We start from the raw sequence: 58,784 nt of genomic DNA, 5'->3' as shown, positions 1-58,784 counted from the left end.
ACCAGTTTTCCCAGCACCACTTGTTAAAGAGAGTGTCTTTAATCCATTGTATATTCTTGCCTCCTTTGTCAAAGATAAGGTGTCCATAGGTGTGTGGATTTATCTCTGGGCTTTCTATTTTGTTCCATTGAGCTATATTTCTGTCTTTGTGCCAGTACCATACTGTCTTGATGACTGTGGCTTTGTAGTAGAGCCTGAAGCCAGGCAGGTTGATTGCTCCAGTTCCATTCTTCTTTCTCAAGATTGCTTTGGCTATTCAAGGTGTTTTGTATTTCCATACAAATTGTGAAATTATTTGTTCTAGCTCTGTGAAAAATACGGCTGGTAGCTTGATAGGGATTGCATTGAATCTGTAGATTGCTTTGGGTAGTATAGTCATTTTCTCTATATTGATTCTTCCAATCCATGAACATGGTATATTTCTCCATCTATTAGTGTCTTCTTTGATTTCTTTCATCAGTGTTTTATAGTTTTCTATATATAGGTCTTTAGTTTCTTTAGGTAGATATATTCCTAAGTATTTTATTCTTTTCATTGCAATGGTGAATGGAATTATTTCCTTAATTTATTTTTCTACTTTCTCATTATTAGTGTACAGGAATGCAAGGGATTTCTGTGTGTTGATTTTATATCCTGCAACTTTACTATATTCATTGATTAGCTCTAGTAATTTTCTGGTGGAGTCTTTTGGGTTTTCTATGTAGAGGATCATGTCATCTGCAAACAGTGAGAGTTTTAATTCTTCTTTTGCAATTTGGATTCATTTTATTTCTTTTTCTGCTCTGACTGCTGTGGCCAAAACTTCCAGAACTATGTTAAATAGTAGTGGTGAAAGTGGGCACCCTTGTCTTGTTCCTGACTTTAGGGGAAATGCTTTCAATTTTTCACCATTGAGGATAATGTTTGCTGTGGGTTTGTCATATATAGATTTTATTATGTTGAGGTATGTTCCTTCCATTCCTGCTTTTTGGAGCATTTTTATCATAAATGGATGTTGAATTTGGTCAAAGGATTCCTCTGCATCTATTGAGATAATCATATAGCTTTTATTTTTCAAATTGTTAATGTGGCAAATTACATTGATTGATTTGCAGATATTGAAGAATCCTTGCATCCCTGGGATAAAGCCCACTTGGTCATGGTGTATGATCTTTTTAATGTGTTGTTGGATTCTGATTGCTAGAATTTTGTTAAGGATTTTTGCGTCTGTGTTCATCAGTGATATGGGCCTATAGTTTTCTTTTTTTGTGGCATCTTTGTCAGGTTTTGGTATTAGAGTGATGGTGGCCTCACAGAATGAGTTTGGAAGTTTACCTTCCTCTGCAATTTTCTGGAAGAGTTTGAGTAGGATAGGTGTTAGCTCTTCTCGAAATTTTTGGTAGAATTCAGCTGTGAAGCCGTCTGGACCTGGGCTTTTGTTTGCTGGAAGATTTCTGATTACAGTTTCAATTTCCGTGCTTGTGATGGGTCTGTTAAGATTTTCTATTTCTTCCTGGTTCAGTTTTGGAAAGTTGTACTTTTCTAAGAATTTGTCCATTTCTTCCACGTTGTCCATTTTATTGGCATATAACTGCTGATAGTAGTCTCTTATGATCCTTTGTATTTCTGTGTTGTCTGTTGTGATCTCTCCATTTTCATTTCTAATTTTATTGATTTGATTTTTCTCCCTTTGTTTCTTGATGAATCTGGCTAATGGTTTGTCAATTTTATTTATCCTTTCAAAGAACCAGCTTTTGGCTTTGTTGATTTTTGCTATGGTCTCTTTTGTTTCTTTTGCATTTATTTCTGCCCTAATTTTTAAGATTTCTTTCCTTCTTCTATTTTTCTTGAATGTCATTAAACTCCACATTTATAATTTGTATTCAGTGAATCCCAAGGAACCTATTGTTGCTGCTTAGTTACTAAGTCATGTCTGAGTGACCCTGGACTGTAGCCTGTCAGGATCCTCCGTCCATGGGATTCTCCAGGCAAGAAGACTGGAGTGGATTGTCTTTTCCTTCTCCAGGGGATCTTCCTGACCTTTGAAAGATGTCAATCAGCTGGGGCAACCCTACTGACTGCAAGTTTCCTGGCACAGCCAGATCACAGCCTGATCCACAGAAAACAGTAGGAACCCAGTTCTCTGCAGTTCCCAATTTTTTAAAAAAGATAATCAGTTCTTTCATTTTGCCTGGCAGTATTTCTAGCATCTCTTTTTCAGAGATAAGCATCTCTAAGAATAGTCTTTCTTTTTCTTTCTCTTCAGGAGTCCTTTTTTTCTCTTTCTGCCTTATGTTGACTAGCACTAGAACACAATGCTGTCTCTCTAGTTTGACTGTAAGTTTCTCAAGGGCAGGACTTGCATATTCCTTAGAGTGAATACAAGATACTGAATAAATGTTTACAAAGGGCAATATAATTCCTTCTCCCAGCTGCCTTGCCTCATGGTTTTCCATGACCATAAGCACATACATAGTCAGTTGGGGGTTTTCTGACGGACTCTCACTCCCATTTGTCTCTCCTCCTTGAGAGGAAGGCATGTGCATAGTCAGAATAGCAGGGTGCTTTGTAGGCACTTGGTAATTGACTCCTAATCCCAAAGGGCTGCTCCTTCAGCAGTGTGTTCTGGGCTAGATCTTCCTCACCAAATTGACTTGCCTGGTGATTCTTCCCTTGCAGAAGCCACTGTACCCACTGAAGTTTTCAGAGGCAGAATATCTGGATGAAACAGGAGTCTCAACACTCATTGATTCACTCTGCAAGGACAAAAATGCCCTCATTTTATCAGATCACCAGATGGTCTAGGCTGCTAAAACACAAGAGATGTATTCAGCCATTTTTGAACCACAAAAGAGGTAAGCACTGGTTCCCACATAGAGCATTGGTGCAAGTAGTCAGTGGGACAAGGGGACTCTATAAGCTAACAAACCAAGCATCTCCCAGAAGAGGAGGGTACCAGACAACTTTGTTCATAGGGTAATTGTGACCTGCTAAGATCTTGCTTGAGAAAAGGACCATGATCACTGAGGGTATATATACAGTTTTACAAAACATTAATAACAAGTTTAGTATAAGGTTCAACTTTCTCTATGTCCCTTTATCTTTAGTTCTATTCTCTTCTGGGTGAAGTGAAAGTCATTCAGTCATGTCCAAGTCTTTGCGACCCTATGGACTATACAGTCCATGGAATTCTCCAGGCCAGAATACTGGAGCGGGAAACGTTTCCCTTCTCCAGGGGATCTTCGCAACCTAGGGATTGAATCCAGGTCTCCTGAATTGCAGGCAGATTCTTTACCAGCTGAGCCACAAGGGAAGCCCAAGAATACTGGACTGGGTAGCCTATCGCTTCTCAAGTGAATCTTCCCGAACCAGGAATTGAACTGGGGTCTCCTGCATGCAGGTGGATTCTTTACCAACTGAGCTATCAGGGAAGCCCGCTCTCCCGGGTGGAGAACCACAATATCGCTCAGACCTTAGGATCCATTTCCTCACAGTTTAGTTTTTGACATCATAAAGAGGATATGGTGTGGTACCTCCTCAGACCCCCTATAAGACCCTGACCACACATTTTATATGCCAGTGACCTCATTATTTTTCAATTATTTGTTGGTAAATTGTCTTTCTCACACAAATGTGAGTTCATTCAAAGTAGATCAAATTAATTTAACAAGTTTATTGAGTTCCTTTTATGTCCCAGTTCCCTTGACAGATATTGGAGATATAGTAATTGACAAAAACATCTCTGACCTTGAGAAGCTTATACCTACTAGGAAAGACAGGTATAAAAAGATACTTTCTGACACTATGGTAAGTGCAAGTATAGAGATATGCACATATTGCCACGTGCTCAGAGAACAGTTCTTGGTTCAGTCTGAGGGGACAAAGACTTGAACTGGCCACTGTCCTGAATCTTGACGCTTGAGTAGGAATTAGCTAGCAAGGCAGTTTCAGTGGAGGAGAGGTCTGAATTCTGGGAGCACTGGGTCCGTGAGTACTGAGTGTAGGAGACAGTGAGTGCAGCTTTTTCATCCCAGGAGATCTGGTGACAGTCAAAATGATGTGGTGGAACAGTGTGCCGAACCTCATTCCTTACCGTGTGCTTGTTAGGGAGAAATCCCAGGAGGGCCTGATGTCTGTTGTCCTAAATATTCAGTTCCAGTTACTAAAATGGGACTAAGCAGGCTCAGTAAAAACTGACTTTCACTTTTAAGTTCATCTTATGAAAGTCATCCTTCAAGTATATGTTAAAGTTACTTTAAAGAAATAAACGGGGCTTCCCTGGTGGCTCAGAGGTCAAGAATACACCTGGCAATGCAGGAGTCATGGGTTCTATCCCTGAACCGGGGAGACCCCACATGCTGCAGAGCAATGAAGCCCATGCACCACAACTGTTGAGCCTGTGCTCTGGAGCCTGGGAGCTACAACTGCTGAGCCAATGGGCCACAGCTTCCGAAGCCCACTGCCAAGGAGCCCACGCTCTGCGACGAGAGAGGCCACTGCAATGAGAAGCCTGCACATTGAAACTGGAGAGCAGCCCCTGCTCACCACAACGAGACAAAAAGCCATGCAGCACAGCCACATATAAATTAATAAATAAAAAATCATTTAAAAAATGAGTGACTTAATAGATAGTAGTGGCCCAAGTGTTTCAAAAAAAACAAAAAAAACAAAGATGAAATGCCTGCAATACCCATTCCCTCCAAACTTCCAATAATTTAGTACTTGGAGTAATGGCACAAAGTAAGTTCAAGTCTAAAAATTGTCCAACATGTGATTTATAAGAGATTAATATTTTTAAGATTCTACTTTCCTGCATCTCTTGAATGATTCTCATGGAGCAAGTAAAGTCTCTTTCCTTCATAGCCCTTCCCCTTTGAAAAAATAATTTCACTGTTACACATATGTCAGTTGACTGTCAAACAAGAAACTGTAATGTTGCATTTGAAAGGAAGACCTTATCTATAACTAATGGCACGCATAATTGATAACTGATGGAAAAATACATACCATGGGAAGTAACTGACAAGGTTCTACACAATGGAGGGAAGATCCCCTGGTGGCTCAGATGGTAAAGACTCTGCCTTCAGTGCAGGAGACCTGGGTTCAATCTCTCCTTTGGGAGGATCCCCTGGAGAAGGGAATGGCAACCCACTCCAGTATTCTTGCTGGAAAACCCCATGAATAGAGAAGCCTGGCAGGCCATATAGTTAATGGGGTCACAAAGAGTCAGACACAACTGAGTAATTAAGCAAGCCACACAGTGGAAGTTATGGAGCCTGAGGTTCCATTAGAATTGTATTCTTTCATTTAAGGAGTGTGTAGAATTATGAGACTACACTTGATCTTAGCCAAAAGCCAAGAAATGATGTAGAATTATGAGAAATGGAACCTTATTTCCTTCCCCAAACAAAGTTCTTAGACCTCCTACCAGGAGTTTTGGTGTCATTATCTTTCCTCTAATGAGATTAACCATTAAAGTATCTTGTTTGACTTGTCTTTCTGACTACTGATTGCAGCTATTCATGGATTTGCATAATCTTTATCACAGTCAATGACCTCAGGCTAATTAGACAATCTCACTGGGAGAACAAAAGGATTTTCTTAAATGCCTAACTGAAAGTTTAGTAAATACCCTACATAAAAATCAGAAAAAGATTAACTTTAAAAATAGTTTGGATCAAGTTCTGTTGCAATAAATACAAGAAATCAGATCATATTCCTGATGAAAAATTAATCAATACAGTAAGTCCCCTACATACAAATGAGGCCCGTTTTGAGAGTGCATTCGTAAGTGCAATTTGTATCAAAGTCCAAGTTAGCCTCGGTTAACTAAGTAGTTAAGTAACACATGTGGCAATATAGTACTGTACCATAATGGGTTTATAATACTTTTCACAAATAATACATAAAAAACAAACACAAAAATAAAGAAAGCATTTTAAATCTTACAGTACAGTACCTTAAAAGTACAGTAGTACAGTACGACAGCTGCACACAGGCGCTGGCATCGAGTGAACAGGCAAGAAGAGTTACTGACTGGAGGAGGGAGAAGGGTGGGAGATGAAAGAGCTGAAGGGTCGTCAGCAATAGGAGATGGAGGGTGAGCTGCAGTTTCACTCCCACCTGACAGTGATGGCACAGGTTCTGGTTCCTTACTGGGATCAGCTCTGCCCATCCTTTAGAAAAAGTGATCCAGTGACGTCTGGGTAGTAGATCTTTTTTCTCAACATAGATGACGTTGGATTGCATACTGCAATCTTTGTGTACCATTCCACGTTTGGGTCCCGTGCCTCAAAAACTAACAGTGTCTCCTCTGGGACCTCCCTGGTGTCCAATGGCTGAGACTTTGCACCCGATGCAAGGGGCCCGGGTTTGGTCCCTTGTCCAAGAACTAGATCCTGCATGCTACAACTAAGATTTCACATGCTGCAACTAAAGACACACACAAAGATGGAAGATTCTGCTTGCTGCAAATAAGACCCGGCACAGCCAATAAAATATTTAAAAAATAAAATTATCAGTGCCTTCACAAATAGAGAAAATCCCCTTGCCATTTCTTGTGTCCTAAATTTCTTTAGTTACTTCTTCTTCCTCTTGTCTCCCTTTGTTCTTTCTTTGGACCTCCAATTCCATCAGGTCTTCCTTAGTAAACTCCTCGTGTCGCACAGTAAGAAGTTCAATGAAGATATACTCTTGCAAATCTAGCTTGAAATAAAGATACTGTGCTACTGTGCTCTATACAGTACTGTGCATTAAAGAACACGAAAGCACAGCTACTTGTAGAGGATGCATGCACGTGACAGTGTATGCCAGACATGTGACGTGATTGGACATGTGAAAGCATGTTTGCATATTTAAAACTTCAAAACTTGAAAGTTTGTAGGTAGGGGACTTAACTGTAGTCAATCTAAGAAAAAAAAATGAAAATTTTATTTGAGCTAGCCTGAGGATTATAACCCAGCAGACAGTCTTTGAGAAAGCTCTGAGGATTGCTCTGTCTGGTAGAATGGTAAACTCCAACCCACTCCAGTATTCTCACCTGGAAAATCCCATGGACAGAGGAGCCTGGTGGGCTCCAGTCCACAGGGTCACAAAAGAGTTGGACAGGACTTAGCGACTAAACAGCAACAGCCAACAACTGATCATACAGGCTCTTTTAAGTTGGCTATCCTGGAAATTTTTAGAAGGAATCTCAAATTAAACTTTCAAAGACATCAAGGCTGGGAAAGCATGTCAAGGGCTTGCTGTGAGATTCTGCGATAGCTATAGACTTGAATGTATTCCTCTCTTCTCAAAGTGAAAGTGAAAGTGAAGTCACCCAGTTATGTCCAACTCTTTGTGACCCCATGGACTGTAGCCTACCAGGCTCCTCAGTCCGTGGAATTTTCCAGGCAAGAGTACTGGAGTGGGTTGCCATTTCCTTCTCCAGGGGATCTTCCCAACCCAGGGATTGAACCTGAGTCTCCCGCATTGCAGGCAGATGCTTTACCATCTGAGCCACCAGGGAAGCCCAAAAAGGGACTCTGTGGCTGCATGGGCCGGGAAGTCCTCAACAAATCTTGAGATTCCTGCATCTGCCAGCCTTTCTTATTCATCTGATAAGGTTGCTGGGAACCTAAGAGTTTCCAACTTCTGGAGAGAACAGGGAGAAAGGAAAGATAAATGTTACAGTTTCACTTACAAAGGTATAATTTATCAAATTGCTGTAAGCTATAATTAGCTTAGCTTCCCTTGTGGGTCAGACGGTAAAGTGTCTGCCTACAATGCGGGAGACCTGGGTTTAATCCCTGGGTTGGGAAGATCCTCTGGAGAAGGAAATGGGAACCCACTCTAGTACTCTTCCAGCCTGGAAAATCCCATGGATGGAGGAGCCCGGTAGGGGTCCTGGGGTTGCAAAGAGTCGGACATGACTGAGTGACTTCACTTTACTTCATAATTAGCTTAAGGGGAAGGGTTTCCTTATAGCTGGTCACAATAAATACATTTGGTTCATAAGCAAAGCACAGTGATATATGTTTTTGAGACAAAGGGTTACATTTCAAATGATGTATTGACAGTTTATACAATCCATATCTGCATGTACAAAATGATTAGTGGATCATCCTGACCCTTTACAAGAATAAGAGGAAAGGTTTACTTCTGAGGAGGTATGGCTAATGCAGATTCACAATACACACTAAAGGGGAAGGAAGAGGCTCAAATAAGCAGAGGAAAATTTTTATGTTCAAATTTTTGTCTTGTTATGAAATATGACTTTATTTCATCAATTCCCCCTCTTATATCATTAGTCTTTTAATGGAAAGCATTAGGTGAGTAAACATTTGGTCCCTCAATGCCAGGATTGTTGCTTACCTTCCAGGCAACAATCTTGCCTGGAAAATTCCACAGACTGAGGAGCCTGGTAGGCTACAGTCCATGGGGTCACAAAGAGTCGGACATGACTGGGTGACTTCACTTTCACTTTCACTTTGAGAAGAGAGGAATACATTCAAGTCTATAGGCTCTATCAGGCTCTATCATGTCCCTTCATGTTGCATCTTTATAGCTTGGTTCTTTCTTTCCTTTTAGGGTGTTATACTAGTGAGATGTCTGGGATGGACTAGTGGTAAATTCCAAGTTGTCCAATAGGACTTATGTCAGTGTTACCTCACATGTGCATTTTTCATGTTCATTAATTTTTTGAGAACTATGGATGTGATCAGCAGTTTCAAGCTTTTAGGTATCATTATTTTAATAGGAGTAGGTGATATACAGTGCAAAAGGCAAGAAACTATCACTTTATAAGTCACACCAACTATAATCAAAATTGTCAATTGGAGTAACAATGTCATTAAACAAAGGTTTAAGCCAAGATCCTCGTGTGTGTGTGTGTGTGTGTGTGTGTGTGTGTGTTAGTTGCTCAGTTGTGTCCAACTCTTTGCAACCCCATGGACTGTAGCCCAACAGGCTCCTCTGTCCATGGAATTCTCTAAGCAAAAATACTGGAGTAGGTAGCCATTCCAAACCATTTCCTCATATTTCCACTAAACTGGGAAAAGGATCATTCAGAACAGAAATTTGATTCTTCATATGTGTCATGAGTTACACCAGAAGACACAGCAAGTATAAAAATCCAACATGCATTATGCATTACATCATCAGTTCCCCCATTTTGTAAGACCATTTTTCTCATCATAAAGACTTCAGAAGTGGGCAAACTGTTGGCTTGATGACTATCATTCAAAGTTTGCTCAGTAAATGTTAAAGCCACTATGTGATTAATGATATCTTCCATTCCAAGTGAAGGAATGAATACACTGGCCAAGTGATCATACCATTGGAAAACTGATAGAAAATCAGCATGCAAATATCAAAGGCAGATTGACAAGCACTGTTTCCAAGGCTACACATAGGGGACCTTGACCCCAAAAGAAACCAACTCTGCATCTTCCTAACCAACCTGGGGAGAGCCAAGGCCATAAACTTGTTCCACAAATCTACTGGTCCTTTTAGGAACTACCCAATATTTAACATCTGGTGAAAAGGAATATTTATGGCCAGGTTCAAAGCAGGTTAAATTGGCCAAGTAAGAAGATCTCACTTAGTAATACTGGCAGTAATGGTAGCTTGCATGGTACTAGAGCTTCTTTCTTCTAAGCTAAAATGTCTAACGGCCATTCAACTAGAACCTTGGAGAGGAGAAATCCACCAAGGTAACCTAGGAATACTGAATGCAGGTAATTGGCCACACGTCCACCAACTGGATTGATTTTTGCAATTTGCAAATGAGTGAGCCCAAGGAATAAATACATTTTGTTCATAAGTAAGATATGAACAATTATCAAAATAATTAGTACATAGTCCTGGTCCAGTAACTTGGGTCAGCTCTCTAGTTCAGATGACGTCGTCATTTTGTCCTGGTCTGGTAGTGTTGGTCTAAGTTGAAGTTGGGTGTCAGAAACAGGAGTTGCAATTACACAGGCTCTTTAAGTTGGCTAAGCTGGAAATTTTTATAAGGAATCTCAAAGTAAACTTTTAAGAGGCATCAAGGCTGGGAAAATCATGTCAAGGGCTTGCCATCACATTCTGCCTGCAATAGCTACAGACTGTCTTCTTAAGGTCCTCAAGATATCTTGCAATTCCTGCACCTCCCAGGAAGTGGCCTTTCTTATTCACCTGATAAAGCTGCTGGGAATCTAAGAGTTTTCAATTTCTGGAGAGAACAGCTAGAGAGAAAAGATAAATGTTACAATTCTACTTATAAAGGCATAACTTACCAAATTGTTGTAAGTCATAAATAACTCAAGGGAATGATTAAAAATCAGTAATATTTCAGATAAAAAACACAAAAATATTATAACCATATTCATCATTTCCCTCAGTCCTATGTGACTAATTCTTGATCTTAATATTCTGTTAACAGTTTTATGAAGCCATCAGGTTTTTCCATTAGAATTCTTTCATTTCTTACCCAGTTCAGCACTATGACCTAAAAGTTATCAGAAGCTTGTGTTTGTCATAAAGTTCTTTCTATGAATCTTCTCGAAGATCAAGTATTCGTGTGTGTGTGTTTTTTTTTGCAAAAACATCAGTAAAATAATAACTATAAATGACAAAAGAGTTGGCAAGGTTAGAAAGCTGACTACAATGTAATCGACAAAGCTGGTTATTGCTGTGGCAAAAGACATATTAGGATAATAGTAGAATTATTACTGCTAACATTTTACTAGGACACAATCAACTTTTATGAATTTCACACAATCTCTAGAACATTCATATCATGATGTTTACCTGATACAGCATACGAAGGTTATTAGCACTCATTGGACTACATTTCCCATGTAATTTAACACACCAAATAAGACCAAATCTTATCGAGAAAACAAATCTTTTGAGGTATTCCAGGGGCCCTTTAGAAAGTCACAAAGGTCAATGAAACTTCAATTAGAATCTGATCTTTGAGAAGTTTGTCAAAAATATCAAAAGATTTCAAAACACTTGATCAATAAGATCATAGGTCATTGTGGGACAATGCTTATTTTCTTAACCAAAGTAACAATAAGTAACAAAAATCTACAAGCAATAAATGCTGGAGAGGGTGTGGAGAAAAGGGAACCCTCTTACACTGTTGGTGGGAATGCAAACTAGTACAGCCACTATGGAGGACAGTGTGGAGATTCCTTAAAAAACTGGAAATAGGACTGCCTTATGACCCAGCAATCCCACTGCTGGGCATACACACCGAGGAAACCAGAAGTGAAAGAGACACGTGTATCCCAGTGTTCATCGCAGCATTGTTTATAATAGCCAGGACATGGAAGCAATCTAGATGTCCATCAGCAGATGAATGGATAAGAAAGCTGTGGTACATATACACAATGGAGTATTACTCAGCCATTAAAAAGAATACATTTGAATCAGTTCTAATGAGGTAGATGAAACTGGAGCCGATTATACAGAGTGAAGTAAGCCAGAAAGAAAAACACCGATACAGTATACTAACGCATATATATGGAATTTAGAAAGATGGTAACGATAACCCTGTATGTGAGACAGCAAAAGAGACACAGATGTATAGAACAGTCTTTGGACTCTGTGGGAGAGGGGGAGGGTGGGATGATTTGGGAGAATGGCATTGAAACATGTATAGTATCATATATGAAATGAATCGCCAGTCGAGGTTTGATGCATAATACAGGATGCTTGGGGCTGGTGCACTGGGATGACCCAGGGGGATGGTATGGGGAGGGAGGAGGGAAAGAGGCTCAGGATAGGGAACACGTGTACACCCGTGGCGGATTCATGTTGATGTATGGCAAAACCAATACAATATTGTAAAGTAATTAGCTTCCAATTAAAATAAATAAATTTATATTAAAAAAATTCAAAAGCTAATATAGAAAGTTATAACACATTACTTAAAAGGTAAGTAAATGTTACAATCTGTTATCAATCTGTTATCTCATTTACATTTAATTTATTTAATACTTTCATCACATCAAGTTATTTTTCTTGCTGGAAAATTTTATCACAGGAATAATAAAATCTTATTTAACTTCTAGTAGAACTTCCAGATGTACAGGCTGGATTTAGAAAAGGCCAAGGAACCAGAGCTCAAATTGCCAATATCTGTTGGATCATAGAAAAAGCAAGAAAATTTCAGAAAAACATCTACTTCTGCTTCACTATGGTAAAGCCTTTGTGTGGATCACAACAAACTGGAAAATTCTTAAAGAGATGGGAATACCAGACCGCTTTATCTGCCTCCTGAGAAATCTATAGGCAGGTCAAGAAGCAAGAGTTAGAACCTGCCATGAAACAATGGACTGGATCAAAATTGGGAAAGGAATACATAGCTGTATATTGTCACCCGGCTTATTTAATTTATATGCAGAGTAAAATCATGTGAAATGCCAGGCTAGATGAATCACAAGCTAGAATCAAGATTGCTGGGGGAAATATCAACACCCTCAGATATGCAGATGGCACCAACCTAATGGTAGAAAGTGAAGAGAAACTAAAGAGCCTCTTGATAAAGGTGAAAGAAGAGAGTGGAAAAGCTGACTTAAAACTCAACATTCAAAAAACTAAGATCATGGAATCCGGTCCCATCACTTCATGGCAAATAGATGGGGAAACAGTGGAAATAGTAACAGATTATTTTCTTGGGCTCCAAAACAAAATCACTGTGGATGGTGACTGCAACCATGAAATGAAAAGAGGCTTGCGCTTTGGAGGAAAAGACATGATAAACCTCGACAGCATATTAAAAAGCAGACAGCACCTTGCTGACAAATGTCCATCTAGTCAAAGCTATGGTTTTTCCAGTAATCATGTATGGATGTGAGAGCTGGACTAGAAAGAAGGCTGAGAGCTGAAGCACCAATGCTTTCAAACTGTGGTGCTGGAGAAGACTCTTGAGTCCCTTGGACATCAAAGAGATTAAGCCAGTCAATCCTAAAGGAAATCAATCCTGAATATTCATTGCAAGGACTGATGCTGAAGCTCCAACACTTTGGCCACCTGATGTGAAGAGCCGACTCTTTAGAAAAGACTCTGATACTGGGAAAGATTGAAGGCAGGAGGAGAAGGGGACAACAGAGAATGAGATGGTTGGATGGCATCACTGACTCAATGGACATGAGCTTGAGCAAACTCTGGGAGACAGTGAAGGACAGGGAGGTGCGGCATGCTGCGGTCCAAGGGGTTGCAAAAAAATCAGACATGACTTAGTAACTGAACAACAACAGAAATAATAAAAGTATTATACTTTATGTTAATAACTCTAAAGACATGTCTATATTAATTAAGCCAACAACTTAATTTCATTCATTAACCATTAATCTTAGATCTCATGACCCTGAAGTTCATTTGGGTTAGTTTTTTAAATATTTCTGAGTATTTATATAAGTGCTTAATTTCCTTTAAGCCAATTAAATAGAGCTCTTTTACAGATTAACATTGGCAATCTTACACATCTACAACACACACACAGATAATGATGTTGTGCTGAATAAAAAGCTAGGTGGGTAAAGCTACTATGATGGCAGAGCATAGTAGAGGAAAAGGAACTGGAACGATATCAAGGAGTCTGGAAAAGTCATTTCAACCATTTGGACCTCATCTGAAAAGGTAAGTTTTAGATTAAAAATGTAAGAAAGCTTTCAGTTATACAAGTGTTGGCAAACCTCTCAGATTCAAGCTTGGGTGTCCAACGTGCAGCCCAAACCAAGTACTGAGACACCAGCGTGCATGGAGAAAGGTTTATTAGATTTGGCCAAAGTGAGAACAATAGAAGCAAGATTGCTTAGCTTCCCCATAACAAAGAAGCTAAGTTGGGGAATTTTACATGATTAGGAAGCAAGAGAGAGGGAGTTTTAGGGAACTGAGGGGGGAAATCTATGTTTCTTCAGTCTCAGAAAACCACTGGTACAACCAGACTTCTGGGTGCCAGCAGCTGATCATATATTATCCTTAAAGTCATCCATTTCTTCTGCAATACAAACTCATAAATTCTCCTTGTGACCCTGGTGTTATCTCCTCCTGCCTGACCAAGAAATAGCATTTCAGCAGCTAAAAGTTAGATCATGAAAACAAGGAGTACTGGGTAGGGAGCAAGGAGCCAACATGTGTGAGCAAACAAGGCCTGCTGCTGCTAAGTTGCTTCAGTCGTGTCCGACTCTGTACGACTCCATACATGGCAGCCCACCAGGCTCCTCCGTCCCTGGGATTCTTCAGGCAAGAGTACTGGAGTGGGTTGCCATTTCCTTCTCCAGTGCATGAAAGTGAAAAGTGAAATGAAGTCGCTCAGTTGTGTCCGACTCTTTGCGACCCCATGGATTGTAGCTCACCAGGCTCCTCCGTCCATGGGATTCTTCAGGCAAGAGTACTGGAGTGGGTTGCCATTGCCTTTCTGCAAACAAGGCCTAATCAGAATTTATTTTAGTCCAGTTGCTAAATGTTAGGGGGTGCTAAAATCACAAGGGGCCTGGCTAATCACAAGGGACCCAGCTAAAAACAAGGGACCCAGGCACACAGGTCTATATTTCAGTCAAAATGGACTTTTTAATTAGAAAAGAAGAAACAAGAAGTTAATCTTTTCTACAAACAAAAAACTAAAAAAAATAAAAACAGTATATCAGAAAAAATATATCATGATCACTCAGATCACTAGAATAACAACAACAGCAAAAAAAAAAAAACCCTGAAAGCAAATTACTTGACCAGTCTCAGAAAACGCTGGAATACCAACCCGGTTAAAGTAGTGGTCCCCAATCTTTTTGGCAACAGAGACGGGTTTCGTGGAAGGTAATTTTTCCAGGGACAGAGGCAGGGGTAATGTGGGCAATGGGGAGTAGCAGATGAAGCTTCACTTGCCTGTCGCTCACCTCTTGCTGTGTGGCCTGGGTTCCTAACAGGCCGTGGACTGGTATCAGTCTGCGGACCAGGGTTTGGGGATCTCTGACTTAAGGAACTATCACATTTTTAGTGGGTATAATGATGCAACCAGAAATGGGGAGGAAAAAAACTTGCCTTATGTTTTGTATTTTTGCATTATGTCCAACGTTGTTTATATATATTTACAAGCCAACAGACCCTGGAGAAAGGAAATGGCAACCCACTCCAGGATTCTTGTCTGGAAAATCCCATGGACAGAGAAGCCTGGTGGGTTACACCCCATGGGGTCGCATACAACTGGACACGACTTAGCAACTAACACACACAAGCCAACAGAACTTAGCAAAACATTTCTCCACTAGCTTTGATAGCTGAATCTTTCCCACTTGTGCCTGAGGTTGAAAGGACATTTACATAGATCAAAACAACATACAGATCAATTTATGTTACCAGTGCTATGCTAATTATTTGAGAGATAAATGTTGCTATATGAGCAAATGAGTTATCTTCCAGATAAATATTAGATTGGATCATCCCTTGAAATTTGTAGTCATTTTTTGAAAATGCATATAATTGTAAATTATGAGGCCCAAGCAATCTTTTAGTTCCCTTTCCCTTAGTTCACCTTCCAGAAGGCCTAACTATAGACAAAGCCTTAAAGAAAGTAAAGTTTGGGGACCATTTTTTTTTTTTAAAGTGATGTGACTTACTCTCTGTTCTGGATTTCAAAGATGCCAATTTAACATGGGCTATATATAATTTAAAAATTCTTTTCTACAAATAAATACTTCCTTCAGAAAATTTGGAAAATACAAGATTGCAAAGAAGTAGAGGAAAAACATTCTCCATCCAGTCAGTGGAAGTTATTACCATTTACTTTTTATACTATATAGTTATACTACTTTAGTATTACGATTAAGTCACTTTTTGTTACGTGTTTCCATGGGCCATTAAATCCTTGGTAGTTCTTCAGTGTCTGCACAAAATTTCATTTTATAAATAATGCCATTCTTCGTTGAAGTTTCTTTAATTATCAAAAGTAAAATAAGAGCTATAGATTATTAGGATTGTTAAGTCTTTAATAAAAGACTTATTGAAGATGTGAAGAGATGTTTTTCCAAAGAAGACAAACAGATGGCCAACTGGCACATGAAAAGATGTTCAACATCACAAATCATCAGAGAAATGCATATCAAAACCACAATGAGATATCACCTCAAAACCAAATGAGATATCATATCACTGTCATACCTGACAGAATGTGATGTGCTGTGCTTAGTCACTCAGTTGTGTCTGATTCTTTGCGACCTGATGGATTGTAGCCCACCATGCTCCTTTGTCCAAGGGGATTTTCCAGGCAAGAATACTGGAGTGGGTTTCCAAGCCCTCCTCCAGGGGATCTTCCCAACTCAGGGATCGAACCCAGGTCCCCAACATTGCAGGTGGATTCTTTACCATCTGAGCCAACAAGGAAGCCCAAGAATACTGGAATGGGTAGCCTATCCCTTCTCCAATGGAACTTCCCAACCCAGGAATGAACTGGGGGTCTCCTGCATTACAGGTGGATTTTTTTTACCAGCTGAGCTACCTGAGAAGTCACCTGTCAGAATGGTTTTCATCAATACCACAAAGAATAAATGTTGGTAAGGATGTGGAGAGAAGGGAACTCACGTGCACTTAGTAGGAATGTAAATTGGTGCATTCACTGTTGGAAAAAGTATGGACGGTTCTCAAAAAATTAAAAGTATAACTACCATATGACCCAGTAATTCCACTCCTGAGTATTTATCTTTCCCAAATGAAAACAGTAATTTGAAAAGCTATATGCACCCCAATTGCATATCAGCATTCCAGGTGGCGCTAGTGGTAAGAAGGAATCCTCTTGGCCGGTGCAGCAGATGTTAAGAGACACCGTTTTGATCCCTGGGTCAGGAAGAGCCTCTGGAGAAGGGTAGGGCAATCCACTCCAGTATTCTTGCCTGGAGAATCCCATTGACAGAGGAGCCTGGTGGCTACAGTCCATAAGATTGCAAAGAATGGGACACAAGAGATTACCAGGCATGGAAGCAAACTAAATGTCCATCAACAGACAAATGAAAAGAGTTAATACTCACACACACACACCACGCAACGGAATACTACACAGCTACAGAAATGAATGAAAATTTGTCATCTGCAACAACTTGGACAGACTTGGAAGTTACTATGCTAAGCTAAATAAGTGAGACTAAGAAAGTTTAAATACTGTATAATATCACTTGTATAATCTAAAAAAGTAAAACTAGTGAATATAACAAGAAAAGAGAGAACAAACTAGTTACCAGTGGGGAGAGGGAAAAGAGGAGGGGCGAGGAGGGGCAAGGTGGGGGCAGGGGATTAAAATGTACCAATTATTAGGTGTACTTTACAGCATTGGGAATATCGCCAATGTTTTTTAATAACTATGAATGGGGCGTAACTTTAAAAAGTTGTGATTCATATTGTACAACTGTATCTCATTTTTTTAAAGACTTAAATCAATATGCAAAGTAGCCTGGAGATCATTAATGGTGGAAAAACAAGTCAGAGCAATTATAGGCATGATAACAGGGTAAACCCAGTCACATGATTTATTCCTGAGAACAAAAAGGTCACCAACCATATACATCCCACTTAATATTTATCCTCGCACTTTAAGGGGAGGTTTATTTCTTTAAGTAGACAAAGTCGTGGTTTTGTAACTCAAGCAAATACTGCCAATGCCACGAGGCTCAGGCTCTCTTTGTGTGGCCTTTCCAATGCTGCGCTCCCCTTTACAGAGCACCTCGAAGTAGAGGAAACACCTAGCTGGCTTGAAGCCATCCGCCCCTCGGCTGACGGAAGCAGTGCAGGCCGGGCGGATCCGTCAACCACCTGAAACACCCGTCGCCATGATACCAAGAAGAGCGGGCAGCGCAGTGCGAACAGAAGCTTCCGCGAGCCGAGTGGAAGACGCGCTTATGGCGCAAGCGCCGAGGCCTCTTCGCCCCACCCTCCCCAGGGCCGCGCATGCGCCAACGTAGCTTCACACTCGGGCTAGCAGCACTCGCTTTGTCGTCACAGGGCAGATGATCGGGGTGCGCCCGCCTTTTCCCTCCCCCTTCCATCCTCCTCCCTTTCCCCCTCCCCTAGTCCCTCAGTCTTCTCCCTCCTTTCTCTCTCCCTCCCTCTGGCGTCCCCCGCCAACTCTCGCTTCCGGTCGGCGGCTGTCTGCGGAAGGGTGTCCCGCCCCTTCCGCCTGTACGGCGGCGGCGGCGGCGGCGCCTGCGCGTCTTCTGTCAGGGTCAGCAGGCGGGCGCCCTGGGCCGTCCACCTGCGCGTTGCGGAGCCGCACCCGGGGGGTCGATGGCGATGAACTATAACGCGAAGGATGAAGTGGACGGCGGGCCCCCGTGTCCTCCCGGGGGCACCGCTAAGACCCGGAGACCAGATAACACGGCCTTCAAACAGCAACGGCTGCCGGCTTGGCAGCCCATCCTGACGGCTGGCACGGTGCTGCCCACCTTCTTCATCATCGGCCTCATCTTCATCCCCATTGGCATCGGCATCTTCGTCACCTCCAACAACATCCGCGAGATCGAGGTGAGCGGCGCGGAGGCGGCGGCCGTGCGCGTTGGCGCCGCCGGGGAGCGGTGTCCCTCCTTCCTGGGGTCCAGGGGGTCGGGCGGGCCCTGCGCTTCCCCACCTTCTGTCGTCCTCAGTTTCCTCTTTCTTTTCCTACGGGTTTTCCTGAATTTGCAGCTTTGCCGGCGCTTTCTCTCGCTGTTTATCCAGTTGGGGAATGACTCTGTAATGCAGAGTGTGGGTCAGGGGAAGAACCCCCCTTTGATGGGCGGTTTGTGTGGTTTTGAACCTCTAACGGAGGTTAAAAAAGGAAAAAAAAAGAAAAGGAGAAGTGGAAAGAAGTTACATGGAGATCAAACTCCAGGAGAGTTGACACGGTCAGAGTGTCACTTATCTGTGTGGGGATTATCCCGAGTCACGGAGATCAACACCTTGGCCGTTGTCGGGGAAAGGACCCAGTGTCTTAGAGGCAATGATGATTTTTATGTAAAGAAGTTGCCATGTGGCAGATCACGTATTAGGACCTGTGACCGAAGTGTGTACAGTACTTTTCACGTTGAACTCACAGATGCTTTTACTTACAGGGGCGTGTTACCGGTGAAAGGTAACTTGACGCTTCAATTCCGGTTTTACTTTTAGGTTACATTGATTAATAATCATGCCCTACATTCGCCCTCGTCCCCCCTCAACCCTCCCACCCCGCCAGATTTTAAACTGAAAAAAAAAAAAAAAAGTCTGTGACCTCACAGGGAGAGTAATTTGTGAATTATTTCCTGAACGTCTTACTGTTATAAGACATGATAGAGAAACTTGCGGAAACATCTTGACTTCCGTCAGAGAAACCATCATCATAATATAGTATCTTCATACATCTGCAGTGGTGAAGATAGGTTGGTACAGAATGTAGATACTTTGTGTACATATCCAGTATTAAACATCTGCTCATCCTCTTTTCTTGACTATCTGAGGGTATGTTTTATCTGTTTGAAAGGGGAGGAACGGGTACAAAATTCTCTTGATTTTTTTCTGTTCTATCAGTTATGTCATTTTTTCCCCTTTTTAATTATACTAAATACTTTAAAAGGTATGCATGCAATTTAATAGGGCTTTCAAAACAACTTTATTTCAACGGCAGGAATAGGCATACTTTCCAATTTAATTAACAGTGTTACCTGTAAAAGCAGAATCATTATATTTTTAATTGTATAACGTGTACATTTCTGTGTTAGTAATACGAGTGTATAGCATAGTTTTAAAATCTTGTACTGAAAGTTCATGTTCAGTTAATAATGAAGTATCACAGTATGTTTTTTCAGTCTAACGTTCTCCTTTATCATTTTTATCTCCCAGTAGTCCTTCAAATGTAGTCCTTAGTGTCCTCCCAACTGTATTGTGCTGTGCTGTGCTTAGTCGCTCAGTCATGTCCGACTCTTTGAGACCCTCATGGACTGTAGCCCGCCAGGCTCCTCTGTTCCTGGAGATTCTCCAAGGCAAGACCACTGGAGTGGGTTGCCATGCCCTCCTCCGGGGGATCTTCCCAACCCAGGGATCGAGCCCAGGTGTCCCTCATCGCAGGCGGATTCTTTCACCGTCTGAGTCGCCAGGGACGCCCCAAACCTTTTTAGGACCACACATACCAGGATGTGAGCATAGTGGTATAATACAAGGGCCGTGGGCTCTAGGCAGGAGTCAGGCAGAGCTGGGTTTAAATTCCAGCTCAGCTATTAACTGGCTCAGTTTGTTGCAAAACATAATCGCCCTAAATTTCTTCACTTGTAAAATAGGTAAATAATTCCTATTTTTTGTGAACTGTGAGATTTAGAAACAAGATAGATAATATTCCTGGCACTACATTTATACACTAGTTACTGTATTGTGATGTCCGCTAATCAGGAGATGAGAAATGGAGTCAGAGGGGTTGGTATTTGCTAGTAAGCTAGAAAAGCATTGTAAAATTGAGACAGAAACCAAACCTGGATGTCTTGATTTTCAGTCTTAAGCTTTTACATTATACTGGGATCCTTATGTCTATGTTTTTAGCAGATATTAAGATGAAAGCAGCAGTAGTTTGGAATTTATATGATGAGTCTTTACTAAATTATCAGAACTCAATTTCTGTCAGTATTTACTATACTATGAAGGTAAATGTTAACTTTCTTTAAAACTTTCGGATTCTGAAATAAAGTTCTTCATGCTAGTTGATGAAATGGAAAGTTCGTAAATAATTTTCATGTATGTAATTCTGATTTCAAACTGTCTGAAGAGTCTACTGTAGCTGGATCTCATTAGAAGGACACTGAAGTTGAGTCAAGGCATTAGAGTCCAGCTTTTACTCCCTAGTTTGTGATCTTAGGCATGTTTTTGAGTCTCAGTTTTCATTTCGCTTGAAGAGCTGAATGATTCAGACTAGATGATCCCTTAGAGGCCTTGTTCAACTTTAATATTCTGTGACTTCCAACTTTAATGTGATTTTAAGGAAAATGCTGCATATTCAAGTTGGATCACCTTTGGAACTAGAGGAGATGAGAATTAAGAATGATTAGGAATTTTGTACCAATGCTCAGATACAGTTGTGCAAATAAATTTTTTTAAAATTTGATGATTGTGTAGAGAACTGGTTCTGAATTGAGCCTGGAGTTACTAGAAGAACCTAGGGAACTTCCCCTAAGCACACATACTTGTTTCTGACTGCTCCCCACCCTTTGTCAGTCACTAGTTTAAAGTTGAGGGTTATTAAAAATAAATATGTAAGAAGAAGTTCTTGGCAAGATTCACTTCCATACTACACGTTGCTCACATCTCTTTGGCTTATGTCCTCATTTTTGAAACTTTTAAGACTTTCATTATTGCACTCATCTCATCCACTAGTAAAGTAATGCTCAAAATTCTCCAAGCCAGGCTTCAGCAATACGTGAACCATGAACTTCCAGATGTTCAAGCTGGTTTTAGAAAAGGCAGAGGAACCAGAGATCAAATTGCCAATATCCTCTGGATCATGGAAGAAGCAAGAGAGTTCCAGAAAAACATCTATTTCTGCTTTATTGACTATGCCAAAGCCTTTGACTGTGTGGATCACAAGATACTGTGGAAAATTCTGAAAGAGATGGGAATACCAGACCACCTAACCTGCCTCTTGAGAAACCTATATGCAGGTCAGGAAGCAACAGTTAGAAGTGGACATGGAACAACAGACTGGTTCCAAGTAGGAAAGGAGTAAGTCAAGGCTGTATATTGTCACCCTGCTTATTTAACTTATATGCAGAGTACATCATGGGAAATGCTGGGCTGGAGGAAGCATAGCTGGAGTCAAGGTTGCCAGGAGAAATATCAATAACCTCAGATATGCAGATGACACCACCCTTATGGCAGAAAGTGAAGAAGAACTAAAAAGCCTCGTGATGAAAGTGAAAGAGGAGAGTGAAAAAGTTGGCTTAAAGCTCAACATTCAGAAAGCTAAGATCATGGCATCCAGTCCCATCACTTCATGGCAAATAGATGGGGGAAACAGTGGAAACAGTGGCTGAGTTTATTTTTCTGGGCTCTAAAATCACTGCAGATGGTGACTACAGCCGTGAAATTAAAAGACGCTTACTCGTTGGAAGGAAAGTTATGACCAACCTAGACAGCATATTGAAAAGCAGAGACATTACTTTGTCAACAAAGGTCCGTCTAGTCAAGGCTATGGTTTTTCCAGTAGTCATGTATGGATGTAAGATTTGGACTATAAAGAAAACTGAGCGCCGAAGAATTGATGCTTTTGAACTGCAGTGTTGGAGAAGACTCTTGAGAGTCCCTTGGACTGCAAGGAGATCCAACCAGTCCATCCTAAAGGAGATCAGTCCTGGGTGTTTGTTGGTAGGACTGATTTTGAAGCTGCAGCTCCAATACTTTGGCCACCTGATGCTGGGAGGGATTGAGGTCAGGAGGAGAAGGGGATGGCAGGGGATGAGATGGCTGGATGGCATCACCGACTCAATGGACATGGGTTTGGGTGGACTCTGGGAGTTGGTGATGGACAGGGAGGCCTGGCGTGCTGCGGTTCATGGGGTCGCAAAGAGTCAGACACAGCTGAGCAGCTGAACTGAACTGAAGGACTTTCATTGACATAATATATCAAATTACTAGGCCAAAGAAGACTTGTCCAGTCAGAATGCTTTCGTAATATAGGTTAAAGTGCTAAGATCAGAAATCCAGGTAAAAATCAGTGGGTCTTCATCTTTTTCCTGGAAAGTTTATACAAAATATTACTACTCTTGTAAAGCATGTTGGACTCCCCTAAAAAAGGTGTTTAGAAATAGATTATCTCGTCTCATTAGGTTTCTATATCTTGTTTAGCTGGGTTTTAGATTTTCTATTATCTAATAAGATAGAAATTTTTAGAAACTAAAATTGTTCATTTTTTCAGTCATAAAATATTTAATAGCTAATTAAAACTAAGATTTAATATCTTCATTTATTATTAGCAGCAAGAAATAAGTCTTTAATGTGGCAGTTGTAAGAGTCGGGAACATCTTTCTATTAATACCATAAAGGTAATGTTTTTCTAGTTGATGGTCCTTGTTTTTGAGGCAGAGATGTTAATTGAATAGTGCGAACCTGAAGAAGAAAGTGAAAGTCGCTCAGTCCTGTCTGACTCTTTGTGACCCCCATGGAATTCTCTAGGCCAGAATACTGGAGTGGGTAGCCTTTCCCTTCTCCAGGGGATCTTCCCAACCCAGGGATCAAACCTAGGTCTCCCTCATTGCGGGCGGATTCTTTAGCAGCTGAGCCACAAGGAAAGCCCAAGAATACTGGAGTGGGTAGCCTAACCCTTCTCCAGGGGATCTTTCTGATCTAGGAATGGAACTGGGGTCTCCTGCATAGCAGACAGATTCTTTATCAACTGAGCTTTCAGAGAAGCCCCTTCTATCCCTGATAGAAAGTATTCTTAACTTTTGCATTTTCACACGTTTATCAGTTTTAAGTTATATAGTTGTAAATTAATGATTAGAATCAAATGAGGACATTATTTGGAGTGATAGCATAAATTTAGAACTAAATATTTACTTCAAAATTAATATTGCTAAAGTGTTGTGTTCAACCTACATTTGCATTTCAAATTTTAGTGGAATAGCACTCCCACCCCCATGCAAACATGCTTGATTTGAGAAACCCTAATTCTCTTCCTCTTCACCTTATTATTGTTTCATTTATCACCCTCAACTCTGTTATTCTGTTTTTTTTCTGTTTCCTTAGTTTCTGACAAAAATAGATTTTTATCTTTTGATTTTATGCTTGTGCAGTTTGAATTCTTGGGGCTTCCCAGGTGACTTGATGGTAAAGAATCCACCTGCCAATGCAGGAGACTGGGATTCGATCCCTGGGTCAGGAAGATCCCTTGGAGAAGGAAATGGAAACCCATTCCAGTATTCTTCCCCGGGAAATCCCATGGACAGAGGAGTCTGGCAGGCTACCGTCCACAGGGTCACAAAAGAGCTGGACATGACTTAGCGACTAAACAACAACTTAGGTTCCTAGATTTAAGGATTTCAAAAGGATCTTCTGTATTTGGTATTCTTTGTTTATACTTAGCCCATAGCTAAGAGTCAAAGAAGAATAAGTTGCTCTGTAGACATGATTGTTAAAATTTAGATAGTTCATGTTGAGAAGTGTAAAGATTTTAGTAGTTAAATGAATTGCAGTTGGTTAGAAGTTGACTCTTGGAAACGAAGAGATTTTTAGCATTCATGTCATTTGTTTCTCTTGTAACTTTAGTACTTAGGGCCATGGTACGGGGAGGGAGGTGGAGGGGGCTCAGGATGGGGAACACTGTTACACCTGTGGTGGATTCATGCTGATGTATGGCAAAACCAATACAATATTGTAAAGTAATTAGCCTCTAATTAAAATAAATAAATCTATATATAAAAAAAGTAAATATGGCTAGCGAAACCACTTTTGTGAAGCCCAGGAACTGAGAGTGGTTGTACAGATGGACATTTGCAATTGAGTTTGATGCTAGAGGATAGTAACCTTGAACTCCAATAATATGAAATGTTATCTCCCCAAAATAATTTTATTCTTACTTGTAGACCTGTGTCACCAAAAAATTGTACACATTTGTTATTATATTTTTAATTCCATCAATTAAAATCTGTTATATAAGAACCTATATAATATCCTCAAACCTGCCTCTTAGTTTGCAAAGCATAAAATATTTACTTTCTGACCCTTTACAGAAAAGAATTTCCTGTCCTTGACTTGGAGTTTTAAAGAAACATACTGCCAAATTTAGCATTTGTTATAAAAATAGCAGTGTTTATTTTATACATTCTAATCCTCAATAATCTTTCAAGGTAGGTGTAGTGATCACTGATAATTGCTTGTATTCTACATTCTTTGTACAAATAAATGTAGAATACCTTAGTTGAATTTACCATTGATCTTGGTACAGGTAATATTATTATCCATGTCTTTTCACAGATGAAGTTTAAGCAACTAAACAAAATTGCTTTTGAAGTTTTTACTTCAGTTACCTTTTGTCTTCATTAGAGCCTCTAGAAAGGACAAGTAATTCTCTTTTATTTATCTCTTATTTTTTAATTTTTATCTTTTAAAGATGAATTCTTTAGTATGAAATCATTAGTTCAAGGGGTACTTAAAATGTTGTTTTTAAATTTAATCTAATTAATACTTAATATGGTTTACCTTATTACTCAGCATTTTGTTGAGTGATCTGTTTAAGTCTTATATTGATTTCCTTTTAAGTCAGATTTACATTCGAAAATGGAAGTTCTCCAGCCCTTATACAGGGTACAAATGGCATGTCCTTCAAAGTCCTCCTTTCCCACTGCATGAAGTCCAGTCAGCTTTCTTAAGAATGGAATGCAGTTTAAGAATTACTGAGAATTGTCAGTTTGATTTAGGAGAACAATTATAGTGGTAGCAGAAACAGAGCTGAGAAACATGATAACGCTTAAACTAGTCATCTCCATCTGTTGCTTTGCCTCTGGCTCTTTGTGTTTTGAATTTAAGCTGCCAGGCAGGTCTCCTGCTTGTTGTTCTGCACTGTGCCTTCTATGCTTTTGACATTTAATAGGCATTAATTTTTAAAATAAGGGAACTATAGTTCCTCTCCTATCTGGTAGCATCTTTCTTTCTAGGGTAAGTTATGAATTATTATCTTAAGTATAAGCTGTTTCTTCCCTAATTTTATTGAGGTTGCAATTGACAAAAATTGTATAGATTATATAAATTTTATATTTATATAGTTATATATATTGATACATATACATTGATATGCATTGTGAAATGATCACCATAATAAAGCTAATTAATGTGTCCATCACTTCCTGTAGTAACTCACATATTAAAAAGACAAGAGATAACAAGTGTTTGTGAGGATATAGAGGACAAGGAGCTCTTATGGAATGTAAATTGGTATAGCTGTTAGGGATAAGATTATGTTAGGTGCTCAAAAATGAAAATACAGAACTACCATAAGATCTAGCACTCCCGCTGCTGCTGCTGCTGCTGCTGCTGCTAAGTCGCTTCAGTCGTGTCCGACTCTGTGCGACCCCAGAGACGGCAGCCCACCAGGCTCCCCTGTCCCTGGGATTCTCCAGGCAAGAACACTGGAGTGGGTTCCTTCTCCAGTGCATGAAAGTGAGAGTGAAGCACTCCTACTAGGTAAGTTTTAAAGGAACTGAAATCAGTATCTTGAAGAGATACATGCACTCCCATATTCACAAACCTTGTTTTTGTACCCAGTGGATTTTATTACAGTTTGGATGTTAGGCCAGGCTGCCCTTGAATTTTAGTTTATGAAGGATATAGTGGGGTTTTGATGGTAAAAACTCATAGACTGAGTTAAATTTATCAAGAGTTTTAATCAGCATTGAGCATTTTCTATAAGTAAAGTGCTGCTCTGGGTATAGTATACCCAGAAAAAAGCTTGTGGACAGGGCCTCCTTTTTTTTTTCCTTCCAAGTAGTGAGCCCTCCTTAGAAACCTCACGAAGTCTTTCGGAGGAGATGAATCATACACATAAAAGGAACTGCAAGCATTGCTGGATGAGTGGCACAGATAGAATATGCCCTAGAGGTCCAAAGAAAGACAAGATTACACGTCTCCAATAACCGTGGAAAACTTTCAGGTGGGCTTTGAGCTGGAACTTGAAGAATAAATAGCACTTCTAAAGAGGAGGTTGGATGCATTCCAAGAAAGCAGATTTAGATGAGCAAAATTGTAGTAGCAGGAAGTCAAAAGGTGTAAAACGTTGGAGTGAGGGAAAATAAGCTGATGCTAGGTGGTGGATAGACTAGGTATTTGATGATAAAAGATGATGGTGTCCACTGTAGAATGATTGCAGTGAAGGGCAGTTAGATTTAGGGTGTATTATGAAAGTAGAGCTAAAAGAATTTTCTCATGTAGTGGGTGTGTAGCTGCTGCCGCTGCTAAGTCGCTTCAGTCGTGTCCAACTCTGTGCGACCCCATAGACGGCAGCCCACCAGGCTCCCCTGTCCCTGGGATTCTCCAGGCAAGAACACTGGAGTGGGTTGCCATTTCCTTCTCCAATGCATGAAAGTGAAAAGTGAAAGTGAAGTTGCTCAGTCATGTCTGACTCTTAGTGACCCCATGGACTGCAGCCTACCTGGCTCCTCCATCCATGGGATTTTCGAGGCAAGAGTACTGGGGTGGGGTGCCATCGGCTTCTCTGGTGGGTGTGTAGGGTGTGAGATAAATTGTAGAATCAGATCTAACTTGAAGATATTTTGGTCTGCATTGGAATGATGGGATTGTGATTTTGTAACCAAGCATGGGTTTGTATGCCAGGTTGCAGAAACTGACAGCAAGTATTTGCAGCAAAATGTAGGGTTTTACTTGTAGAGAGCCACGGAGGGGAGTGGGGGACAAGCCACTGCAACCTGGTCTGTGAGTTGGGGCGTTTCTTAAGGAAAAGAACAGAGGCCGAGATTAACGGTCATCTTGTGATGTTTCTTTATTTGCAGTTTTGAGGGTCAGGATGTCTCTGGTTTACGTGGTCAGTGGCTCAGGCATCTGTGAGCTCATCTTGTCCCCGAGAAACAGCCTGAGTTTGTGTGTTAATGACGGTGTCTATAAGAGCAGTTTTAGTACAGCAGTGATGTTATCAACAACCACTGTGATTTTAGTCATCTGACTCTGGTTGATTAGCATTCAGCTAGCACAGGCTTGAGGTCAGAGGGGACAAGAAAGGGATAAGTGTTGGATAGAGAGATTGATTAGTCATAAACTCAGGGAACACGGTTTTAGGGGGACGTGGCTTCAACTTATCAAGATGGGGAAGACCGTAGAAACAGTTGCGGTGTGATAGCAGAGGTTGGGAGGTTAGACGCTGAATAAAGAGTTCTGGTTCTCACTCGTTACAGTGAGATGCCTTTTAAACATCCAAATGGGAAATAATGGGTAGACAACTGGACAGGGAGAAGGTTGAGACTGGGGTCAAGTATTTTGAGGTTTCATCAGTGTAGATGATACACAGAGACATGAGAGAGAATGAAAGAAGAGGTAAAAAAGGAAGAGCATCCGAAGAGAGCCATGAGTCCCTCCAGTGATTGCAGAGGTCGGGGAGTGAGGAGAAGCTAGCCAAGGAGGTAGAAAAGGAACAGCTAGTGAGACCGGAGAAAAGCGAGGGAAATGTGGTGGTCTGGAAACCAGTTTCAAGGTAGAGCACGTGATAACTACGCCCAGGGCTGCTGCTACTAGTTCACGTGAGCGGAGAACTGGAAGCTGACCTCTGAGTTAACAACATGAAAAGCAGCTCTCGTGCAATGAATGGAGTCACCATCCACATGGGTTTCAAGGCAGAAACCCCAAAAGTCTTACTTGTCATCATCTTATCTCTAGCCACTAACTTCTGTAGATTTTACTTTCTCTGTATTTTTTGAAACAATTTTTCCCTTTATTTCTACCGCCTTTTTCTTTATGATTTTCATGTATTGCTGGGTTATTGTAATAGCATTTTATTTTATTTTTCTAGTTGGCATTTTCTTCAATCTTTCTGCACGTTACTGCCAGAAGCGTGCAGGCTAGTCTGAATATTTAAAAGACTGGTCTGAATATTTCATCTCTCACTTAACATTTCTTCTATGTCTGCCTCTAGCATTCAGGATAATGTTCAAAACCCTTAATGTGGAATGTAATTTTCTTCATGATAAGCTACTTTCTGTTTCTCTGGCCTCATCTCCTACCAGTCCCCTGCGCTTTGCTCTAGTCATAACTGTTGCAGTTTATGAAATGTGGCATGTTGCTAGATCAACCTGAAATATGCTTCCTTTCTTGTTCTACCCCAGTTTTCAAATTTCATTCCTGTCCCACCTGATATACTGAATAAATGGATGCTTCTCTCCGGTTTCAGAAGGACTAGCTTATAACCTGGCATAACATTATTGAATTATATTTTTATATTACTAATTAACATAACTTTCTATCCCACTATTATATAAGTTCTCTTGTGGCATGAACGATGTATTTTTCCATTATATATTATCATCCTGGCATCTAATAGAGATAGTTCCTGGAATCTAATAGAGATCTAAAATGTTTAAATGAATGAATGAATAAATTCCAAATATGATGCCTAAATTTTGAGTTTGGATGCTTGGGACAATGGTGGTACCATTTATAGGCATCAGAAGACCACTGTTGGGTGTGAGGTTATGGGAGTCAATGAACCGTGACTATTTTTTTAACTGAAATTTTTAGTGAAGTGTAACCCCCCAAATTAACAAGTCACAAATATCTGGCTTAATTTTTAAGAGCTCACCATGGATTTGAAATACCATGGAGATGGTAAGAGTTTCAAGTGAGAAAGAAGAAATTCAACCAAAGGAATACATCTAGGAATATGAAAATGGGACTTGAGGGTGGAAATAAGTGTATAATGTGTACCTTATAATGTATGAAATATGATATGAGGCCGCACAAGGTTATTGTCAGAAAGTAGCACTGGAGACAAAGATAAAAGCCACTAATATTTGAATATCAGTTATATGACTGTATAAAACAAAGCTTTATGTAGAAAAGACCTGTATTTCCTTTAAATAGAAATCCTAGTTTACTCATACTGATTGCTTATCTGTTCCTTTTCTCTACCCTCTTGTATAGATTGAAGCATGATTAGCAAAGCCATTTTCACCAGTTTTGTCCTAGGCAGTTTTTATAACTTGATAGTTTAGTAAGAGTTTTAAGGGGTAAACTAAACCTCATGTTGGAATATGCTTTTTTGTTTGTAAAAATGCATTAAATGCCAGATGTAAAAACTTTGTGTGTGACAACTTAGTATAACAGAATTCTATTTCAAACTCTGAAAGTTAAGGTGTTCCTGAAATGACATCCACCTTGCCATAACCAAGTTGTTGTTTTGAATCTGTATTTTAGACAAAAACTATGAAGATTTGCTGGTACTGTTTAAAACATCAGCATATTCACGAATGGTGCCAATTTTATTTTTAAAACATAACGTCTTTTAAATTGACTTCCATGTTTCCAAATGATTGTACAGTAGGGGCAGGCCAGTCTTATATGAAGAACAGCAATTTTGGAGTTAGACAGATACGATTATATCACTGTTACAGACTGAATTGTGTCCCTGTGAAAGACACGTTGAAACCTTAAGTCCAAGTACCTGAATGTGACTTTATTTGGAAATCGAGTCTTTGCAAATGAAATCAAGATGAGGTTATTCTGGTGGGCTCCTGTTCAGTATGTCTATCTCGTGTCCCTGTAAGAAAAGACAGGCATAGAGTGAAGATGATGTGAAGAGAAGACATGGGGAGAATTACGTAGCAGCAGATGTGGAGGTGGCGTGATGCAGCTGCAAACCGAGGAATGCTGGCCGTTGCCAGAAGCAGGCAGGAGGCAAGGACCGTTTCTCCCCAGGGTCTCAGGGAGAATAGCCCTGCCGGCACCTCAAGTTCAGACTTAGGGCCTCCAGAACTGTGAGAGAAGAAATTTCTCGTGTTCTAAGACACCTAGTTTGCAGTAATTTGCTTCACTAGCCCTCAAAAACTAATAATAGTCATATATTAGCTTATTGGTTCTGGGCAGTCATGTAACCTCTGAATATCAGTTTCCTCTGAGAAAGATTAAAATAGTTCTGGCACTGAATAGACATTTGGGAAATAATAGCTAGTTTTTAAAATTTTTTATTGTTATGATGGTTTGCATGACATATTACTTAATTCGTTTATCATTTCCACATGTGAGATTGACTTTCTGGTTGAATTAGAAGTAAACACCTTTTCGGTAGTTCCCACTCAGATACTTTAACCTACAGAAACATGCAGCAGATTTCATACGACTCATAGAATTTTATTAGGATATGAAGGGTTAAACTTGTTCTGTAACTATCAGTGTCGAACTAAGCTTTTGATTTTTTAAAAAACTAATTTTCAAAAATAAAATAGAGTGAATTAAAAAAATAATTCAACTGTTAACTTTTAATTGACTCTAAATAATTTGAGTATGTGTCGACTGAAAAAAAAATCATCAACCTTAAAGTTGTGAGTTAAGTTTTGTTTGCAGGTCTTACTGAGTATTGAGCCCAGGAGACAGCCTCTCAGCTCTGATGTGCTGTCCCCAAGAGGTCCGGAAGGAGCCAGGATATACAGAGTTTAGTCCCCGACTAAATCCCTAAGAAGAGACTGACACTGAAAGTTAATGGTTTTAGTGCTTTTCTGTGTATGGGAAGATGCAAGAGTCTGGGCTCACTGAAATTATTCCTTAGATGCATCTTGACTGTCTCAGGCCAGTACCTCAAGCACAGAATGCTTCCTGTTTTTCCTCCATGCTGAATTTCCTCAGGGCACACCATTGGTGGGCAGATGCCATGGCTAATTGCTTGGTGCTTATAGAACTGGGATTGGGGGGGCAGCATTCCCTGTCCACGTGTCGCTGTGATGTCTTTCCTCCACCTCCTTTATCTGATGAGCGTTTTTGAAGGGAATTTTTCTTCTTGAGGTATTACCTATTGAATAAAAAGGAAGCTTTTTATTTTATATGCTTTTAAAAATGTTCAGTGTCCCAGAATATCCTGCTTTCTTCTTGTGCCCCCTTTTCCCCCCTCTCCTCACTCTTTGCAGTCCTTACCCACCTTCCTTCTTACTGGGGCCTGGGTTATACAGATGACCTCATCTATAGTCATAAAAACATGTGGAGAGCTCAGTGCTGTCCCTCATTCTTGAGCCTTGAGTTAGAAGCAGTGTAAGTTGTGTTACTTCCTCTGAGGCGAGAACATGGTCCACTGCTCAGCCTGTACAGCCTTTTCTTTTCGTGGGAGGTCTCTTCATAACAAAGGGGGAAGTTGGCTTCTGTGGTGTCACACCAGTGGCACTGGTTGACTCGCAAATCTGAGGCGTCTGCTGGAGGCACCTAGGGCAAGGTTAGCATCGTGACCTCCCTGTCCCCCAGCTCTGTCTGCCCTGCCTGACGGGAACTGAGCCAGCTTCGTTTTTGTTGCTGGAGTTGCAGCATCTCGTGTGGTGTGTGCAGCTGTGTCGGTGTGAGGGTGCTGTCTCCTGAAGCTTCTGACTCCGCCCTTTCTAAGAGTTCTGGGCTGGCTCTCTCTACTTTTTGTCCCCTGGACTACAAAGCCACACTGCTCTCGCTTATAGTGACTCTAGTTACAGAAGCTACCCCTTTAGCTTCGACTCTGTAATCCAATTTCATTTTTCTGTTTTCTGAGACCTAAATTTTCCTTACTACTGATTGCCAACTGTTTGGTAAATGGACACTGTAGAAAAATTAGATGCTTTAACTGGTGAACTCCTAATTGATTCTCACATTTTTAATGCAGAACTTTATGTCCCAAATTCATGTACCTTGGCTTTGTTCATGTGTTAAGCCCTCAGTTAGAGATTGTCGCTCTTGGTACTGTCTCCTTGTAGGTAACATCCACTCATCAGTCCTCATGGAGAAATTGCCGGATACTGGATTAGGTATGAGTTTCCATAGGACCTGTATTTCTTTTACCAAAACACCCATTCCGTTTCAGTGACGTGTGTTTTGTCACTGTAAGCTGCATGTGGTTAGATATTGGGGTGAGTCCCTCTTGCCTGGAAAACACAGACATTCAAGTAAATATTAAGTTAATAAGTGATGCTTTCCTGACAGCACGTTCAGGAAGAAATGAAAGTCATATTTCTTAGACTCCTTTTTTAAAATCTGTTATCACACGGGTGTTTGATTATGTTAGCCTCCTCTCTCTCCACTTATTTCCTGCAGGACATTTTGAACACTCAGGATTACTTAGCTTTCCGAGGCTTTGTTGCCAGCAACAGTAACCAACTGTGGGTACCTGATGGGGGAGAGGATTTATTGGAGGGAGATTGGGTAGGTCTCACACTGAATAGGTGGGAGGTCTAGAGGATCAGGTTTGGAGACGAGAGGAAAGCAAGGGAAGTTTGGAAGCAGAAGTAGTGACACAGATGCCACAGCCGCTGTTTAGTTGTCTGTTAGACTACTGCTTCAGCTGCTGGTCTGATGACACTCACTCAACTCTGATTTTGTGGAGATTCAGTGCTCTAGTCTGTATCAGGCTTGATCCAAATCTTACGCTTTTTGCTTGGCTCCTGGGGTTAGGATGCAGAAGGACTCAGTTGCTCTCTTGGCTTCTGAAGTGGAAGATTGAGCCCTGCCTGCCTCCGAAACTCTCAACATGGAGAATTCCCCAGTGCTTGGGAGTGTGTTTGGGTGCTGGGCAACCTGATTAGCAACAAAAATAAATCACAGATACTTTTCTTCGTTCATATAATCTGGAGGCTCTGAGTTTGTGCATCAGAAATGATAGTATATTCCTTGTGTAAGAGGACATAAGATGGTGCTAAGAACATAGATTTTAGAGAAAGTCAGAGCTGGGTTTAAATTCTTGGTGGGTGATACTGGGAAAATTACTAAACCTTCCTAAATGTCAGGTTCCTAGGTTAAAATAAGGAAAATAAAAATTAACTTTACAGGAAACTATTATACATTTTAATGAGTTGATGTGTGTTAAGTACTTAATGTCAGGCACTTAGTATATACATTTGATAAACAGTAGCCTATAAAACTATGGAGAAGGCAATGGCACCCCACTCCAGTGGACGGAGGAGCCTGGTGGGCTGCAGTCCATGGGGTCGCTAAGAGTCAAACATGACTGAGCGACTTCACTTTCAGTTTTCACTTTCACCCATTGGAGAAGGAAATGGCAACCCACTCCAGTGTTCCTGCCTGGAGAATCCCAGGGACGGGGGAGCCTGGTGGGCTGCCATCTCTGGGGTTGCACAGGGTTGGACACAACTGAAGTGACTTAGCAGCCTATAAAACAAAGCATGTTCTTATGGATCCAGTTTACCTTTTAGCGTTGTCTCATTTCCTTCCAATGTGAAAATGCTCCACAAATCCAAACTGTTCATGCTCTGCTGCTGCTGCTTCGTGAAGAAGCAGTTTAGTAGAAGGAACACTGGACTTCGAGTCAAAAATTCTTGCGTCTAGCATAGCACCAGCTCTTGCTATTTTGCGTATCCTTGGGCAAGTTTCTGAATGTGTTCTCTTTATGTAAAATGAGGATAATACTTCTAGGATTTTGGTGAGGATCAGATGAAATACACGTTTAATAGAAAGGACTGTGTAAACTACATAAAATATTACTTTTGCATCTGCCTTGCACTTCATGTCATGTGTTGCAGATAGAAAGGTTTAAAGTGTTAATGATCATTTTTTTTACTTTCAGAATTTCCTGGAATCGAAGACATGCAATTTTTTTGTATATTTAAAAAAGTATAATTAAAAGATTATGATGAAAATGTTATAGCTATCCTTTGATTTTGTAGAAGTATAATTTAATATTAAGCAATACTTGGTTTAAAAATACTTAAGTTTTAATATACTGTAGTAGTGTAATTTATTCGATTTCATATTCCATCCTATTGTTTTTGTTCAATTAAATAAAGAATATATCTTTGTTTAATCACAACTGATCATCTTTCTTTCCCCCTTTGCCTTAGACACCAATTTGAAAGAGAGTGGTTTAAGAGGTTTCTGTTCAAAGGCAAACCATATATGGTAATAGGCCCAGCTGGCAACTTTTTTTTTATCCTAAATTAGACTTAGAAGAGAGAGAAGATGTGTAGAGATTTTTAAACAAAAAATTGAAAAAAATTTAATATATTTTAATATAGATTTTAAATATATTTTTCTAAATGGTCTCATCTTTTCTCTCATCTTGTCAACATCATAAAATTTGACTTTTAAGTGGAATATTTTACATGAATAAGCCCTAGGTAGAAAGCTGTGACCTCTCAAGTTTAGTGAAAAATTATATATGCTTTGCCTGTCTTCATTTAGGAGACTTGTGTTTATTAACTTGTTTTAATTACATGCTAAGCCTCTCTTAGATATTTGTAGTGAATGAAAATTTTCTCTAAACAAAGTTTCGTTAGTAAGTAGGCTTTGATGGAGAACATTTCAATAGGTTGTATCAGAATTTGACAAAATGAAGTTTTATTAAGCAGTTTTATGATTTTTGAAAAGCAGTTAGGTGTAATTGTTTAATTTTTTAAAAACTTCTTTTGGAGTATAATTGATTTACAGTGTGTTTCAGGTGTATAAGTGAAGTCGCTCAGTCGTGTCCGACTCTTTGCAACCCCATGGAAGGTAACCTACCAGGCTCTGTGGTCCATGGGATTTTCCAGGCAAGAATACTGGAGTGGGCTGCCATTTCCTTCTCCAGGGGATCTTCCCAACCCAGGGATTGAACCCGGGTCTCCTGCATTGCAGCCAGAAGCTTTACCGTCTAAGCCACTAGGGAAGTCCAACACATATATTAATTCTTTTTCACATTTTTTACCCATATGGGTTATTATAGAATATTGAGCAGAGTTTCCTCTGCTATACCGTAGGTCCTTTTTGGTTATCTGTTTTGTTGTGTATAGTAGTGTGTCTGTGTTAATCCCAAGCTCCTAATTTATCCCTGCACCTCCCCCCTCCAGCGTTTCCCCTTTGGTAACCATAAGTTTGTTTTTGAAATCTGTGAGTCTGTTTCTGTTTTGTAAATAAGTTTGCTTTTATCATTTTAAAAATTAAGAGACCACATGTAAATATTATTGTATAATATTTGTCTCTGTCTGCCTCACTTCACTTAGTATGATAATCTCTGGGTCCCTCCATGTTGTTGCAAATGACATTATTGCCTTCTTTTTTATGGCTGGGTAATATTCCATTGCATTTATGTAGCACATCTTCTTTATCCATCCCTTTGTCAGTAGACACATAGGTTGCTTCTGTGTCTTGGCTATTGTGAATAGTACTATGAACATTGGGATGTTTGCATCTTTTTGAATTATATTTTTTCTTGACATATCCTCATGAGTGGAATTGCTGGATCAAAAGGTAGTTCTATTTTTAGTTTTTTAAGGAACCTCCATACTGTTTTCCATAGTGATTGTACTAATTTACATTCCCATCAGTAATGTAGGAGGTTTCCCTAGATGTTGTAATTTAAAGCTTTATTTTCTATATACAGATTTTAACCTTTTTTTTCAATTATGAAAAGAAATTGAATATTCACATAGAAAGTTTATGTGTTCAGTTTCAAAAATAAAGGTCAGTTGGCTTTTTTTTTTTTCTTACTTTATTAAGGTAAAGGTAATTAGAGTTGTTAATGATAAAATTCTTACTTATCACAAGAGTGATAAGACAGATCCCAGTCTGGGAGAAAAACGTTGTTAAAAGGCATATCTGATAAAGGGCTGTTACCAAAATATACAAGGGACTCTTAATACTCAGCTATAAGCAAGTGAAAAACTATTAAAAATAGGCGAAAGACCTGAACAGGTACCTCACCAAAGAAGATATGCAATATCCTAATCAGCTTAGACTGCTACAATGACGTGTTGTAAACTAGGTGACTCATTTCTCGAAGTCCTTGAGGTAGGGATGTTTAAGGTCATGGTGCTGATAGGTTTGGTTCTTGGTGCGGACCCTCCTGGTTTGCAGGTGGCCACTTTCCTGCTGCCCTCACCACAGCAGAGAGAGAAGGAGCTCTGATTTCTTTTCCTCTTCTTATTAGAGGTATTAATCTCATCATGGGGACCTCACCATCCTGACCTCATCTAAACCTGATGATTTCCCAAAGGCCTCAACATATGAATTTTGAAGAGACACATTCATTTCATACATTCCACCCTTGTGCTCATGCACAATACTTTTATTCCATGTAATCAGCCCCCAGAATCTCTTCTGTTTCCAGCATCACCTTTAAAGTCTTCTAAATATCATTATAATCAGATAGGTGAGACTCACAGTATGATTCATCCTGAGGCAAAATTTCTGTCCAGCTGTGAACCTGTGGAACCAGATGTGCTTCCAAATACCATGAAGTAACAGACAGACAGACACTCAAATTTGAAAGGGGGGAAAAAAATGAGAAGGGTGATGAGTTCCAAGCAGATCTCCAAAACTTAGCAAGACAAATATCATCAGATCTTAAGGCTTGAGAAGCCTCTTAAGGCTTGTTAAACCTGTTTGGTTTAACACTCTACCTTCGAGACGCACTGGGGTAGAAGTCCTGCTTCCAGGCTCTGGGTTGCTGCCAGCCGGCCTGTTGAACTCCTCCTCCAGTACGAAATGAGGATGTAGCCCTGATGGTCTCAGAAGTCATCTCAGGGATCATTCTGCTCTTCTTTTGGAGAGTCCGTAGCACATTATGTGGAGAATGGCTCCGTGGGCCAGTCCTGTAGGCGCTGAGCAGTTGCTCGGCTTGCCTTCCTTCTGCTCCTTCTCTTCCCCCTGCAGTCCACGCGGCAGTGTTTCTGCTAGAATGGCTGACTAGGTCCATGGTTCGCATGCACACTCATCTCTCTACTGAATGGGTGTTCAGCTTAGTATTACCCTTAGTTGTACCCTTAGTATTCTTTTCAGAGCATGCTTTCTGATTTTTTGTGGTATGGATAGGTTTGAGAATTTTTCCAGATCTTAAGTTTAAGATCTGGTCCCTTTTTGTTTAACATTTTTTCTTAGTCCATTTTCTCCTCTCCCGTCTTTACTATTAATAAGCAGTCAGGTGGAACCAAGCCACTCTTTGAACACTGCTTAGAAATCTAAATATCCAGCTTCATCCTTCCACAAGTGCTACATTCCACAAAACACTGGATCACAGTTTAGTCATATTCTCTGCCGCTTTATTGACAAGGATCACCATTTTTCCAATGTCCAATAATGTCCATTTCTAAGACTTCACCAAAGCTGTCTTTTACCATCCATGTTTCTACCAGTATTCTGATCATGTTTATTTATTAGCTCTCTAAGGAGATGGAAGCTTTCTTTTTAACTCTGCTCATTTCTTTCTAAGATCTCACCAGAATCACCTTTAATGTTTATATTTCTAGCATGCATCTTAAATCTCCAGCCTATACCCATTTCCCACTTCCAAAGCTACTTCTGTCTTTTTGAATATTTGCTGAAGCAACACCTCACTTCTCAGTACTAAAGTCTGTCTTAGCGTAAACTGCTATTTTAAAAACTGTATAGACCAGATAGCTTAAATAACAGACATTTATTTCATACTGTCTTGGAGGATTGGAAGTCAGACCAAGGTGCTGGCAGGTTCAGTTCCTTCAGATTCTTCACCCTGAAGAGAGAAGGACCCTCCTCCTGACTTGGAGATGGGTGCCTTCTCACTTTGTCCTCCCATAGCAGAGAGAGAGAGAGAGAGAGAGAGAGAGAGAGAGAGAGCGAGAGCGAGCGCGCGTGCATGCAGTGTACACGGGCAAGCACTCCGCTCTATTTTTTCCATCTCAGAAGGATTCTTGTTCCATTGTGGAGGCCCTACCTTCATGACCTCATCTAAACCAAATCCAGTGTTCCCACCTCCAAGTTATATTGGAAATTAGGGCTTCAACATATGAATTTCGGCGGATCCAAACATTTAGCCCATAATTTACAGATGGCAAGTAAACAAACATGTGAAAGATGCTTGACATTATCATTAGGGAACTGCAAATTAAAAAACGAGGTACCACTGCATACCTGTTAAAATGGTGAAAACCCAAAACATCAACAGCATCACATGCTGGTGAGGATGTGGAGCAAAAGGAAGTCATTTATTGCTGGTGGGAGTGCAAAATGGTACAGCCATTTTGGAAGACAGTTTGGCAGTCTCTTACAAAACTAAACATACTCTTATAACGCAATCCAGCATTTTTACTGCTTGTTATTTATGTAAATAGGCTGAAAATTTACATCCACATGAAAACCTGCACATGGATGTTTATAGCAGTTTTACTTGTAATTGCTCAAACTTGGAAACAACCAAGATGTCCTCTGTGGTACACCAAGAAAATGGAATAATCTTTGATGCTAAAAAGAAATGTGCTATCAAGCCATGGAAAGACAGAAATCTTAAATGCATATTACTAAGTGAACGAGATAAATCCGAAAAGGCTTCATGCTATATGATTTCAAATTATGTGCCATTCTGGAAGAGGCAAAACCATGGAGACAGTAAAAAGATCCATGGTTGTCAGGGGTTAGGGGTGAGGGAAGAATGAATAGGTAGAGTGCAGAGAGTTTTTAAGGCATGAAACTATTCAGTATGATACTGTGATGGTGTATTTATGTCATTACACACTTGTCAAAACCCATGGAATGTGCAACACCAGGAGTGAGTCTTAAGGTGAACCATTGCCTTTGGGTGATGATGTAACCTTACAGGGTCATCATTTGTAACAAGTACGTTTCTCTGGTGAGGGATATTGAGAATCAGGGAGATTGTGTCTGTGTAGGTCCAGGGAGTATATGGGAACTCTGTAGTCTGCATTCAGTTTTGCTGTGAACTTCAAACCACTCTAGAAAATAAAATCTATTTTAAAAAATTCATGTAATGGAAAAAACTTTTCTCATTTTAGCTGTTAAGTCAGGTCTTCTGACATGTGCTGGTGCATTGCAATTCAGTTGTGACACTAACCACCTGAGTTTGTGTCAGAGTCCACAGGTGTAAGGGCTTGGTCTCCAGCAATACATCTGAATGCCACTCAGGCACCAGCTGCAAGTCAGGCTCCAGGGCAACCCATACTTACGGCCAACTGGCTACAAATAAGGGAGTTCCGAGGCCTCCCCCAGACCGCCCTCACTTCACAGGCCCGGTGCAAGTTCAGACGTCTCCAGGCCACCTGAACTTCTCACCAACTGCTTATAAATGTGGGAGGTTACTGTAACTTCTCTCAGGTTTCCCAAGATGCTGGAATGACTCAGAACTCAGGGAAGTGCTAGACTTACACTTTTATTTAAAACTGTATAAATCAGGATCAGCTAAACAAAGAGACATTTGGTGAGGTCCTGAATGTAGAGCTTTGTGCACTCCTCTTCCCTCAGAATCGGGGCTTGTGGATGGGCTAACCAACTCAAAACTCACCTGTGCTTTGGTGGCCAGTGTTTTTATTGGGATTCCAGGAGAAGGCGGTGGCAACTCACTCCAGTACTCTTGCCTGGAAAATCCCATGGATGGAGGAGCCTTGTGGGCTGCAGTCCATGGGGTCGCTGAGGGTCGGACACGACTGAGCGACTTCACTTTCACTTTTCACTTCCATGCATTGGAAAAGGAAATGGCAATCCACTCCGGTACTCTTGCTGGGAGAGTCCCCGGGACGGGGGAGCCTGGTGGGCTGCCATCTATGGGGTCGCACAGAGTCAGACAACGACTGAAGTGTGTATCTACTACTTAGCAGTAGCAGTATGATGAAGACAGGATTGATTAAACAATGTGGTTCAGTTGGTAAAGAATCTACCTGCAGTGCAGGAAACCCGGGTTCGATTCCTGGGTCAGGAAGATCCTCTGGAGAAGGGAATGGCAACCCACTCCAATTCTTGCCGGAGAATTCCATGGACAAAGGAGTCTGGTGGGCTACAGTCCATAGGATTGCAAAGAGGTAACACGACTGAGCGACTAAGACATGATTCAACTAAACCTCCAGCCTTCTCCCTCTTTCTAGAGTTTGAACTGGGCCAAAGCCCCTAGTCACATCTGGTCTTTCTGGTGACTGGCCCCCTGCCTGTCCCATTGTCTTAGCACAAACTCATGTGAATTAAGGGGCTTATCAAAAACAGACTCTAATCAGCAGGGAAATTTTAAAGGATTTAGAGGCTCCTACCAGGAACCCAAGACAGAGATAAAACAGATTCTTAATTATCCAACACCAGGTTTTAAAAATGGTAGCCCTTGAGAAACCTGATAGTATTTTGTTTGCTTTATTTAATTTGAAGATATGCCGTGGAAAGCTGAGATGACAGAAAAGTTGTTTAGACTTTATAGCTGTTTAAAAGTTAATACATCATACAGTTTGAATTTTACATTTATGATTTTGTGCGTAAATGTGTTTCTTTGTGAAAAAGGAGAGATGAGCCAGTAGGATCACATAGGATCCTTTCCAGTTTGTACAGGCTCACACTGTCTAATAGATGACCTTACAAAAAGGTTTGTTTCTGAACTGTGGTTGCTCTCTCAGACTGATTTTTCTATCTGATAGCAGATTATTTCAGAGTGTATTCACTTTCTCCAAGGAAATATACTTAGTTATGTTTTTCTCTTGCAGATTGATTATACCGGAACAGATCCTTCCAGTCCCTGCTATAAATGTTTGTCTCCGAATGTTACACCTTGTATTTGTACCATTAACTTCACACTGGAACAGTCATTTGAGGTCTGTATTCTAAGTAATGTCTTGGAAAACCCATGCTTTAAAAAATACTGATATTAATTATTTTTTACTAGTTATTTTCTTGTTGAGATGTCGCTTTAATTTATTGAGAGTCAGTACACTTTTGAGGAAGATTATTTTGTTTAGTTAGCGAATTATGCTGTCTGATAATTAAATGCATTAATAGTTTATTCTAATTAGTACTTTATAAGCAAAATTTGAAACCTATTTCTGGAAAATTTTATAACTGTACAAATCACTTTTGTATCAAGATTCTATCTACAAATGTTTGTGTTTAAAAAATTATTGCTCAAACTGTTGACTACTTTTAATACCCACAATTTTTACTTTAGAAAATAAATACTAATTCACACATTTAATTGCATCATTTTTTAATCAGATCTGATGCTTTAACCTTTAACATAAGTGCAAACACTTAGTAAAACCTTATTGACAAGCAGTTAGAAAACTCTCCACAAAGTATGCAATATGTGTGTGTGTGTGTGTGTGTGTGCGCGCGCATGTGTGGTCTGCGTGCTTTTTGCATTCACACTTGGCTGTCATTCTTGGAAACTGAGCCAGATGGTGAAGGACACACAGATTCAGAGTAGTCATGGCTAGACCAATTTATGCTCTCCTTTACCTGGAAATTGAACTTTTAAAATGTATTGTTTTATTCTTCAGGAAGCAAAACTACTTTAATACAGGCCAATTTTTTGAACTTTTGTAGCTGTGCTTTAGATTTTTTTAAAGGTACTGATGACTTTTGAAGTCCCTGGTAGATGGTTGCCATCTAGTGGTTATGGATGCTCTTGCACTGAGATAATGGACAATAAAGCTCCCTTTTTAAAAATTATAAAAATAAATTAGGGAGAAGACAGGAATTTAATTATTTTGTTTTAGCAGAAATAGCATAAATGTAAAACATCAGAAAAGTTTTATTTTTTTTAATGTGATGGATAAACTATAAAGATGCATTAAGTTCTGCTTTTGTCAAAACAGGCAGAATTAAAGACATGGATGAGACTTACAATGATTTGGAAGCTCTATTAGTTTCCTCTCCCATTCAGAAACACTTAGGGTTTCAGAACTTTTCTTCCGTGAAGGTGATTGTCCTCAGATTCATTTTTTTTGTGGGTTCTGTGTTCTTTCACAAGCCCAAATTTGAATTGGACTAAAACCTTTTCAGAGAACAGAAATCAGCCAACAAAATAAATGAGTAAATAAATAAAAGGTTTCTATGTAAATGGTTTCTTTATATAGACTGAAAAAATTTGCATACTTGACATTCAAAAATCAAGCCTTGAATAAATGATTGTGTATTTGAAAACAGCAAATCAGATAAAGCAAAATATTATTGAAATCCTTTTTCTTTTCTGAATTCCTTTTAATCAAGGATAGATTACAGATTGTAGAGGTAGCAATGAGAAAGGAGAAAATAGCTAATGTTTTTGCCATCTCCAAAAATCTTAGTCATTTAAGATGATTACATGGCATCTTCTAAATAATTATAGTGTATATAGGTTACTCTTCTTTCCTAGGATTTTTCCAAGTTGACCCCACTGCATACATTAAAGTATTTTGCTTATTATAAAATGACTTCTGTTATCTTTACTAGTTATAAATTCATTCATTATTAATATTACATAATATCCTGTTGAAGAATTTACTATGTCCCAATTCAAGTTCAGCATTTATTTTGAGCAATAAATGAAAGCTTGGCAATTATATAATTGGAAAGTTGATGCTAGTTGGATAAAGAGCAGTCGAATTACAGAAAAAATTTTTAAAAGTTATTTATAGATTTTAATTGGAAGATAATTACTTTGCAATTTAAAATTGAAAGTAGATCAAAGTAGGCTAATAGATTTCATGAGAGCTTTTTCATTTGTTTGTTTTAATGTAAATAGATATCTTTGAGGTCTTTCAGGGTATTTCAAAGTTTACTCTTGGATTTTTTGGAGCATGCTTTCTTTAACTTTATTTCCAGTTCTGGCAGAATTCACCCCGGTACTTGTTTTAAGTTATCAATGTTCTGAACTAGTCCAAATTACCTAGTTTTTATGTATGCATGAAACTTTGTACTTAGTAGTTTTATATGAACATTTTTTCCCTTTCTCTAGGGCAATGTGTTTATGTATTATGGACTGTCTAATTTCTATCAAAACCATCGTCGCTATGTAAAATCTCGAGATGATGGTCAACTAAACGGAGATCCTAGTGCTTTGCTTGTAAGTAAAGTGACAGAACATGAAACTGGTGCTTTAATAACTAAGAACATGTGCTAATTGTGTTGTCTCATTTCAGTGGGATCTGTCAGTTCTCATTTCAGTAAGAAATGATAGATATTAAAATGTTAAAATATTGCTTGTCATTTTTCATTTGTTCAGTGAGGGTTTTACTTAAAATTTTTTTCTCTTGAATTTGCACAGGTTAATGATTAAGAGATTAATGATTTCTTGAGGCCAGAGGACACGTTACTTCCTGCTTGTTTCTCATAGTATCATTGGGATTTTTGCTTTGTTAACTCCCTGGCCTCAGCTATAAAGAACCTGCCTGCTAATGCAGGAGACACGGGTTCCACATCCTGGGTTGGGAAGATCTCCTTGAGAAGGAAATGGCAACCCACTTGAGTATTCTTGCCTGGGAAATCCCAAGGGTAGAAGAGCCTTCAGTTTAGTTCAGTTGTTCAGTCGTGTCCAACTCTTTGCAACCCAGTGGACTGTAACACACCAGGCTTCCCTGTCCATCACCAACTCCCCGAGCTTGCTCAGACTCATGGCCATTGAATCGGTGATGCCATCCAACCACCTCTCCTCTGTCGTCCCCATCTCCTCCTGCCCTCAGTCTTTCCCAGCATCAGGGTCTTTTCTAGTGAGTCAGTTTTGCCCATCAGGTGGCCAAAGTATTGGAGTTTCAGCTTCAGAATCAGCCCTTTCAATGAATACTCAGGACTGATTTCCTTTAGGATTGACTGGTTTGATGTCCTTGAAGTTCAAGGGACTCTCAAGAGCCTTCTCCAACACTGCAGTTCAAAAGCATCAATTTTTCTGCACTCAGCTTTCTTTATGGTCCAACTCTCACATCGATACATGACTACTGGAAAAACCATAGCTTTGACTAGGTGGACCTTTGTTGGCGAAGTAATGTCTCTCCTTTTTAATATGCTGTCTAGGTTGGTCATAGGTTTCCTTCCAAGAAGTAAGCATTTTTTAATTTCATGGCTGCAGTTACCATCTACAGTGATTTTGGAGCCCCCAAAATAAAGTCTGTCAGTTTCCGTTGTTTCCCTATCTATTTCCCATAAACTGATGGGACCGGATGCCATGATCTTAGTTTTCTGAATGTTGAGCTTTAAGCCAACTTTTTTGCTCTCGTCTTTCACTTTCATCAAGAGGCTCTTTAGTTCTTCTTCACTTTCTGCCTTAAGAGTGATGTCATCTGCGTGTCTCAGGTTATTGATATTTCTCCCGGCAATCTTGATCCCAGCTTGTGCTTTGCCCAGCCCAGCATATCACATGATATACTCCGCATGTAAGTTAAATAAGCAGGTTGACAATATACAGCCTTGATGTACTACTTTCCTGATTTGGAACCAGTCCATTATTCCATGTCCAGTTCTAACTGTTGCTTCTTGACCTGTATACAGATTTCTCAGGAGGCAGGTAAGGTGGTCTGGTATTCCCATCTATTTAAGAATTTTTTGACAGTTTATTGTGATCCACACAGTCAAAGACTTTGGCTTAGTCGATAAAACAGAAGTAGATATTTTTTCTGGAACTCTCATGCCTTTTCAGTGATCCAGTGGATGCTGGCAATTTGAGATCTGGTTCCTCTGCCTTTTCTGAATCCAGCTTAAACATCTGGAAATTCAGTTCATGTACTGTTGAAGCCTGGCTTGGAGAATTTTGAGCATTACTTTACTAGCATGTGAGATGAGTGCAATTGTGCAGTAGTTTGAGCATTCTTTGCCATTGCCTTTCTTTGGGATTGAAATGAAAAGTGACCTTTTCCAGTCCTGTGGCCACTGCTGAGTTTTCCAAATTTGCTGGCATATTGAGTGCAACACTTTCACAACATCATCTTTTAGGATTTGAAATAGCTCAACTGGAATTCCATCACCTCCACTAGCTTTGTTCGTAGTGATGCTTCCTAAGGCCCACTTGACTTCCCATTCCAGGATGTCTGGCTCTAGGTGAGTGATCACACCATCGTGATTGTCTGGGTCGTGAAGCTCTTTTTTGTACAGTTCTTCTGTGTATTCTTGCCACCTCTTCTTAATATCGTCTGCTTCTGTTAGGTCCAGACCATTTCTGTCCTTTATTGAGCCCATCTTTGCATGAAATGTCCCTTGGTATCTCTAATTTTCTTGAAGAGATCTCTAGTCTTTCCCATTCTATTGTTTTCCTCTATTTCTTTGCATTGTTCACTGAAGAAAGCTTTCTTATCTCTCCTTGCTATTCTTTGGAACTCTGCATTCAGATGGGTATATCTTTCCTTTTCTCCTGTGCCTTTAGCTTCTCTTATTTTCTCAGCTATTTGTAAGGCCTTCTTAGACAACTGTTTTGCCTTTTTGCATTTCTTTTTCTTGGGGGTGGTCTTGATCCCTGTCTCCTGTACAATGTCATGAACCTCCGTCCATAGTTCTTCAGGCACTGTGTCTATCAGTTCTAGTCCCTTGAATCTATTTCTCACTTCCACTGTATAATCATAAGGGATTTGATTTAGGTCATACCTGAATGGTCTAGTGGTTTTCCCTACTTTCTTCAATTTAAGTCTGAATTTGGCAATAAGGAGTTCATGATCTGAGCCACAGTCAGCTCCCGGTCTTGTTTTTGCTGACTGTATAGAGCGTCTCCATCTTTGGCTGCAGAGAATATAATCAGTCTGATATCGGTATTGACCATCTGGTGATGTCCATGTGTAGAGTCTCCTCTTGTGTTGTTGGAAGAGGGTGTTTGCTATGACCAGTGCGTTCTCATGGCAGAACTCTGTTAGCCTTTGCCCTGCTTCATATTGTACTCCAAGGCCACATTTGCCTGTTACTCCAGGTGTTTCTTGACTTCCTACTTCTGCATTCCAGTCCCCTGTAATGAAAAGGACATCTTTTTTGGGTGTTAGTTCTAGAAGGTCTTGTAGGTCTTCATAGAACCATTCAACTTCAGCTTCTTCAGCGTTACTGTTTGGGGCATAGACTTGGATTACTGTGATATTGAGTGATTTGCCTTGGAAACAAACAGAGATCATTCTTTCGTTTTCGAGATTGCACCCAAGACCTGCATTTTGGACTTTAAAGAGCATGGTGGGCTACAGTCCACAGGGTTGTAAAGAGCTGGACATGACTTAGCAACTATACAACCAAAGCGACAGTGAGTCTGTAATGGAATTTTGATGAATGTAGCGTTCTGGGAATATAATTTGTTCTGTTGGGTTTATTCAGTATTATTATACTGGGTAGGAGTATGTAAATAAACTGCTTTAAATTTCTGAGATTATGTTTTAAAATCAGACATGTATGCTCTTTGTTTTTTACGCTGTGGGACACCGAAGTACTAAAATCCAAAGGGTGGGTTACTGAAAAACTGTCTGAGGAGCTTTTTGAAAATAGAGGGTCCAGAATTCTCCTAAGTCTTTCATGTCTACGTCTACAGGGTTGGAGCTCTAAAATGTCTGTTTTTTACAAGCTCCCCTTCTGATGCTCAGCCGGGTTTGGCAACCTATGGACTAGGTGATCTTAGGTTCCTGACTGTTGTTCAGCTTCCATAGTAGTGGTTGGTGCTCACGTATTTTATACTGTTGCTGTCAGTGCAGCAAGCCCTAGGAGTCCCACGGTAATTTAAGGATTTCTTAAAAACAGTGACTCTCTTAGAATGCAGTTTAGAACCATATTGGGACCAGAATGGTCCTGGTAAATGTATAATTGCCCTTGGTTATCCTTCCCAGTTTTATTGCTCTTTCTTGATGTTTGGGATCTTAAGAAATAATAAGTCTATTAAAGATTCCAGTTAGTTCTGCAATAGTTTGCAGTCCATGTGGGGGTTTATGTTGTGAGATCCACAAGTCCAGAGAAGGTGATGTTCCGTGAGACACACCAGGTACTCAGAATTTGTTGATTGGGTGTGTGCTGAAAGACCCAGAAGTGGTGGTTGATTTACCATTCTTTTATGTAGATCCACTCTTCGCAGAGGGCAAAAGAAGCTGAGATTCTTTTCTTCCAAACTTCAAGCAAAGTTTTTCAACTAAACTTAGGATTTTCTGTAAAGGGCCAATAGTAAACATTTTAGAATGAAGGCAGCCATAGACAATACTTAAGTGAATGGGTGTAGCTGTGTTCCAATAAAACTTTATTTACAAAAACAGGTCTTGGGCTGAATTTGGTTTGCAGGCTGTCATTTATGGATCCCTGGACTAGACCAAAATACGTGACTTAAGACCAGGTGGCTTTCAAAAATTTTAAAGATGTTGAGAATAAACAGATTGAAGTGTAAGTTACTTAGCATTGTGTGTAAGGCCCTTCACAATCTCATGTCAGCCTACTACTCCAGCTTCTTTGGTTTTATAGTCTATCCTTAATGTCCCTTTGGCTTGGCTGCCCTGGGCCATGTATACTATTCCATAACTATTCCTGGTGACACACGTAATCTGCCCATTTTGACATTTACATTTCATTTGTCTAGATTGTGGTTTTTACTCTTTCCCTGGAGGTCCTCTCATTTCAGGCCTGCTGTTTAGTGCCTCTGGATGCAAACTAACTTCTTTCTGTGTGTACTTCATTCATACTGTGTTCATACGTCATTTCATACTTTACTTAACACAGTCTCCCCGTATCATCCACTCTCTCTTCCTTTCCAGGCCGTTCCAGCAGTTCTGTGTAACTGCTAGAGTAATCTTTAAAAAAACATAAATACCATTTCTCTGCCTAAAATCTTTCAGTGTTTTTTTTACTCAGGATGGTGTGAGCTATGCACGACTCTCCAGTCTTATCGCTTTCTTTATTGCCCATACTCTTAACTACATTCCCCCTTGACTTTCTCAGAGATACCAGGTTCTTTCTAAATGGCGTGTGCTGTCCTCTCTGCTTCAGGCTGTCTTCTGCGTGTTCTTCACGTGGCTGTCTCCTGCTTTCTTCAGGTCTTAACTTTGATGAGAAGGACTTCCCCGTATCATTTCTTTACTTTGCTTCTGTCTTCCCAACCACACTGCAAGCCCATGAGAGCAGGGAGCACGACTTTCTTTAATCACCATGTACCAAGTACCTCTACAGTGCCTAACACATGAGAGGCGTTTACTAAACATATATGGAATAAATACAGACACTTTTGTCATGGCTCTCATTTCATATTATAGTTCGTTGTGTTTGGGTTTGTTTCCCATGTTACATTGTGAGTTGCTGAGAAGCAGAGACTTTTTTTTCTTCCATTTTTCCCTTTCTAGCACCTTTCATGGTATGTGGTACATGTTAGGTACTCATTAAATGGTTTTTCTAAGCCAGTTACTACAAAGTATGTAACACTGCTTAGTTCAGTACCTGATGACTAGGTAGTGAATATTTTCCTTTCTTTTAAAACTTCAGTAACTAACTTAGTAGCTAGAAGACGGTTCTTCAGGACTCAAGTCCACCATCTCCTCTCTGCTGGTTTTCTAAATGAAGTTGCTATTCCACTCCCTCCCTCGCCCCCCAGGAGTTCAGTGGTTACAATATATATATATGTCACACTGAGAGTTTATTTACCTTTTTTTCTTGAAATCACACTTTTAATCAAAACAATCAAATAATAATAGGCTAATTATATGTTGTTTATCTTCATAGCCTTAGAATAATAACTTTATGAATGTAGATGGCATGGGGACCGAAAAGCTGAGAAGTCAAATATTAAAGAGACTTTATGAGATTTCTGCCACATTTCTTTAACCTCCTCCTGTCTTTTTCACCCCTGTAGTTCTTTTTCCAATGAGAGTGTAGATATAAGACAACATTGGTGATAATGAAATAGCCCTAGGACGCTAGGTTCTAGTTAACTTCCAAGTGAGACTATCTTGGTTTATGTGTTTTGAGACATGGCCTGATGTGGCCTTGGAGTCGCAGCATGACTCAGACACATGCCTCACGTTAGGCTTGGTAGAATCTCTAGATTAACTCTACGGTTTACATCTTTCCTTGAGATCTTCAGTGGGGACTAAATCAAAACTGAATCTGGAGGACAGGTGACTTGCTGTTTGCCCTGTCAACATGTTTGTTTTCTTTGACCTGGATGCACAGTTTAGAGAAGACTGCTATATTCTGGGACTTCTTTTCCTTCTCTCCAGTCAGCCAACCCTCTTCCCTGCTCTCCCTTCCTTCCTTCCACAGGATTTAATTTGGGGATTTAACTCCAGATTACAGACTTTGAAATTATCTAGTTGAACATGTTCTTTTTTGTAAGTCAGGCCCAGATAAATTGAGGGACTTGCCTGAAGTTACACAGTACATTAGTTGGATCTAGAAGCTCCGGTCTTACTTCCAGTTTAAGATTCCCTTCATTACGTTATAGCTGGATTGACAATAGATGGCTTCTAAATTTTTCTTGGGTTGAAAATTGTAGTTACTATTTCTGTGTTGGTATGAAGATGTTTTAAAATTTCATTTTGACATGTATCTGTGTGACAAAATATATGCAAAGAAAGATTATAAAGCAATAATGTTAAGGAATATGTTTTGTGTAGTTAAATGTGGTATTATTTATAATCTATCTATAGGATAGACATTCTATATGCATTGCAAATAAGAAATGTGTAGGCATTGAATTTTTAATCAGTAATCAGGGCTAACTGATAGTTCTCTCAGAGGCTTGGATAAATAATTTCTCTCTTCTTGCCTTTTGAATATCAGAATCCCAGTAAGGAGTGTGAGCCTTATCGAAGAAATGAAGACAAACCAATTGCTCCTTGTGGGGCTATAGCCAACAGCATGTTTAATGGTATGATATAGAGATAAACAAAGATTATATATAGTATTCTATAGTTAGGAATATTTGTAATCTTACAGAAACAAGAATGGACTTAGCAACTGAACGGAAACATGAAATTGTAAAATTCAACAGCTTTAAGATAAATATATTAGTTATGCAGTGGGATATTGGAATGCTTTATGACTTTCTTTTGTGAATTCTTATTTTTTAAGAATGAATTTATGTCTCTGAGAAGAAAGAAGTAGAAACATTCTGCTAACTTCTGGTTTCATATATGATAAACCAACTTTGAATATTTATACCATTAAAAAGGGGCTACAGCACTGTCTGATATGAATATAATATGAACCGTAAATGCGAGACATGTATATAATTTTAAGTTTTCTGACAGTCACATTAAAAACAATAAAAAACAAGTTAAATTAACTTTAATAATATTTTATTAAACTCAGTATGCCCCAAATATCATTTCAGCATGTAAGTGATGTTCAGTATATAAAGTTCTTAGTGAGATATTTTATATACTAATTTTTTATATAAAATCTTTGTCTGATGTATATTATATCCTTATAAAACATATTCATTTGGACAAGCCATAATTTCAAGGGGTCTGTAGCAATATAGCCAGTGATTACCATGTTGAATAGTGCAGATAGAGAATTTGATAAGCCAGAAGCTATTTAGCAATTGTGTTTTTCTTTTTTAAAGAATAGGAGAGGCAGATTTACCTTGCAACTTGTTTTATTTGTGTTATTATTAAAACATTTGACCTTATCACATATCAGCTAGCCATGTAGGAAAATGACTTGGAACTGTATTGAGGGAAGGCAAGTTCATCTAGGATCATAAAGTTACCATAGTTAATTCACATGTAAATAACCAAGAGAGCAGATGCACATCATGTGCCTGCTTTGTTAAAACTGCTTTGGGGAACAAATACCAGATCCTCATTTCTCATGGAGTAAAGCTGTTACTATGGATTTTCAGTAGATGTTTAGTAATATCTCTATTTTCTTGTGTCCAGATACACTAGAATTGTTTCAGGTTGGCAATGCGTCTGATCTTATGCCTATTACTTTGAAAAAGAAAGGTATTGCTTGGTGGACAGATAAAAATGTAAAATTCAGAAATCCGCCTGGAACAGATCCCTTAGAAGAACGATTCAAAGGTAAAGTATTACTGTTATCCCTTAAGGCATAATCTAGGTATTTTAATGAAATACCTAAAATTTTCTGTCTTTAGGATCTTAAAAAAGTGTATGGTTTTTTAAAAACAACTTTTCTTCATGTCAAATTAGGTAAAATATGTAGCAGTTTCTAATGTGTTAGAATTCTAAAGGAAACATACACTGTTCATCTTGAATTTCTCTGCTGTTTTCTTATGTGTTTCAGCTATAATCTTTTAAAGTTGTAAAAGTTTATTTTAAACAAGTATTTATTTAAATTTTATAAGTCCAATATTTTTTTTCTTTGCTTCCTTTATTTCATAATGTAATGTTTCTTACCATTGCATCTTTGCATTAAGTCGTCTGCCTTTTGGTACATACTCAATAGCCTGATATCAGTCAAATCTTTGTAATTATTTGTTAAGGTTTTATGTGAGGAATTGATTTCTCTTTAGATTTTAAGACTTAGAATATGACTATATTTCTGTTTTTGCACATAGGGAAAATATTCATATTGTATATCTTTGTTTTATCAGAGTGTGACTTTTCATTGGAACTCTTAATAAAATTGAATATTTTGTCTCCCCATTCCATCCCATCTCTCCTTTTTAAGGCACAACGAAGCCAGTAAACTGGGTTAAACCAGTTTACATGTTGGATTCTGACGAAGACAATAATGGCTTCATAAATGAGGATTTTATTGTTTGGATGCGTACTGCAGCATTACCTACTTTTCGTAAGTTATATCGTCTTATAGAGCGGAAGAGTGATTTACACCCAACGTTACCAGCTGGACGATACTATTTGAATATCACATACAGTATCCTTTTTTGGCCAGGTACACAGATTCAAAGAATCTGAGAGGAGTACAGTCCAAGCTTGTCTCAGTTATGTGGCATGCTACACTGTACTTTAGTTTTGTTCATTGCATTTTCATAAAGGAGTATGTGTTATAGGTATGAGAAAGTCTCTTTTACCTTGTTTCTTCTGGAAACACATTTAATTTCTGTATACTTTGGACTAGAATTCAAGCATATTATTTGGTGAAAAAGTGATCAGGGGTTCCCATATTACTTGGTAGATTATTTAAAATGCAGTGCTAGATTTATTAATAAGTTAGATATTTTTATAAGAGAGATTGTAATTGAGTTTAGTGCAAAGGCTAGTAAGTATACCTAGTGCTTAGCAAATAAGTGTTGGTGGTACTGGGCTGTTTCAGATTTTTTTTTTTCCAAAAATTTTTTTAGATATTAAAAATGAATTTGTTACTTCATATCAACATAATTATAATGATTCTGTTTACAGTACCAAAGCTTTTTTTTTATCATTAGCTGTATTGTTCTACCTTAATAATTTAGGCAGACTTCTAACTGCTGATAAATATCATTTATTTCATCTTAACTCTATGTCAGTTATATTAAATACTTTGCATATATTATTTATTTCAAGCATGGTGAATCATCTCCATACTGTAGACAAGAATACAGGAACATGGAGCCTTTAAGTAACTTAGCTGAGATTACACAAGTAGTAGAAAAAGTGGGGTTCAGAATCAAGCTGCTGACTCCAAAGGCTGTTGACTTTACCATCAACCACCACTGTAGGCTGCATCCCTGGCTGGTTCACTCAAGTAGTCAGACCTGTCCATATCAGCCTGGGTGCAGAGTCTTTCCTAAGCTAGAAATATTGGGCACTAACTTTTATTTTAAACAAAATCCTTATATCTTTTAACCTCTAGCCCATTGCTTGTGTATATTGTGGATGAAAATAGCTCAGATATTAGCATTTAAATGTTTGCTGATGATCTTACATTTTTGATTTTTCATAACCCAAATTATGATTCATGGGGTTGCAAAGAGTCGGACATGACTGAGCGACTGAACCGAACTGAACCCAAATTAGCTATAAATATATACTTTCAATTTAGATTAATAAATGGTTGAATTAATAGACCTCATTTCAAAGCAAAGATCTATTTGGGTCCTTAGTCTTTTGATTTTGTACCTCAGTACACACCTGAGCGTGACCAGATAGTGACAGACTGAAAGTGCCCAAGTTTTGGAAACTCTGCCTACATAGCAGCAGTTTTAGACAAACAGACTCAATGGCACCCCACTCCAGTACTCATGCCTGGAAAATCCCATGGAAGGAGGAGCCTGGTGGGCTGCAGTCCATGGAGTCACTAAGAGTTGGGCACGACTGAGTGACTTCACATTCACTTTTCACTTTCATGGATTGGAGAAGGAAATGGCAACCCACTCCAGTGTTCTTACCTGGAGAATCTCAGGAACAGGGAGCCTGGTGGGCTGCCGTCTATGGGGTCGCACAGAGTCGGACACAACTCAAGCGACTTAGCAGTAGCAGCAGTAGCAGAGAGAATAAAATGACAATCCACTCCAGTGTTCTTGCCTGGAGAATCCCAGGGACAGAGGAGATAGTGGGCTGCCGTCTGTGGGGTCGCACAGAGTCGGACACGACTGAAGTGACTTAGCAGCAGCAGCAGAGAGAATAATCTTGAGGCTGTAGCCAAAGTAGAGGGCAGCCTGCAGCCTACAGCACAAGAAAGGGAAGGCTTTGGAGCACTCAGGGTTTCTTAGTTGACAGATAATTTGCACCAAGAAAACTGTTAGGAGAAATGTAGACTGTTTTGAAAATCGCTAAGACAGAAATGAGACCCGCAAAACATCAGGGGTTAATTATCAAAACTGAGTCTAAGGTGGGGAACTAGATATTAGAATTAAGGTAGAAGCCCCCTTTTGAGGGTTTGGATATTGAGAGACTAGCTTGGGTGATTTGATACCACATCCCATAGAGTGTTGGGTTAGTTAGAACTCTTATAATTATTCCTGGCTTGGGTTGCGATTGATTTAAGAACTAGTAGAACTGAGCCTCCCATTGGAGTCACAGGGCCTGTCTTCCAGGCTGGGGAGCAACAGAAGCTGGAGAAACAGATGGGAACTCTCACAGTTGATTCAAAAGATGCTTCTGAAGAAGTTGTGAACCTTTTGCTTAGGGACTTAGTTCTGTCTTCTCTGCCCTAACTCTTGCCAGAATCCTGGAATTGGTCCATGGACGTAGCTCATCCAGTATGTCGATGCTCCGTTTCTTCCTTCATTTCCACTCTATTTTAGCCATGGACTCTGTGTCACACTGTGAGTTTTCTCATTGCTCCAAGTCCGCCATCTAAAACTTCAGTGTCATGCTTTTTGTCTTGTGCTGAGCCCTCCCACCTTCTCAGAACGACACTCTTGCTGCACATGCGTTTTGAGCTCAGTGCTCAAAAAGTGCCCCAGTCCTTTCATTCTTCCCATTTCTCCTGGTCTGTCAACCTCATTTTCCTCTATGGGTTTCATTGCTGTTTATCTGAAATATTTTTTTTTTTCACATTACAGGCCTTTTACCCCCTCCTGTGTAATGAGAACAGAAATATCTGAGAAATGAGAAATGATGTAACTCTTACATTTAGTTGCTTTTGCTTGTAAACTATATTGGCTTCTACTACTAACAGTTTGTGAAATCAATCCTTTAGGCTAATAATTACATAATTATTTTGTGATTTAGAACATATGAGTAAGGTATCTATCATAGAATTATGCCAATGAATTACAAGGAATTAAATGCCAACTTAAGTTGTATTTTAAAAATCAAGTAACAAGACATGGACGTCTTCCTATACACTCTTCAGATTACCCTGTACATTCATTTGATGGACGGAAGCGGATGATCTTGAGCACCATTTCATGGATGGGAGGAAAAAATCCATTTTTGGGGATTGCTTACATCACTATTGGATCCATCTCCTTTCTTCTGGGAGTTGTACTGCTAGTAATTAATCATAAATATAGAAACAGTAGTAATACTGCTGACATTACCATTTAATTTTATATTCTGAAAACAAATTTACTGCATGTGCATCAAGGCCAGTCCTGTTCAACCTAGCTTTCCAATGCTGATGTTCTGGTTAGCATGTCATTTTTGAGTTGGCACATAACATTTTTTAAAAAGCAGTCTTTGTCTTCTGCTTCTTCCTTATGGATGACTTACGAAAATATATGACGGGTATAAACAGATTCGCTATGCTGATCATATCAACACTGTAACTGCTGAAATGGCATTGTGATGTTTCTTTTGTTGGGACAGGCTGTGTGATGCGTAGAGCCTCTTTCATGTGAAACACGTCTGCTGCTTATACGTTTATGCTGTGTTGATGATAATATATTGACATGTGATACTGTATCTGTGTGCCTGTTGTGTGAAGAATGGGATTACAAGATGTATGAGTATAACGACTTGCTAACCTTTCAGGATCCAGAGTTACAAAAAGATGAAGAAAGACCAAATCTAAATAAAACACTTCATCATTTTCATGTGTCATGTGTAAAGACTTCAAGTACCATCTTTGTTGAGGTGATTCCTGTCTTCAGCTTATCCAGTACAGTTGTCAAGCTTAAATTTGATTTCAAAGGACATGCTTAACCTGGCTAGCATAGGAATTAATGCTCGTGTCTGAAGAGGTCAGGTGGATCTCAGGAGAATTTAAAATTCCACTTTCCATTTTGGCTAAGATGTTGCAGTCAGGAAACTCATCTTACTTGGCTCTTTTTACATGTGACCATTTTCCTTGAAGTTTACACTTCATCAGGGATCCAAGAATATAGGTGAGATGGGAAAACTTCTTGGCAGACCTTGTCTTCTGTCTCAACTATAAACCAGGTATAAATGTTCAAAGGAGACTGTTTTCATTTTTGTGGTATTTAACGTTCAGAAATTTGCTTCAGCATTGGAAATACCTCAAGCTGTTTTTAATTTGCAGGTAAGTGTTTTGACCTAAGTACTAATACTATATTTCTGAGATTTTAGAAAACAGTAACCTTTATTTCCTCTATATTTCATCCAGTTTTTACATGTAGGTCAAATGTGGATGTGTACGGACATTCTCTTTAGTTATGGCACCAATTGTTTTGGTTGGTTTTTCTAAGACGTACTTTCAAAAGAAATTCTTTAAATTTCCTAATTAAATTCTGGAGATTTCGGAGTCTGTACACGATAAATTATAATATATGTGCTTGAAGTTATTTTATTTTCTATTAACTGGAATTATTTTTAATATTCCTTCTTGAATAAATGCTGTAATTTGTTTGCTATGGAACTGATTCTTGAATGTAAACTTATTTTTTCACATGCATGAAATGTATGTCTTAATCAGAGGTGGCTTAATTGCATTGAAGTGGCTATTTTTTTTAGACTAAAATAACTCATATGTTTGTATAGAAAAATGCCTGTTTGAATTAAGAGTTTGTAATGGTTTCCTTTGGTTATATTTTAAATCAAAAGGTCTGTGTAATGTATCAATTTTGACTACATTTTTTAAAAAAAATAATGTAATGGTAATAGTAGAAATGTGCCACACTTAAGTTTTGTACAATATGAAATTCAGTTAAAAGAACCTGTAGTTCATACTTAACAGAATATTACTTGCATGAGGTACTTAATGTTTGGTTATCCTGAAATTTCTGAGTGCATAGGGTATTCTTTGTGTAAAACTATTCTTTGTCAGTCCTTCAGAATATGGTTATTTATTCTGATAATTGACCCTTTTGCACATGGCAATGTATTTTCTGGGATATATCAATAGGGGAGAGGGCTTCTCCCAGTTTTTGCAGATTGAGTTTGTGCTGTTTAAGGACTGCCATCTTGCGTCTCTTTTTCTAACTGGGGGACCAGGATTGCTGCTACAGAAAAGTCGAAGAGCCTCTCCAGCCCTTTGTCATCTGTGGTGAAGATGGAATCTTAAAATATATTTGGAGTTTTATCTGTTTTTACAAATACATTGATGGCCTAAGTTCTCCCTTGTCTGCTGCCATTTGAGTTGTAAGGGATTCCTGTTGCTAAATACGAAGAACGTGGAACACTCATGGCCTCTGTGACTGGGGGAAGGAAGGAAAACATTTCTTTCTTATGGGCTTTATGCTCACTTTTTGGAAACACCAGTGTCATACTCAGCTTTCAAAGAATCAGAATGCATTTTAAGACGACTAGGTTGAGTAGAAGGCATTGAAGAATACATTAACTTGCTGGAAATAATTGTGATACATGAAGTTCCCAATTGATGGAATTATTTAATACGTAAAAACTAAGAAATTTCTTTGAAATCATAAAGCAGTTTAAAAATAAATTGGTAAAAATAACTGTAATACCTAATAGAGAATTATTCAACCAAGAGAAGAGTCAAGTGACTATTACTTGTTTATTGGTTGGTAACAGTTTATTTGTAACCTTGATTATATTGAAAGATAACTTACTGTTAGTATATTCTGTATTAATAAAAATGAAAAATAATAATTTTGCTATGTTTAAGTGTCTTGCTAAAATAACAGTGCCCCAGTATTGTTAATATTTAGTTCTAAATTTTAGCCCAAGCTCAATGAGTCCAAGTTTTAACATTTCCATGCCTAGATTTGATTGCCATCTGTATGTGTATTAGTCACTCTGACAGCATTAATTGCAAGATATATCTACACTACTGAGCAGCATCTGTTCTTAGGAAGTGGTCAGATTATAACCTCAGTTACAGGCAGACAGTCTAGATTTGGTATTAGAGCAAGGGAAATTTTTGGTAAATAGAAAATGAAAAACTGGTAGGGAGGCAAGGGTGATGAAAATAATGAAGAAGGTAGGGAGGGGGCATAAGAAATGAAAAGCCAGACTAGGAAAGATGAGCAGCTGAGAGGTAGGCTTAATGGTTGCTGTTAAGCCTCTCATCTCCTGTCTTCATGGAGACACTGCCTTCGTATCACTCTGTCATCCTGTGCTGGTTAAGCTGCAGAATTCTGTTCTTTGTGAACCTGGTTATTTTGAGGGGAGGATGGAGGGAGTAAGGAAGTGCTGTTTCAAGGAGAATTTGATGCATAAATGTAGTGTTTGGATCATGTAGCAAAGTGTATTAGAGCTGGTTTCTTGCCCATGCCCTTCAGTAAACACAAAAATCATATTTCCCCTAATGTCATTTGAAATTTCAGAATAAATATGTCTAAAATTGAGTCAGACCATGGTGACCTTATTTTCTTTTATATATCTAAAACTTCTCAAACTAATGTACACAGTTAAAAAAATATCTGAAGGCTTTAAGATGAAAAACAGCAGTACCTGCCCCAGCTTTTCTAGGGGTGATCACTTTGACTTCAAAGGTTGTTACTTTTGGTATTTGTCTTGATGTATCTAAATAACATGTCTATTCTACTGTTGCTTGATTTGGTAACTTGAGACCTTACTGTCTTCTTGATGCTACTACCTGATGATTTAGCTCACACACGTTTCCCCTTCTCCTATTATATAGTTATAATATTTAATAAACACATTAACTGTTTAATTATGACTTTAAAAATATTGTATTCAGTAGAGCAAAGGAGAGCACCAAGATTATACTTTGTACACTTTATTTTTCCCGGAATTAATAATCATTCTACTTTTTTAACATTTACGTAACTTTCTGGAAGCCTGTCTTAAAATTTTTCTAGCTTTTCTGGCAGGCCCATCATGTTC

General features: G+C 39.3%; 1 protein-coding gene across 1 annotated transcript; it reads left to right on the top strand.

Annotated features, from left to right (window-relative positions):
• The first annotated feature begins 18,030 nt into the window (after nucleotides 1-18,030).
• TMEM30A (transmembrane protein 30A) lies at nucleotides 18,031-57,464 on the top strand. The gene is made up of 7 exons (XM_052645577.1): nucleotides 18,031-18,456; nucleotides 41,025-41,132; nucleotides 43,253-43,360; nucleotides 49,999-50,086; nucleotides 51,102-51,245; nucleotides 51,856-52,062; nucleotides 54,928-57,464. The coding sequence occupies exons 1-7, from the start codon at nucleotides 18,220-18,222 to the stop codon at nucleotides 55,119-55,121; spliced, it is 1,086 nt and encodes a 361-aa protein (XP_052501537.1). The 5' UTR covers nucleotides 18,031-18,219; the 3' UTR covers nucleotides 55,122-57,464.
• The last annotated feature ends 1,320 nt before the right edge of the window (nucleotides 57,465-58,784 follow it).

The sequence above is a fragment of the Budorcas taxicolor genome, chromosome 9 (assembly GCF_023091745.1).
Source record: "Budorcas taxicolor isolate Tak-1 chromosome 9, Takin1.1, whole genome shotgun sequence".
Taxonomy (NCBI): Eukaryota; Metazoa; Chordata; class Mammalia; order Artiodactyla; family Bovidae; genus Budorcas; species Budorcas taxicolor.
Note: the sequence above shows the minus strand (reverse complement) of the source record. Positions and strands in the feature narration are given on the sequence as shown.

Bases quoted from the DNA above. Each gene is read 5' to 3' on its own strand.
- TMEM30A (XM_052645577.1), top strand. From the start codon at position 18,220: ATGGCGATGAACTATAACGCGAAGGATGAAGTGGACGGCGGGCCCCCG. The intron at 18,457-41,024 runs GTGAGCGGCGCG...TTTCTCTTGCAG, and splicing joins ACAACATCCGCGAGATCGAG to ATTGATTATACCGGAACAGA. The intron at 43,361-49,998 runs GTAAGTAAAGTG...TTTGAATATCAG, and splicing joins GAGATCCTAGTGCTTTGCTT to AATCCCAGTAAGGAGTGTGA.